This window comes from Dendrobates tinctorius, unplaced genomic scaffold (genome assembly GCF_039654945.1).
Source record: "Dendrobates tinctorius isolate UK_male_01 unplaced genomic scaffold, ASM3965494v1 ptg000067l, whole genome shotgun sequence".
Classification (NCBI taxonomy): Eukaryota; Metazoa; Chordata; class Amphibia; order Anura; family Dendrobatidae; genus Dendrobates; species Dendrobates tinctorius.
This window is the reverse complement of record NW_027361735.1, coordinates 433,014-504,793: the sequence shown is the minus strand read 5'-3', so window position 1 is coordinate 504,793 and position 71,780 is coordinate 433,014. Positions and strand designations below refer to the sequence as shown.

General features: G+C 48.0%; 1 protein-coding gene across 4 annotated transcripts; it reads left to right on the top strand.

The window, feature by feature from the left end:
* Positions 1-57,518: 57,518 nt before the first annotated feature.
* Positions 57,519-64,021, top strand: LOC141095118 (uncharacterized). 4 transcript variants are annotated; one of them, XM_073581001.1, is made up of 13 exons: positions 57,519-58,264; positions 58,523-58,618; positions 58,682-58,759; positions 59,073-59,168; positions 59,222-59,296; positions 59,576-59,866; positions 59,965-60,411; positions 60,901-61,105; positions 61,185-61,313; positions 61,403-61,533; positions 61,608-61,838; positions 63,094-63,168; positions 63,739-64,021. In XM_073581001.1, exons 1-13 carry the CDS (start codon positions 58,077-58,079, stop codon positions 63,809-63,811), a joined length of 2,115 nt encoding a protein of 704 aa, XP_073437102.1. In that variant the 5' UTR covers positions 57,519-58,076; the 3' UTR covers positions 63,812-64,021. The 4 variants fall into 4 exon arrangements, with proteins under 4 accessions (XP_073437102.1, XP_073437106.1, XP_073437104.1 ...); XM_073581005.1 differs by lacking the exon at positions 58,523-58,618; XM_073581003.1 differs by lacking the exon at positions 59,073-59,168.
* Positions 64,022-71,780: the final 7,759 nt, after the last annotated feature.

Sequence of the window (71,780 nt, the reverse complement as noted above, 5' to 3'; positions counted from 1 at the left end):
AAGGATGTCCGACCCCTCCCCAGGTGGAGGTGATGAAAAGACTGGTAAAAGGCTGGCCGTCCAACTCGATCACCCATGATGGCTGAACTCACCCCGTTGACGCTGGCATCCATTAATGTTGCCAGCATAAAGTCTGATGCGGCTCGCTTCACGCCTACGATTTTTTTTCTCCCGAATTGAGGCAGAAATTTTTATTTTTGCAGGAGACCAGAATAACTGACATGGGGCCATTTATAAAGCACGAAGGGAGTGGAGGTGCGGGCCCTCATACTGGTCTCTTGCGGCCGAGCCGTATAGCGGGGTGGCGGTCCTTTTTAAGACCGCAGATCTGGTATGCAGACGGGTTACTGAGTTGGAAATGGGGAGGTGCCTGATCCTGGATGTCTTTATGAGGGGACAAGAGCTTCGGCTCATAAACATCTATGGCCCACAGTCAAAGTGGGACCGTAAGTGTCTCTTCCTGAGGATCAAGCCCTTTCTTTTTACGAGCCAACAGGTGGTCTTCGGTGGGGACTTCAACACCATTACGAGGTCCCGTGACCGGGGGGTCCCGGAGATCGCCTGGCTTATGACAGCGTCGCGTTGAATAGTATAGCTAGTGAATCTCGCCTGGTGGATGTCCACATCCGGCACACCCCAGGTCACGGGGGTTTCACCTATCATAGGGGTAGCTGTAGGTCTAGGATAGACAGGTTTTTTTAAAAGGAGGACGCCATCTTTTCCGCTGAGTCCGCCGTTGAGGTGGAGTTCTCCGATCACTGTCTGATTTTCTTTTCTCTGAATGTTGCAGAGACTCCTCGGATGGGAAGAGGGCTGTGGAAGCTCAATTCGTCTCTGCTGGAAGAAGCGGAGGTGAGACAATCCTTCGAGGACTTTCTTCAGAGCCAGGTACCGCTGTTGGATCTCTGTAGTAGTAAGTCAGAGTGGTGGGAGATCTTTAAAAAGCGGGTGGCGGGTTTCTTCCGCCAGCTCTCGAGCCTCAGGAGTCTGAACAGGCTCCGCTTGTACCAGGCCCTGGGGAGGAAACTCGAGCAGCTTGTCTCGACTGGAGGTGACCGCAAGGAAATCTCCAGGGTGAAATCTTTGCTCAAGAGGTGTCAGTACGATAGGCACACATCTTTGGTTTTTGAGACCCTTACAGAAACTGACCCTTACAGAAACTGTAAGATGTCAGTGAGTTGTAAGATGGTAACAGGACTGATTGACAGTAAGGGGTCCCTGAACAGGTCCAAGTCAGGGATCCTGGAGGTGGTCAGATCCTTCTACTCTCTCCTCTTGGAAAAGAAGGAGCTGGATCGGGACAGGATGTCGGCTTTCCTGGCTGAAGCCGTCCCTGAGCCAGGGGGTGATCCCTCTCAATGTTTTGGCAGAAGAAATCAGGGAAGAGGAAGTTAGACTGGCCATTGATGGGCTCCGGCCCAAGAAATCGCCAGGTCCGGATGGCTTAACATCCGAGTTTTACAAGACTTTTAGGGACTCCTTGGTCCCCCTCTTGACAGGGGTATTTAATGAGTGTCTTTCCTCGGGCACTCTTCCCGAGTCAATGAGGAAGTCAGCCCTCATTATTTTGTCAAAGGGTAAGGATCCGTCCCATATCGAGAATTGGCGTCCCATAGCGCTTCTCGATACGGACCGGAAGGTTCTGGCTAAGGTGCTATTTAATCGGCTGGTGAAGTTCGCACCCCGGATCCTTTCGGGGGCCCAGCACTGCTCTGTTCCAGGCCGCAGTACTTTTAGTGCTGTACTCGGTGTCCGAGAGGCAGTGGAGCAGGGTAGGGCAGGCCACTGGAAGGGGTACCTGCTGTCCTTAGACCAGGCGAAAGCCTTTGACCGGGTCAACCATGAGTACCTCTGGTCCGTCCTTTTGAGGTATGGTCTGCCTGGGAGGTTTGTAAATTGGTTAGAGACCTTGTACCAAGGGGCTGAGACTTTTCCGCTGGTGAACGGTTGGTCAGGTCGCCATTTTGAGGTGGGTTCTGGGGTCCGTCAGGGCTGTCCGCTGAGCCCGCTTTTATACGTGTTCGCGATTGATCCCTTCCTGAGGAGGGTCGATCGTGGACCGTTGGCGGGAGTCGGGATGGACCAGGCGGGCTCTGGGTCCTCTCTGAGGGTGGTGGCGTACGCCGATGATGTTTCCCTTTTCGTATCCTCGAGAGGGGAGGCGGACTGGGTTATGTCGGAGGTGGTGCGCTACTCGGAGGCATCCGGATCCATGATCAACCGGGACAAGTGTGAAAGTCTCTGGCTGGGAGGGGGAGATCCTAGTTTTGGTCTCCCGGACACCCTTCCAGGGCCCCAGGCCACTGCCAGAATTCTAGGCATCAATTTTGGCCCCGGGGACTACCCCCAGCAAAATTGGGAGGGCAGACTGAAGATCGCCACCCAAAAGGTGGACCAGTGGAAGGGTTGGACTTTAACCCTGAGGGAAAGGGTTGCTCTGTCCAAAGGCTATTTGCTACCTTTGTTAATATACCTGGGCAGCGTCTGCATCTTGCCAGAACCCCTCTGGACACGGGTCTACAGCCTATTCTTCCAACTGTTATGGGGGAACAGGCTCAACCTAATTAAGAGGGAGGTTACATACCGCACGAGGAGACAAGGTGGGTTGGGTATGGTCAACCCGGTGGTGTTCTTAGTGAACACCTTTATTAAGACAAACATCTCCAACCTCTGGCTAGAGAGGGCTCCTCCGTGGGTAGTCTCCTGTCGGGGTTGGCTTCGGCCTTTCTTCCAGGAATGGGAGACAGGAGGGCGAGTGAAGGACCTGCGCACACTTCATGGGCATCTCCCGGCTTACGCTACCCCGGTTCTGAAGGTGATCCACCGGTGGGGTCTGGGAATGTGGGAGATCAGGACCATGTCGAGGCAATGCCTTGACAGAAGGGTCCTGTTGACCCATTTCCAGAAGCCCCTGGCCCTTAGGGATTGCCCAGGCCGGGATCTGGAGGTCGGGCTGGGGTTTTTGAATTCCAAACGGATCCCCATGAAGTTTTGGGACTTGGCCTGGCACTGCTTTCACGGGAGACTGTATGTAAGGGATAACCTGAAGTACAGGAACTCTGATGATCGGGGTTGTCCCCGGGAGGAGTGCGGCGACGTGCTGGAAAGCATGGAGCACTTTCTGCTTCATTGTCCCTTTAATACAGAGGTTTACAACAGGGTGGGTGCTTCCATACGCTGGCCGCGGCTGGCGTCCCTCTCCTATGCTGAGTGGGCCTATGGGGCATTCAGAACCCTGGGTGGCCGGGACCCGTGCACTTTATTCCTAGTCAGTGTAGTGGTTAGGTTCTACACTTGGAATGCACGGTGTTTAGTGTCGACGCAGCAGAAATCCCTCCCAAGGGACGAGGTTGTAGGCAACATCTTGGGTGACCTGGTGAAGGTCCGTTCTCTGGAGTTTGAGAGGTTGGGTACGAGGAAGGCCTCTCAACTTTGGAGAGGTCTTTCCTTTTAAAGACGTACCCTAGGGAGAGCTAGGCCCGTGTGAATGAAGTAGGGACAGCATAAGTTGCACCTGGGTGTGTTAGGGACAGAAGTAGGGGCAGATAGGGACAGAGAGGGATAGGCACTGAGGGACAGACAGAAAGTTAGTCATGTTAAGTTAGGTAGAATAGGGACAGGGAGGGACAGATAGGGGCAGTTTCTTTAGGGACAGTTTTTTAGTATTTTTTAGGGACAGGGTGAATGGGTTAGTTAGGGAGAGGGCCTCAAGAACTCCCTTCCTGGTGGTGGGATAGTGCATGTCACAGTAGCCTTTTTGTTTTGGGTCTGCAAAGGTATGATAATGAAGGTATGATAATATGATAATGAAGTCATGATATGTGGTATTGGTACATGTTGTATATGTTGTTATTGTATTGTACGGTGCACTATTTTCTTTTAGTTAGGAGTGCATGGGGGGTACAGTGAGGTTGGGTGGGGGGTGTATGGCGGGCGTGGATGAAAGCTGGAAAAGACTGGAGAAGCAAAAAGGACAAACCGTAGAAAGGAATGGACTACGTGGAAGAAGGAAGGGTAACAACACAGTTTGGGGTGGCGGATGGGTTTTTTTTGGGGGGGAAACATGAACTAATGTTCAGCCCAATAAATGTGACAGGCCACGGACATTTGTGGACCTAAGTGTGCGGGCCATAAACTTATGGACCTTGGGTGAGGTGGAGGGGAAGGAAAAAAAAAAATAATAATTTAAAAAAATAAATAAATAAATAAATTTTGTGTGGTATAGTATAAGGATGGGGTACTTTCGGCCAAAGTGGCTAAGGGTTTTGTTAAGGCAGTGGGCCAGATAGTTTTCTGCAATCCTTTTTCTGTATATAGGTATGCATGGGAGTATGCTTGAAGATGTGAATGGTGTTGTATGTGTATAAATGGAGGGTTATTTTCTGTTTTTCATGTTTTTAAATTCTTTTCTTGAGTAGGTTCCTGCTGGGGGTCCCAAGCTGCAAAGCTTGGACAGAATTAAGATGAAGGCATGGACCCTTTTTGCGGCACAGGTTTCGGTATTTGTCTTGTGGTTAATTTTAGTTTTTGTATGTCGTTTCTGTTCTGGAATGTTTGTATGTGTTTTGTACTTTTATAAATAAAAAAGAGTTCCAGCTCCAGCCTTAGCTGTGAAGGAAGAGGAGGAGCCGCGCTGCTGGTGGAGAGAGGCTGAGGTTTCGCTGCCGAGATCTCCTGGGAAGGGAGGATTTTTTCACCTGGACTTTTCACCTGCCCCCTTCCCAGGCAAGGAGAGACCTCCCTGGGACTGAGCAGTCGGGGCTGTGCCCCTGCCTCCCACCCCCCGGCAAGCTGGCTGGGGGTGGGGGGCCTCATTTACCATCTGGACATTACCATCTAGCCAGTCCCAGGGATGGGGAAAAACCGGAGAAGCCAGGGGGGCCGCAAGGCTCCGGGGACCGAGACCCTCAAAGGTGTTGCCGTGGTGGGCCCCCCCGGAGGTATGGCCTCCAGCAGCAGAGGTGCGGCAGGAGCCCCCCCTACCATCTGGGGCTCCAAGGCTGCGCGAGAGCCGGCCACAGTCTATGCCTCCCGCATCCATGCCCACCTCTGTGAATATGAGGAGGCAGCAAAAGACCTGGGGAAACTCCGGGGGGAGCTGCAGGGAGCCCGGGCCATCGCAAAAAATCGGCTCCCTGCAGAGCAAAGAGCTGGAGTGGCCGCCATGGTGAAGAATCTGAAGAGGGAAATCAAGGCCTTGGAGGGGAGGAAAGCGGCCATCCTGGATGGCAGTGGTCCCTTTTATGAGAAACTCGGCAACGATGACCGGTTTAGGGCCATGGCCGGTGGGTCTCCTGAGGGGTCAGGAGACCCCATCCAGGTGGAGGAGAGCGAGGAGGATGAAGAAGGAGCCCAGGATACACCCGGGCTGCCTCCACCTGAAGACCTGGCAGATAAGAGCGAGAGCCAGGTGACATACAGTGGGATTCCCCCGGAGCAAGTGGCCCTCCCGCTGAGCTCCAGTGACATGGAGGGATGCGGGAGCGAGGAGGGGGAGGGTGAAGATAGCCCCCAGGGGGGCTGCCTCATCCTCCAGCAAGTGCGGCAGGTGGAATCCCCAGCCCGGTTTGGCACACTGCGGTTTGGGGATGAAACCTGCCCGGAGGATGAGGTAACCGGGAGGGGGAAAAATAAGCGTAAACCCCCAGATAACATCACAGTGGTGGATAGGCTGGTGTATGTCCCCCTTTCCAGGGCCCCTCTGTCCCACTGCATGCAACCCGCTGCCCACCCCGGCTCGGGCCCTGTGGTGGGTCCGCAGCAAGGGAGCGGGGAGATAAGTAGCTGTTGTGACCTGGCTGTCACGCCAGGTGACTGGTCAGACCAGGACAGCGACATGGAGGTCGGTGCTGGTAAAACTGGTGTTGGTGGGGGTGTCCTGGCTCAGTCCCCGGTGGCAGGAGGGGCTGGCCTTGCACCCAAGGTTGTTACAGCCAGGGCCGCACCTCCGGCGGCGAGTGCTGGGGCTTCTGGGCCCCCCACATACGGATCCGTTAAATCTGGATCGCTGGTGGGGGTCCAGAGGCCTAGTAAGGGCGAGCAGGTAAAAACATCGCAGCTCAGGCGGTGCGAGGTGCTGGTAACTCCCCTGTCGGCGCCCGTGGTGAAAGCGGGGTCTCCGGCATGTTGACCCAAAAACGGGTCCGTGCAGGGGGCTCCACCACCACTGGGTGACGAGGGGGAGTGGCCGGCCTTGCCCGTCTTGAGCGGTGGGCACAGTGTGGCAGCGGTGGTCTGTGAGGGGGCGTGGCCTCCCAGAGTGTTGCCCGGCCTGCAAAGGCTGCGGCATGCGGGGGGTGTGTCCTCCTCAGCCATAGTTCCGCCCGCTAGGCCCGCGTCACCCGGGGGGCGTGGCCTCGCAAGGGGCCGCTGCTCTGCCCGTGGTGGCTGTGGCTGGCGGGGGGGCGTGGCCTCGGTGGTCGCGGCTCCGCCCGCTGCGCTGACCTCACCCGGGGGGCGGGGCCTCGCAAGAGGTCACTGCCCAACCTGGAGTGACTGCAGCCAGCGGGGGGGCGTGGCCACGGCGGGCCCGCGGCCCTCTGTCCCACCCACCCTTCCCAGCAAAGTGCAGCAAGCCCCCAAAGCTGGTAAAGGGGAGTTGTCGGGGTCCCCGGCCCACCTACCGTCATCTGGGGGTGCGGGGGCTCCGGCGCTTCCTGAGGTGCCAGCGGCGGGGGTGAAGAAAGGTGGAGAGGCAGGGCGGGGAGCGGTGCTGGAGGCCGTCCCTGCCAAGCATAGTACTGACAAAGAAAAAAAAAATGACCTGGGTCAGGGAACTGGTGCTGCTCCCAAATCCAGCCAAGGGAATGAAGTAAGATCCAACATGGAGGCCCTTAAAGGGGCAGCAGCGTTCCTGACCAGCACAAGCACTGGTGGACCTAGCAGCCAGAGAGGGCCCCCAGCAGGTGGGAGGGTGAATAGCGGTGAAGGGAAAAATGTTAAGTTTATAAAAATTGTAGATAATAGTAATAGTGCAATGGGTGTGAGTGACAGTGAGTATGAGTGACATTTTTGAAGAAATGTTTGCGGATGTGGATAGGGATATGAGTGACATGGATGAGGGAGTAAGTGGAGGTGTGAATGGGGCTGAAAGAAGTGCTGGTGTGAATGCAGGAGTGAGTGCGGGGGTGAATGTGCATAGTAAAAGAGTGACTGGGAGAGTGAATGAAGGTGCGGGCATGAGTGTTGGTAGTGGTGGGAGGGCTGGCCTGTCTGCCCCCCTGGCCGCGAGACCCCAACGTAGTTATGCGGGGGCCGTGGCTGGGGGGGTCCTGGGGTGGTCTCCTCGCCTCCGGGCTCCAGGGACGGCGTTTTGCACCGCCGTTTCCTGGAGGCTCTCAGAAAGGGAGAGCGGTCAATTGTGGTAGAGGGGAGGACGGTGGACTTGTCTTTCTGGATAGAGAGACACGGCCTGGCCGCCTTCCAAGAGCAAAGGGAAGGAGGGACTGTTTGGTCTCTCCCCACAGCCGGGCAGGGGCCGCAGAGGAGGAATGTGGTCCGTCTTAGGTGGGGGGGCAGTGATGCTTGCCCGCCTAGGAATAGGGTGGTAGAGCTCCTCCTTAAGATGGGCTTCGGGGCAAGTGACATCTTCGCCCTGATACACCCTTCTGCGACCAGCTTCTTTGACATCAGCTTTGTGCGGCCAGAGGGGCTTGAGCTCTTCTGGTCAAACTATGAGCTGGTGCGGGAAGAGCCCGGATGGCGGGACTTCGTTGCGCAAGTGGTGTCTCGCCAAAATTCCGTCAAGCGAGTGACCGTGATCACGTGTAACGAGTCGCTCGCAGGCGTGGACATAATGACGTGGCTTTCCCGTTATGGGGAAGTCACTGAGGTCCCCAAAAAAATCGGGACGAATTCGGCATCTGGTCGGGGGGCTGGACCTTCATGGAGAAGTTGAAGGTTTCCGGCGGCACGGTCACCCACATCCCTTCCTCAGCGTTCCTGGGAAGGGACAGGATCCTGGTCTTCTACCAGGGGCAACCGAAGGTCTGCCACAAGTGCGGCGACCCCACCCACTTCAGCGCAAGCTGCAAGGTGCAGAAATGTGCCTTGTGTGGTGGGGTAGGTCACCTAGCCACCTCGTGCAAGGACATTCGGTGCCACCTGTGTGGTGACCTAGGCCACCCTCTCAGCCGCTGCCCTCGTTCCTTCTCCAATGCCGCCGCAGGCCCGGCTGGGGGAGGCCGTGAGGGAGAAACCCCTGGCGGTGTCCCTGCTGCTGTGGCAGGTGGTGGCGGGGGGGGGGGCTAAGGGACCAGTGAGGAAGGGCATTGCCAAGGTAAAGGGCCCCGCGTACCAGCGGCGGCAGGCAAAACGCCATGCGGGCGGGGGACAGGTGGTGTCCCGGGCAACCGGGTCGATGCCTGCTCCTCCCTCCAGGCCAGTGGCAAAAGCCTCTGAGGTCCTGGGGGAGCGTGCGGTGAGAGAGGAGATCAGGAGGATGGAGAGAGAGGAGAAAGCGGCTGACTCGGACGGGAATTCCTCGCAATATGAAAGTGTTGAGGAGGATGTCCAGGAGCAGTCTACAGTATCGGGTGGCAGGCCCAAACGTGCCAAACGCAGAAAGAAGGGGGGGGGAAGAAGACTGATAAGCCTTCAGAGTCTCCCTCACCCCCGACCATCAGGGTGCGTACGGAAGGGCCCGCTGACCCCCCTCTGATCACTCTCTCTAATCGGTTCAGCGTCCTCGGAGGCTCAGATGATGAGCCGCAAGATGGGGATGCTGGGCCGGAGGTACTACCGGAGAGTCCTTCAGGGGATGGTGGAGTCCGTCCCTCAGGGGGCACTGTTCCTCCTGAGGGGGGGACAGACCTGGAACCCGGGGGAGAGGACGCCGGGGGAGGGGGGATGGATATGTCCCTCGAGTCCCCACAACATATTGACGCCCCAGAGTGGTGGGAGAAGGGGAAATCAGATTTTTGCACAAAAATCGCTCTAAGTCCAAAAATCTTGAAAATTTTTCTAAGTCCCAACGGTTGTTTCTGAAAAGTGTACCCAGGCTCCTGGAAGCCTCCTGGGTACACCTCCCGAGACGCCCCCCTGCCTGGAAGTCTGTCTCATCTCGAAATTTTTTCTAAGTCCCAAAATATGGTCTTTCCTCCATAATTCGACTTTCCCCCCATAAACAACTCATTCTACCCTCATGTGAGGCACTCTCCCTCGGGTCCCCACAACATATTGATGCCCCAGAGTGGTGGGAGAAGGGGAAATCAGATTTTTGCACAAATTTTTCTAAGTCCCAAAATTCGGTTTTTCACCCAAAATTCAACCTTCCGCCCAGGATCCAGAAATTTTACCCCCAGTTTGGGGCCTCTTTTGGGACACGCTCAGACATATATTTCACTCTCTGTCTTCCATCCACCGCTTACAGGGCGTATATTAAGCCCGCCAACCGACCGCTACAGGGCGTATATTAAGCCCGCCAACCGACCGCTACAGGGTGAATATTAAGCCCACCAACCGACCGCTACAGGGCGAATGTTTTGGTTTCCCTGTCAAGACCGTAGATGTAGCACATAGATTTAGGCGCCACGAGTCTAATGCAACCATCGCTGAGTTGCTACGACGCTTTGCGACGTATTAATATGGATTTAGGCCTATATCAATGTTAGCCTATGGAGGAGGCCTCATGGGTACCTGGCTCACAAACGGTGTGGGGCAGAAAGAAAAAAGTGCCTGTACAAACTCCTATAAATCCCCCTGATCAATTTAGGACCCCCCTTGGGTTTCTGGGATGTTTACTTTTTAAATAAAAGTGGCTAAGTACTGAATACATTGGATACCCAGAACTCGCTAAGTGGACAATTTGGCTTCCACTTAGCGAGTTAAGACCCAAGGGGGGTCTTAAATTGATCAGGGGGATTTATAGGAGTTTGTACAGGCACTTTTGTCTCCATGAGCCAGGAGTCCTTGAGACCTTCTCCATAGGCTAACATTAACATGCTAGCCTATGGAGGAGGACAAATTGTACTAAATAAACTTAAACTTACGAAAAATCTTACAGATCAATAACAATTATTATACAACATATTCATTAACTTCAACACATAAAAAATGTAAAAGAGAATTAACTTTTTTTTAAACATCTCAGTGGACCATTTACCTCTTAACCTTTGAGTTGAAAGTCCATGTAAATTTTAGGTTAAGTTGCCAGCCATGAGATGTCCCCACCTTCTCCAAAATCATGTTTTTTTACTCCGTAGTTGAAAAATAGCTGCATTCCAGGCTTGAGGTCTGTTTTTGCAGTAAAAAGCAAGTATGGGGTGTTGTCTTCAAAAAGATTTTTCACAAGAATTTTCAGATTGTCTCTTTTGCACGAGTGGTTAATCTTTCTTCCAAATGTTGGCGGCATGTCAGGGTGGCAATTACAAGGACCAGCTCTTGCATCAATGCACAATGATTTGCCAGAATCTTTAAAAAAGTACAGGTAGCATTGGTCCTCTGGTATCATTTTCTGTAAGTCTTCGGCCTCTTGTCCTTCTCGAAGAATTCCATGGTAATCACAGACTATGTCTCCTTTTTTAAAATGATGCGTTGTGTGTACCGTTTGTCCTTTCGTTTCATCGTTGGTAATTATGAGGCCCTTCCAGTCCTGTGTTTTTATCAAATCTTTCAATTTTTGGATATCTTATTTCTTCCCTCTGCCACTGCGAGGTTTCCAGGCCAGTTGCACATCTTGCAGACGAGGAAGGTTGTTGACCCAACGCTGTGAATGTATGTAGTCCATCACATCTTTTTCATTTAGAAGATGTCGGATGTGATCTACAAGAAAAAAAAATGTCAAATATTCAGCAAACATAAAATATTCAATAATCACATACCAAATAACACAATGCCATCAACAAAACATATTTCAAATTTAAATAAATAAAAACTTACCAGCAACATCTAAAACGCGGAGTTGGTACTGGTTCCTTCTCCATTTCTCTTGACAATACTTTGGAAACCGTTTTGTGAAGCGTCTGCATGCATTTAAAGATGGTCCTTTCTTATCTAGATCAACAGGATGTTTTCTCAGAAGACTGTTAAAGCAACTCTCTTTTTGACCCTGATTTTCTTCAGTCTCTTCCTCGTCTGTCTCTTCCTCGTCTGTCTCTTCCTCGTCTGTCTCTTCCTCGTCTGTCTCTTCCTCGTCTGTCTCTTCCTCGTCTGTCTCTTCTTCATCTCTTTTTCTCTTTTTGCTCTTTTTTTTTTCTTCAATTCCAATTCTCTGCTTCTTGGGTGCTGGAATTCTGTGAAGTTAAAAAGAAAGGTAAGTTATATTAACCCCTTAACGACCGCCGATACGCCTTTTAACGGCGGTAATTAAGGGTACTTAAACCACAGCGCCGTTAATTCACGGCGCTGTGATTTAAGTGAATAGCGCCCCCCAGTGTCGGATTTTCTCCGGGGTCTCGGCTGCCAGGGGTAGCCGAGACCCCAGAGAACATGAATCGGTCGGTTTTTACCGACCCCCGCTTTTGCGATCGCTGTTATTAACCCTATAACGGCGACCGCAAAAAAAAAAAAAAAGCCGCGATTTTACATTTAATTTCTCTTTCCTCTGATGTGATCGCACATCAGAGGATAGAGAAATAGGGTCCCCGATCCCCCCGGTCCCCTCCCGGTACCTCTCCCTTGTCCTCCGTCCCCTCCCGGTGGTCCCGCGCCCGCCGGCGTCATCCGATGGGCGCCGCCATCTTGAAAATGGGGGGCGCATGTGCAGTGCGCCCGCCGGGAATCTGCTGGCTCCGGCTGGCAGATTCCATTCATTATTTTGATCACTATGATAAACGATCGTAGTGATCAAAATAATAAAAATAGTACATAACCCCCCCGTTTATCACCCCCTTATATAGGCGCACACAATGAAATAAAAAAAATATTTTTTTTTTCAGTTTTCCATAAGGGTTAGGGTTAGGCAAGGGTTAGGGTTAGGCTAGGGTTAGGGTTAGGCTAGGGTTAGGGTTAGGTTAGGGTTAGGCTAGGGTTAGGGTTAGGCTAGGGTTAGGCTAGGGTTAGGCTAGGGTTAGGCTAAGGCTAGGGTTAGGTTAGGGTTAGGCTAGGGTTAGGCTAGGGTTAGGCTAGGGTTAGGCTAGGGTTAGGCTAGGGTTAGGGTTAGGCTAGGGTTAGGCTAGGGTTAGGGTTAGGCTATGGTTAGGGTTAGGCTAGGGTTAGGCTAGGGTTAGGGTTAGGCTAGGGTTAGGGTTAGACTAGTGTTAGGCTAGGGTTAGGGTTAGGCTAGTGTTAGGCTAGGGTTAGGGCTAGGCTAGGGTTAGGGTTAGGGTTGGGCTAGGGTTAAGGGTTAGGGTTGGGCTAGGGTTAAGGGTTGGGCTAGGGTTAAGGGTTAGGGTTGGGCTAGGGTTAAGGGTTGGGCTAGGGTTAAGGGTTAGGGTTGGGCTAGGGTTAGGGCTAGGGTTGGGCTAGGGTTAGGGCGAACTAGGATTAGGGTTAGGGTTGGGATTAGGGTTAGGGGTGTGTTGGGGTTAGGGTTGGAGCAAGAATTGAGGGGTTTCCACTATTTACCAACTTTGGGGGTCTAAAAATTGGGGTCTAAAAAATCACTTTTGTGGAAATAAAAAAGACTTTTTATTTTCACGGCTCTGCGTTTATAAACTTCTGTGACGCGCTTGGGGGTTCAAAGTGCTCACCACACATCTAGATAAGTTCCTTAGGGGTCTAATTTCCAAAATGGGGTCACTTGTGGGGGTTTCCACTGTTTAGGCCCATCAGGGGCTCTGCAAACGCAACATGATGCCCGCAGACCATTCCATCAAAGTCTGCATTCCAAAATGGCACTCCTTCCCTTCCAAGCTCTCCCATGCACCCAAACAGTGGTTCCTCCCCACATATGGGGTATCAGCGTACTCAGGACAAATTGCATAATAACTGTGGGGGTATGATTTCTCCTGTTACCCTTGTAAAAATAAAAATTTGGGTGCGAAAAGATCATTTTTGTGGAAAAAAAAATGGATTTCTTATTTTCACGGCTCTACGTTATAAATTTCTGTGAAGCACTTGAAGGTTCAAAGTGCTCACCACACATCTAGATAAGTTCCTTAATGGGTCTAGTTTCCAAAATGGGGTCACTTGTTGGAGTTTTCCACTGTTTAGGCACATTAAGGGCTCTCCGAACGCAACATGGCATCCGATCTTAATTCCAGCCAATTCTGCGTTGAAAAAGTCAAACGGTGCTCCATCCCTTGCGAGCCCTGCCGCGTGCTGAAAAAGGGGTTTACCCCCACATATGGGGTATCGGCGTATTCAGGAGAAATTGTACAACAAATTTTGTGGTTGATTTTCTCTTTTAACACTTGTGAAAATAAAAAAATTGGTTCTGAAGTAATTTTTTTCCAAAAAAAAGTTAAATCTTAATTTTTTCCATCCACATTGCTTTCGTTCCTGTGAAGCATTTAAAGGGTTAATAAACTTCTTGAATGTGGTTTTGAGCACCTTGAGGGGTCTAGTTTTTAGAATGGTGCCACTTTTGGGTATTTTCTGTCATGTACACCCCTCAAAATGACTTTAAATATGATGTGGTCCCTAAAAAAAATGGCTTTGTAAATTTTGTTGTAAAAATGAGAAATCGCTGGTCAACTTTTAACCCTTATAACTTCCTAACAAAAAAAAATTTTGCATCCAAAATTGTGCTGATGTAAAGTAGACATGTGGGAAATGTTATTTATTAAGAAATTTATGTGACACATCTCTCTGATTTAAGGGCATAAAAATGTAAAGTTTTAAAATTGCAAAATTTTAAAATTTTTTGCCATATTTGTTTTTTTCATAAATAAACACAAGACTTATCGAAGAAATTTTACCACTAACATGAAGTACAATATGTCACGAAAAAACGATCTCAGAATCAGCAGGATCCATTAAAGCGTTCCAGAGTTATAACCTCATAAAGGGACAGTGGTCAGAATTGTAAAAATTGGCCTGGTCATTAAGCTGCAAACTGGCTCTGTCGCTAAGGGGTTAAAGACAAAATGGTGTATATCCCTGTTGGACTAAAGAACAATTATGTTGCAATCATACAGTTTAAGGCATCATTACTTAAGTCTCATGGTATGAAGATAAATATTAGGGATGCCTGTGGATAAAGTTAGGTCATTTACCGGATGTTTCTCCTTGATCACCTTCTTCCTGTGCCGTCACTTGTACCATTCCTTTGACCAACTGAGCTATTTCCTCTGTGTTGCTTCTTGTTCCAAAGTGTACATACGCATCCGTGAGCTCTTTCTCCCTCTCTGAGAGATGTTTTACTGCCCAACTGTTATATAGTCTGATTGCCATCTTCCAAGAGGTTACGGGCAGCTGATACCTGAGAAGTAAAATCATTTGTTACTATCGGTAAATGTTTGAGATAATGCAATGCGGGCGGTTTTTATTCAAGCTGTATAACAAAAAAATGTCCTTGCTGTGGCAAGATTAAATCTTCTCTGTGGTTGGTTATAATGGGCAAAAAAGGTAGTTTTTATTTTAAACACTTTGAATTAATGAGGTCCTAAGTCTAAAAATGCTCTGCTATTCCTATTGACCACTTACTTTTTCTGGAACCGCTCCAAATCTTTGCTGACATTAATAACCCGCTGTCCTTTTGAAGAAACAAAGAATTCATCCACAACCTTTGCATCCTTATGCTGTAGAGTCGGCCTTATATCCTCAAAGTAGGTAAAGAAATTCTGTGAAAGGAAAACATTGTGTTAAAGATATGATTGCAAATGGCAAAAACATGAACAAAATATAGCACAATGTTATATTTGTTGGCAGTGTTTTTAACATTTACCCCTGCATCCTCTTCTTCCAGTATACAAATAGCCTGCTCAGTCCGGATTACAGTGAATACGTTTCCATTGAGTTTAATTGTTTTCCTTTCAATCCAGTCTTTTACCTATAAGAGAAGGAACATAGAAAAACATAAGATGAGGCACAACAACTTGTCTGGCACTAGTATGTCAGGTGATGAATTATAAGAAGCTTACCGTTAGATTTTGGACATCCGATGGCTTTCTTAAATGTTTCAGGACAAGTACAGCCTCAAGGTGATAACAGGCCTGTGTCTTCTCCCCTTAATTTAACTCCATATGAAACTGTGCTTTTTTAAATATTTCAGCAATATTCGATTTGGCCACTTCAAAAACTTTTCTGCAATCCTCCAGGGTGAGAGACATGGGGTCCGACCTGTTGGTGATAAAAGTAGTTACATTAAAGGCTCTTTTTTACAGTATCTTGTTATTTTATCTAATACGATCAATTTATCTTTTGTTTCCATCATTTGACAGATCATTTATGCTAAGGGTTCTATCTTACTGCCCCCACAATGTAGCAAGAAAATTGAACTATAGCACATGTGTGAGTATGATCTTAATCTAGACCTTTTTCTGATAATCAATCCACCTTTCCCATAATTTTATAGCATTTTCGAATCCCCATAATTGTATAAATTCAAATTGTAGCTAAGGTATAAACTTAGGATACTTACCTCATCTTCTCAACCACAAGATTCTGTTTGATTCTAGATTCTATGTCCCTTAAGGTGTCTTTAAATGGACCAGCCGCATTTTTCATCTCTTCTGTAATTTCGTTTGGGTAGTCCTCCGATAGCATAAACTTAACAAACATCTGTAGATGATTTAAATATTTGTTTGCTGTGCCTTTTGTTGACTTTATTGTTTCAAATTTGCGAAAAAATGCTTTGGTCTTCTTCACATCTTTCAAAAAGTCGACAGTGATCTCAGCAGAGTTTACAAAAAACAGAAACCGGGAAACGTTGTCAATCTAAAATGAAAAACACATTATACGTTAGGGTATACAACAGTAACGATTCATCAAACACATGCAAATTGATTAAATCACGCTTACAATCTGTTGTCTGGTTGAGTGTGCAAAGTTTTTCTTCAGATGCTTTCCAAAGCTGTCTAAAACTGGGTCTAGACTGCAATGCTTCTGGAAATCCTTGGCCACTACTTTTTTGGATGGGGTTTAGTAGTGCTTGAACTAGAATAAAAAGACAAGAAAAAAAATATTAGGGCATGTATTGACACCAGAAGATTCCTCTACTAATTTTAAAGCTGTTACAAATGTTTTAGACAATCTGGTGACATTTTACTTACCTAGCTGTCTCGGTCAGGTTGGGAAGTCCAGTAGTCTCTTCCTCTTCTTCCTCCTCCTCTTCTTCTTCTTCTCTTGATATCCTACAGAATAAAATCAAAATCTGCATTAATTCACCTCTATATCCAAATAAGATTAGAAACACACAAATATATTTATAGACTAAAACCACTTAGCATTATGGGACTCTCTGCCGGACCATCATAGTGGTAGCCATCTTAGATAAATTTGGACAAAAAAAAGCTTCAATTAGAAAGGGGGCCATAGAACTAGTGCATGTTTGCTTACAGCAGGTTACAGGTTAGATACACCAAATGACACTTTTTTGTCAAACAACCATGATAAATTTGAAAAATGACTAAGTTTAAAATGACTAGGCCCCAACACTAATGTCTCATGTAAAAAATCATAAATGATTCAATGAGGCCATCTTGGATTCTGCCCAAGAAAAAAATCAATGTAAAGAGATTCCTGGGATATATGATTAAAGGGTAGAATTCATTCAGAAAAAATGTTAGCTGTGGTTATTTTCTTCACTGCATACATGAACCACACATTAATTTTTCCGAATCAATTCTACCCTTTAATCATATGTCCCATGAATCCCTTTACATTGATTTTTTTCTTGGGCAGAGTCCAAGATGGCTGGAATCTAGATGGCAGCCATCTTGGATTCAGCCCAAGATGGCTTCCAACTAGATGCCCATAGACATTACTAGTCCCATAAAATGTGTCCCCACCAATAACAATGTAAAATAACAGAGTACATACCTTTCAGATGGTTTGTGGCTCACAATGCAGCCAGAACGCTCCAAGAAGTCTGCAAAGAAATCTTGGGGCTTTGTAAATTGACTGCTTTCTAAATTCAGGGAATTGTATGGCACAATACTCAACGAATGGACTATTTTGTGCATGTTTTCTGTAGCCATCTCCACTTCTCTCATAATCTCCTCTTCAGTTGAAGTTTTCATGCAAACTCTCTTGAGATGTTTGCGTAGGTTATTGTCATGTCGGACGCTATTCACACCACAGCGTCCGGCAGGCAGAGGTAGCTCCACCTCCGTCCACTATAGCCTCAGTGGCGCCGGCTTGATCTTCAGGCTCTCAGGGGTTAATCTTGCTGGAGACCAGGTTGGATGTTTAGTCACGCCCACGGTCTTTAAATAGTCATGCTGGCCTATGGGCGTCGCCGATTATAGCTTGTGTTTCATACCAAGTGGTTCCGGTCTGGATTGGAGGTGTTGGAGAGAGAGAGATTCGTATCTGGTGGCGTATGATCCGTTGTTATCCTTTCTCCTTCCCATATTTGTGCTTAGTTGTACCCTGTTCACATTACTGTATATTCCTGTGTGCGTGCGGCGCAGTGCAGTTTAAGTTCTCCCTGTCTGTCATAATTTGTGTGGGGGCTTTGGTGGTGTGTCTCCTCACTGGGTGGAGGGTTAAGTGCAGGGCTAAGCAGGAGATAAGGAAAGGTTGGAGGCTCAGGCATTTGCACCATCAGCAAAAACCCTGGGTTGAGGGTCAGACAGGGTTTCCCCTAGTTAAAGGGACATCACAGGGGCCCCGGGTATTTCAGCCTTAGTTGAACTAAGCCCCGCGTGACATTATGATCGACCCACATTTTTCAGGAGTCCATGGATCCATTAGATTCCATAACCCGCCAGTTGGCGGCGCTGTCCTTACAGGTCTCCGAGTTGAAAGGGGCAGTTCAGCAGCAGGGCCTGGTAGTAGCGAAGGTGCAAACGGCATCTGCAGGTATCGGTGCAGAGCCGAAGATTCCGCTGCCAGAACGATTTTCAGGGGATCGCAGCAAATTTGTCGTATTTCGGGAGGCCTGCAAGTTATACTTCCGCATGCGCCCTATCTCAGGTAATGAGGCTCAGCGGGTAGGGCTGGTGTTGTCATTACTGAGTGGTGACCCCCAAGCATGGGCATTTTCCTTACCAGCTGACTCTGCTACATTTCATTCTGTCGATAATGTTTTTTCTGCCCTCGGGCTCATTTACAATGATCCTGACCGACTGGCTCTAGCGGAATCTAAAAATCCGCGCCCTCCGCCAGGGGGAGAGCTTGGCAGAGGACTATTGTTCGGAATTTCACCGTTGGGCCGTAGACACACAGTGGAATGACCCAGCACTGCGGAGCCAGTTTATTCATGGGGTATCAGGGAAGGTTAAACAAGCCCTCCTGATGTATGAGACTCCGGCATCGTTGGAATCTGCCATGAGTTTGGTGATACGTATTGATCGCCGTTTTCGTCAGGGGGCACAGGAGTTGCTACCTCTGGGGGAAAGCAGAGGTGCAAGTGTGGTTGAAGTAGATGAGTCCACTGAACCTATGCAGATTGCTGGCATGGCACAGGTTAAGCGTCGCGTTCCGGGATTCCGGATGCCCGGAGCATGTTTCTACTGTGGTAAAAGAGGTCATTATGTTAACGTTTGCCCTGTACTACCTAAGAGGGTCACACCGGCAGAAAACTGTTAAGCTCAGAGGGTATGGAGGAGGCCCAACTGAGCGTATGCATATCCTCCATGATGGCATCTCAATGTATGCTCCCTGCCAAGGTTATTATCGCGGGCAGAGAGCTACCAATATCAGTGTTTGTGGATAGCGGTTCCGCCACCAATCTCATAGATGAGGAGTTTGCACACACCGCCGGGTTTAAGATCGAAAGACTTCCTCACCCCATACAGGTGGTTACCATTAATGCAGTTGCCCTCCCTCAAGGGGAGATTACGGAGTTTGTGGCAGAGGTGAAACTCCACATTGGGGTCCTACATTCTGAGTCGGTTACATGTAGGGTCCTCCGTAATCTCCCAGCACAAATGGTCCTGGCTGGGTTTTCCATGGTTGTCCAGGCACAACCCGGTAATTGATTGGAAAACTCAGGACATAGTACAATGGAGTGGTTTCTGCCAAGACAATTGCTTGGCCACATGTGTGTCCGCCGTGACGCCCAGCCTGCCGGAGGCTTTGCAGGATTTCGCGGATGTGTTTTCTGAGAGGGGTTGCTCAGAACTGCCTCCACATCGAGCCTATGACTGTGCGATTAGGTTAAAACCCGGGGCCAAATTACCTATGGCCAGGATGTTTAATATTTCTGGTCCTGAGAGACAAGCTCTGAAAGACTACATCGCGGAGAGTCTGAGCAAAGGACACATCCGGTCTTCGTCCTCGCCTGTAGCCGCGGGGTTTTTCTTCATTAAGAAGAAAGATGGGGGGGTTACGCCCGTGTCTGGATTTCCGAGAGTTAAACCAGATTACTATCCGTGATCCCTACCCAATGCCGTTGATCCCGGATTTGTTCCACCAGGTAGCGGGGGCGAAATGGTTTTCCAAGCTGAACCTCAGGGGGGCGTATAACCTCATAAGGGTCCGTCAGGGGGATGAGTGGAAGACGGTGTTTAACACTCCTGAGGGTCATTTTGAGAGTCTGGTTATGCCGTTTGGGTTGACAACCGAGCCTGCCGTTTTCCAACATTTTATTAATGATGTATTTGCTCATGTCCTGGGGAGATTTGTGATTGTATACCTGGATGATATCCTCATTTATTCTAGCGATCGGGACACTCATTTGGAGCATGTCAGGCAGGTGTTACAGTTGCTCCGGGAGAACCAGCTCTATGCTAAGCTGGAAAAATGTTTATTTTTTGTCCAGGAGTTGCCCTTTGTGGGATATATTGTGTCCGCAGCCGGGTTTAAAATGGACACCGCTAAGGTGCAAGCGGTGCTACAATGGGAGAGGCCGGAGAGTCTGAAAGCACTCCAGTGGTTCCTTGGGTTTGCGAATTATTATAGGAAATTTATAAAACACTTTTCGACTATCGCCAAACTGCTCACGGACATGACAAAAAAAGGTGCCGATCTGGCGAGCTGGCCTGAGGCAGCTATACGTGCATTTGAGCGTCTGAAGAATAGTTTTGTTTCAGCCCCCATTCTGGTGCAACCAGACGTGTGTAAACCTTTTGTGGTGGAGGTTGATGCGTCGGAGGTGGGAGTGGGGGCAGTACTGTCTCAAGGCTTGTCCTTGAGCGAGATGCATCCATGCACCTACTTCTCCAAGAAGCTGTCGCCGGCCGAGCGGAATTATGATATCGGCAACAGGGAGCTGTTGGCCATCAAATTGGCTTTTGAGGAATGGCGACACTTCTTGGAGGGGGCGGCTCACCAGGTCACAGTCATCACCGACCATAAGAATCTGCTCTATCTGGAGTCGGCCAAGCGTCTGTCTCCTAGGCAGGCCCGCTGGGCATTGTTTTTTACTCGTTTCAATTTTCTTGTGACTTACCGTCCCGGGGCTAAAAACACCAAGGCGAATGCTTTGTCTAGGTGTTTTCCGGAGGGAGAACCTCGGGAAGAGCCGGTACCCATCCTCCAGGAAGGGGTAGTGGTCTCGGCTCTCACGACTGAGGTAGAGGCGGAGATTGCCGAGGCCCAAGAGGAGGTACCGCCAGGACTTCCCGCCAACAAATCATTTGTACCCCTGCATCTTCGGCTTAAGGTATTGAAGGAACACCACGACTCGGTACTGGCTGGTCATCCAGGGGTGAAGGGCACCTTAGAGCTGGTATCGCGTTGTTTCTGGTGGCCCAAAATCCGGCAGGACGTGGTCTCATACGTGGCAGCTTGCATCACGTGCGCTAGGGCTAAGTCACCCCGAACCCGCCCTGCTGGCACGCTACAGCCTCTGGGGGTACCCAATAGGCCATGGACAGAAATCTCCATGGATTTCATCACTGACTTGCCAGCCTCGGCGGGGAACACGGTCATCCTGGTGGTGGTTGACCGTTTTTCAAAGATGGCGCATTTTGTGGCGTTGTCTTCATTGCCCAATGCAAAGACGTTGGCTCAGGTATTTGTGCAGGAGGTGGTCAGACTCCACGGAGTTCCGTCGGACATAGTATCTGATAGGGGTACGCAATTTGTGGCGAGGTTTTGGAAAGCTTTTTGCTCACGTTTGGGGATCAAGTTGTCACATTCATCGGCGTTTCATGCACAGTCTAATGGACAAACTGAGCGCATGAACCAAAATCTAGAACAGTATTTACGATGCTTTGTGTCCGACAACCAGGAGGAGTGGTCTACTTTCCTTCCTCTGTCCGAATTCGCGTTAAATAATCACCGCCAAGAGTCATCGGGAGAGTCTCCGATCTTTTGTGTTTACGGTCAACATCCTCAGTTTTGTACCTTACGTCAGGGTGACTCGGGGGGGTGTCCCAGAGGAGGATCAGCTAGGAGCCCAATTGTCATCGGTCTGGAGGAGGGTGAAACAGCATTTGTTGAGCATGAGTGCTAGGTACAAACGGGTGGCTGACAGTAGACCCGTGCCAGGTCCGGACCTGTGTGTGGGTGAATGGGTGTGGTTGGCTACGAAGAACATAAAACTCAAAATTCCATCTTTAACACTGGGTCCAAGGTTTATTGGGCCTTTTAGGATTTCTGCCATCATTAACCCAGTGGCTTATCGGTTGGAACTTCCTGCGGTGTACAAGATACACAACGTGTTTCACAGGGCTTTATTGAAAAAGGTGGTAGGCTCAGTGGACACGACGCCGATGCCACCTCCAGTCATGGTGGATGGCGATTTAGAGTTTGAGGTCGCCAAGGTAGTGGACTCTCGAGTAGTACGCCGTACTCTTCAGTATTTGGTGCACTGGTGGGGGTATGGTCCGGAGGAGAGGTCTTGGGTTCCAGCCTCAGACATACATGCGAATCGGCTGGTCAGTTCCTTTCACCATCGTCATCCGGGCAAGCCGGGTCCTATGAGTCTTGAGGGTCCGGGGGTCCCTTGTAGAAGACGGGGTAATGTCATGTCGGACGCTATTCACACCACAGCGTCCGGCAGGCAGAGGTAGTTCCACCTCCGTCCACTATAGCCTCAGTGGCGCCGGCTTGATCTTCAGGCTCTCGGGGGTTAATCTTGCTGGAGACCAGGTTGGATGTTTAGTCACGCCCACGGTCTTTAAATAGTCATGCTGGCCTATGGGCGTCGCCGATTATAGCTTGTGTTTCATACCAAGTGGTTCCGGTCTGGAGTGGAGGTGTTGGAGAGAGAGAGATTCGTATCTGGTGGCGTATGATCCGTTGTTATCCTTTCTCCTTCCCATATTTGTGTTTAGTTGTACCCTGTTCACATTACTGTATATTCCTGTGTGCGTGCGGCGCAGTGCAGTTTAAGTTCTCCCTGTCTGTCATAATTTGTGTGGGGGCTTTGGTGGTGTGTCTCCTCACTGGGTGGAGGGTTAAGTGCAGGGCTAAGCAGGAGATAAGGAAAGGTTGGAGGCTCAGGCATTTGCACCATCAGCAAAAACCCTGGGTTGAGGGTCAGACAGGGTTTCCCCTAGTTAAAGGGACATCACAGGGGCCCCGGGTATTTCAGCCTTAGTTGAACTAAGCCCCGCGTGACAGTTATGTTCAAGCTTCATACAATTCTTGCAGACTAGAAGTTTGGTGAATTGCTTCATGGAAGATGCCATTGTTGCAGGATTCCAAAGGAATGGTTCTTTGCGATGTTCAGCTGGGATGTTGCTCCTTCACTTTACAAGCTCAGAATGAGTTTTAGACAATTTGGTATCACCTTTTATACACTGAGGGAGGACCAAGAGGACAACTATAAGGTGTGAATCATCAGTAATGGGGGGGGAGCTTCTATTGTCCATGTTCAGCCAGGATGGAGCCAGCTACCAGAAATGATTTAATTAGCAACAAAGCAAATAGTAGCTATATGTGCAATGCCTAGTGCAACAAAAACAGTATAAGAGATGGCTCCACTATGTATGACTTTTGAAACCTGAATCCATGATAGGACCCCAAATAAAATGTTTTACTCAGTTTCAAAATGGCAGAAACCGGTCTGAAATTCACTGGGCCAATGTTAATTCTATAATAGCTTTGCACCCTCACATGTTGATAGCCATACAGATACAGGGTAACTACCCTAAGTTTTAGGTTCTAATAGCAATTGCTATATAATATTATGCAATATTCAAGCCTTAGGTTAATGAAACAGGCTTATTATTAGTGCTCCAGTTGTCCTAAGTTTTAGGTGTCTAATTAGACCTGTTTGAATCTGTTTGCACACAGACATTTGTGTACCTGCTGCACACTGTCCCATAGCTAGATAGCCCTGAAACCTCCTCCATAGGCTTACATTGAAATAGGCCTCAACCCCAATAAATTTGTCACAAAGCATCTCAGCGATTCACGGATGGTTTGATCAGAATCCTGGTGTTTAAATCTATCCTTTAAATGTACGGTCTTGACAAGGAATCCAAAAACAGGAAGAAAATATGGACATATGTTTGAATTGAAATAACACCAAAAGCCGGACAACTGGATACGAAAATGTCCACTTAGCGAGTATTGGGATTAAACTGAATTCAATTCTTAGCCACTTATTTAAAAAGTAAAAATGCCAGAAACCCAAGTGGGGTCTTAAATTGATCAGGGGGACTTATAGAAGTTTGTACAAATGTTTTTGTGTATCTGCCACGCACCGTTTGAGCTAGATGGCGATGAGAATCTTGCCACTTGGCAACCACTTGCGTACTGGCTAACTGGATGGAAGTGTGTCCAGTTGTCTGGTTGAAAGTTCGGCTGGACAAGTGGCAAGATTCCCTTCCACATAGCTAGCACTGGAGTCATTGACAAGTGGACAGTTTTACTTCAGTTAGCCAGTACTTACCCTGTAGAACAATATAACATACCAACAGTGCCACTCTGTCTTTTAGGATTTTAAATTAATCAGGGGGACTTATAGGAGTTTGTAGAGACTCTTTTGTGTACCTGCCACACACTGTCCCATAGCTAGATAGCCCTGAGACCTCCTGTAGGCTTACATTGATATAGGCCTGAACCCCTATAAATTTGTCACAAAGCATCTCAGCGATTCAGCGATGGTTTGATCAGACTGCTGGTGTGTAAATCTATCCTGTACATGTACTTTCGTGACGAAGAAATCAAAAACAGGAAGAAAATATGGACATATGTTTGAATTGAAATAACACCTAAAACTGGACAACTGGACACGAACATGTCCTCTTAGCGAGTACTGGGTTTTTACTGTATTCAATTCTTAGCCACTGTTATTTAAAAAGTAAAAATGACAGAAACCCAAGGGTGGTCTTAAATTGATCAGGGGGACTTATAGAAGTTTGTACAAATGGTTTTGTGTATCTGCCCCACACCGTTTGAGCTACATGGCCATGAAAATCTTGCCACTTGGCAAGTACTCCAGTACTTGCTAAGTGGAAGGGATTGTGTCCAGTTGTCTGATTGAAAGTTCGGCTGGACAAGTGGCAAGATTCCCTTCCACTTAGCCAGTAGTGGAGTTCTTGAAAAGAGGACGATTTTACTTCCACTTAACCAGTGATTACCCTGTGAAACAAAATAAAATACTAACAGTGCCTCTCTGTCTTTTAGTATTTTAAATTGATCAGGGGGACTTATAGGAGTTTGTTCACACCCTTTTGTGTACCTGCTCCATGCGGTTTCTGAGCTAGGTAGCCCTGGGGCCAGAGAGGAGCCTCTTTTGTATTATCTGATCTGCAATTAAATATGTTTTGCTGTTATTTAAGGTAGATAAACAGGACTGATGCATACTAATTAAGTTGAAGACACAGGAACTAACGATTTTTGGCTAATGGTGCCAAAAATGAGTGCAATAGCCGGCTCTCATCCTCACTATGTCATATTAAAAAGTGAGAGCTGGCTAATGTTGCCAAAAATTAGTGCAATAGCCGGCTCTCACCCTCTGAATATTTTCAGATGCACAGAGGCAAAAATAGGCACAGTGAGGCACAGAGAGACACAGAACGCGATAGAGAAAAGACTCACATCTTCTGTTGCCGATCGGCAACAAGCTGGGCTGTTCAATGTGACATATTTTAATCACTTCATCAGTCTCTCAATTTGTGTTAGCTAGGCACAGTGAGCGAGAATGAGGCACAGTGAGGCACAGAAAGAGGCACAGAGATGTGCAATGAGGCACAGTGAGGCGCATAGAGGCAAATGAAGGCAGAGAATGATATAAAAGCAGAGAAAGACACAGAGAGTCATTGAAAGGCACATATAGGCTGGGAAGGTCACACAGAGGCACAGTGAAGCAAAGAACACGATAGAGATAAGACTCATATCTTCTGTTGCCGATCAGCAACAAGCTGGGCTGTTCAATGTGACATATTTGAATCACTTCACCAGTCTCTCAATTTGTGATGCTGGGGCACAGTGAGCAAGAGAAGCACAGAAAGAGGCACAGAGAGGTGCAATGAGGCACAGTGAGGTGCAGAGAGGCACGTGAAGGCAGAGAATGAGAGAGAGGCAGAGAAAGACAGAGAGAGTCATTGAAAGGCACATATAGGCTGGGATGGGCACACAGAGGCACAGTGAGGCACAGAACACGTTAGCAGGCTCTCACCCTGGGTGTGTCATTTTCAAAAGTGAGAGCCGGCTAATGGTGCCAAAAATGAGCACACTAGCCAGCTCTCATCCTCAGTATGTAATATGCAACAGTGAGAGCCGGCTAATAGTGCCAAAAATGAGCACACTAGCCGGCTCTCATCCTCAGTATATCATATTCAACAGTGAGAGCTGGCTAATGTTGCCAAAAATGAGTGCAATAGCTGGCTCTCACCCTCTGAATATTTTCAGATGCACAGAGGCAAAAATAGGCACAGTGAGGCACAGAACGCGATAGAGAAAAGACACATCTTCTGTTGCCAATCGGCAACAATCTGGGCTGTTCAATGTGACATATTTGAATCACTTCACCAGTCTCTCAATTTGTGATGCTGGGGCACAGTGAGCGAGAAAAGCACAGAAAGAGGCACAGAGAGGTGCAATGAGGCACAGTGAGGTGCAGAGAAGCACGTGAAGGCAGAGAATGAGAGCGAGGCAGAGAAATACACAGAGTCATTGAAAGGCACATATAGGCTGGGATGGGCACACAAAGGCACAGTGAGGCACAGAGGCACAGAACATGCTAGCAGGCTCTCACCCTGGGTGTGTCATTTTCAAAAGTGAGAGCCGGCTAATGGTGGCAAAAATGAGTGCAATAGCCGGCTCTCACCCTCTGAATATTTTCAGATGCACAGAGGCAAAAAGAATCACAGTGAGGCACAGAACACGATAGAGAAAAGACTCACATCTTCTGTTGCCGATCGGCAACAAGCTGGGCTGTTCAATGTGACATATTTGAATCACTTCACCAGTCTCTCAATTTGTGTTACCGAGGCACAGTGAGCGAGAAAGAGGCACATTTAGGCACAGAAAGAGGCACAGAGAGGCGCAATGAGGCACAGTGAGGGGCATAGAGGCACATGAAGGCAGAGAATGATAGAGAGGCAGAGAAAGGCAGAGAGTCATTGAAAGTCACATATAGGCTTGGACGGTCACACAGAGGCACAGTGAGGCACATAACGCGATAGAGATAAGACTCACATCTTCTGTTGCGATCGGCAACAAGCTGGGCTGTTCAATGTGACATATTTGAATCACTTCACCAGTCTCTCAACCTCAATTTGTGCTGTCGAGGAACAGTGAGCGAGAAAGAGGCACAGTGAGGTACAGAAAGAGGCACAGAGAGGTGCAATGAGGCACAGGGAGGCACATGAATACAGAGAATGATAGAGAGGCAGAGAAAGGCACAGAGAGTCATTGAAAGTCACATATTGTCTGGAACGGGCACACAGAGGCACAGAACGCGATAGAGAGAAGACACATCTTCTGTTGCCAATCGTCAACAATCTGGGCTTTTCAATGTGACAAATTGTGTGGGTATTCCTGGGGTGTCATTGCCCACCCATATACAGTGGGTGTTTACACCAACATTGACAACGTGTAAGAATGTCCCATGGTTTGTTTGCCCACCCACATGCAGTGATGCATATTTTTGGGTGGGGAACACTGGGGACTCCCCCACATGCATCACTGTTGGTGAAGACAACCAGACAGGTGTCACTACTGCAGGTGTGTGGGGAGTATTTTTTTCCTAACAATAATGCATGTTGCAGTAGCCTCCAAGACGCATTATCAGTGGAAAATATATAGTCTCATGCTGAATATGCCCAAATATATTCAATTAGCATTACACCCAACTACTACACTAAAGAGGCAAAAAAAATTTCAAACATTTATAACATTTTATTTATTGTAAGAAATTAGGATTAGGCCAAAAATAACATGTCAGGCAAGAAAACGATTATAAAGGAGCTTGGTATAGGTGACATATTTCTTGCCAGCATTCGACCTGTGGAGAGAAAAAAATATATATATTAAACAGTGTAGTATACTTTATAAGATGCATTTACAGCTGTACTGTTCTATATGACATCTCAGTCCCATTACTAGTCTCTCAATTTGTGCTGCCGAGGCACATAGTGACACAGTGAAGCAAATGAAGGTACAGAGAATGATAGGCAGAGATAGTCAAGGTCAGAGGCAGGCTCTGGTAGGCCGTGGTAGGATCTGAGGGGACGCGGCAGGCTGAGGGGCTGTAGAAGGCTCTGAGGGGCTGTAAATGGCTCTGAGGGGCTGCAGTAGGCTATAAGAGGTTGCAGTAGGCTCTGAGGGGCTGTAGATGGCTCTGAGGGGCTGCAGTAGGCTCTGAGGGGCCACAGCAGGCTCTGAGGGCCTGTAGATGGCTATGAAGGGCTGTGTGTGGCTCTGAGGGGCTGTCGGGGGCTCTGAAGGGCTGTAGAAGGCTATGAGGGGCTGCAGTAGGCTCTCAGGGGCGGCAGGTGGTTCTCAGGGGCTGCAGGTGGTTCTCAGGGGCTGTAGGTGGCCCTCCAGGGGCTGCCAGGGGACTGGAGGAGGCTTTGTGACCTTCCAGGGTGTTGGGTGAGGTAATGTGGCTTTTCAGAGGTCTTGAGGAGGCCATTTGGCCCTCCAGTGGGGTTGTATGAGGTTGTGTGGCCCTCCAGGGGGCTGGAGGAGGCCCTGTTGCCCTGTGTGGTTGTTGATAGCCTGACAAATCATTCCATGGACACACATGCATATTTTTCACGGATCCTGTTGCTTCAGAATGTTTCCTATCCTTCCACTCTAATGGTCAGGAATAATCATGCAGCAAAAGGTTCCTTACAAAATACTCAAGAGTTAAATAAAACACTGTGCAACTTTGTGGTTACTTACGGTTTCATCTTCTCTGCTGCTTCTTGAGATTCCAGGACATTCCAGATTGGCCTCAATAGCACGAGGTGCTTCTGACCTTTGACCTACAGAAAGACCTACAGAAAGAGGTGTGCGTGAGAGAGGCAAAGAGCTGAGGGTCCACTTACCTTTGTTAGGGGTGGTAATCTTTTCTGCGGCCCTAGGGACAATTTCAAGGGACTGCAGTGCTCTGTGCGGCAGAAACACTTTGCTGGCTTCCTGACCTTTAAATTATTATGAATTCTAGTGATACTGACAAAGCATTAAACGAAACAGCTCAGAAACCTGACGGTAGTAAATGACTATGCCATTTGAATCTACATTTGTCAGATTTGTTTCATCATAGCCGTTGACCTCCGCTTTATCTTTATCACTAAAATAAAAAGTTATTACACTAATACAAAACAGTATATTAATAAAAATTAAACAACAACAACACGCAATTTTCCACCATTACCTCGAGGGCCCCGTTCACCTGGAATTGTAGAATTAACCTCAACCTAGAATAGAGAAAAAACAAACAACATGAATTCAAAAACTTTAACAAGTTATAGATGGGGAACATCTTCTTGGGCGCTGATCACTGCGGTCTTCTTAATCTCTATAAAGGAAAGAAGATGAATACATATGTTAAAAGAGAAATGTCTATTGTTCAAAGACAATGTCAATTAGCATATTCACCAATTACCTGGGGCGTTTTCTTTTACTCAACTGCATACCTGTCATCATGGACCTTTTTCTGGCCCTAGGTTCAGTTGGTGCTCTCTGCCTGGTAGAAATAATAACATTACATTTTCTGGGCACTTTGAGTGGTATTAGTTGATTGGACAAGGTCTGATATGACAAAGGTCTAATGCAATATTATCTAAGTGTGATTCTTTGTGTACAGCATATCTGCATGTAGATCTGGATATCCTCTACTTATCCTAAAAGTTTGGGGACTGAGGCTCCTTCTGCGATGGAGATATCCGCAATAGAACACCGGTAATATGTCTTTCTGTATACTGTCTACAAGCGGCTGCTACTGAGAGAACTTTGCCCGGTTATTAGGCTGAGGCCCCTCCGATGAACAAGTCATTGTCCTTAATGTCTCAATCTATGTAGAGGACTTTCAGGGCTATGAGAGCTACTTTGCAGCATTTGAATAAGACCTACGGTACATGAGCAATCGGTACCGGAGTTTGGTCAATGCTGGTGCCCAAAGTCTTGGTCAATATACAAGTACTGCATATCTCCACGTAGGCCTGGATGCCCTCTATTTATCTTCAAAGTTTGGGGACAGAGACTCCTTCTGCAGCAGAGTAACAGGAATCGGAATGATAACATGAAAAAAATGTGTTATTGAACAATGGCCACAAGATGCAATCATTGAACGGTTTCACGGTTTTCGGGCTGTTGCTTTTCAGTGGGAAAAGCCTGTAGGGTTCGAGCAGGCTCACAGGATGCAGTGACGAGACATGAGACTGAATGTGGGGTGAAATAAACTTTTATAAGTTTTAAAGCCGCAAGGGCTAAAACTGCTTAAATCAGAGAAAAGGGGAAACACTTATTTGTCCTCGCAGGGACTCGTAAAACAACATAAAAAAAACAAAAAGGGTCCTTATTTTCTCTATAATACACTTAGCCTTCCGGGCGTCGCTCGAGTTCACGACCACTCAGGGGTTGCAGATGTGGCTGCCTTGTAATCCACGACTTCCCGGAAGGACTTGTGCTTGTACAGCCCCGAAGAGACCAGAACGATGGGGAGCAGCAGGCCCTTAAGAAACTGGACGGTGGGGCGCAACGGGCCCTGTAGTAACCGGAACGATGGGGCACAACAGGCCCTGAAGAAACCGGAACGATGGGGCACAACAGGCCCTGAAGAAACTGAGCGGTGGGGCGCAACGGGCCCTGAAGAAATGGGGTCGGTGAGGCACAACGGGCCCTGAAGAAACTGGCACGGTGGGGCACAACAGGCCCTGAAGAAATGAGGTCGGTGGGGCACAACGGGCCCTGAAGAAGCTGGCACGGTGGGGCACAACAGGCCCTGAAGAAGTGGGGTCGGTGGGGCACAACGGGCCCTGAAGAAACTGTTCAGGGGGTCAATCTCCCAGGCGTCCGTTTAGAGGCGCTCGTTCCCCAGCCAGGTCATGACGCAGTTTCAAAAAAGACATAAACGTTAACAAATTCTGCTCAGTGTCCCCTCAGTAACCGGGACGGGCTCTGCGGCCGCCTATAGCGAGGTGACGTCCCCTGAGGTCGGTGATGACGGGGCCGCGGCTGTGGGAGAAGACAGGGGGGCAGTGTCCTGGCCACTGTACCGGATTGCTGTGTCGTCGCAGCGGTCGCCTGAGATCCCGGTCCTGTCACACCACGGAGGGAATCAGCGGCCGTCACTTTATCTGAATCTTTGCGGGGGGAAACTCCCGGGGAGAGTCTCTTACGCGTCAACCTTCGGTAAGTCTCAAATTTCCCTTTTTCAATCTCCTGCCTGTCTCTCTTTTCCACAACGTCAGTTGCCACAGTCCTCTCTCTGCCGCACGGCTTCCTCTCTCCTGTCAGGCTCTCTGCCAACTGCCACCTCAGCGCGTCCCCTGCTCCTTTTACCCTCGCCCCGCCCCCTGTTGCCCTGACAACTTCAGTCGCATGTCTCCCTTTGTAATCCCCCTGATGTGGTTTCTTCAACAACCCTGATGGCGGTCCCCCTGGTTCTAGCCCAATCACTGTATGGGGGTCCTCCTCCCCACATTCCCCCACCCTGTAAGCTCGCCAGTCCTCGGGCGAGGGTGTTAGTCTATTGAGATTGGTCTGTAAAGGTGTCAATATTTGTTGCCATACGAACTGGTCTTGTTCATACCGTTCGGGGGGTTTGCCGGCTGTTGACCGCTCGGAGCGTTTAAGTTCGACTGGGGTGGAATCTTCTGGGGTGGTGGACGTCGGTGAGCTGCAAGATGCCGGTGGGTTAATTGTGTCAACTGGCTCATTATTGGGTGGAGGGCCCTTGGGAACTGGAGGGAAATCCTCGTCGTCTGAGTCCCAGCATATGACTCCGGTTCGGATGTCTTCGGGACGGGTTCCAGTTGCTTCGGGTCGGAAGAAATACACAGGCGTAACATATTACGATGCACAATGCGAGTGGGCAGTGTTTCATCCTGCTCGGGCTGTATTTCGTACACAGGTCCTTCTGAATGGATACGGCGTAGTACCCGATAAGGACTCTCTTCCCAACGTGACTCCAGTTTATTCTGGGGGCGTTGATCTAGTACAAGCACACGGTCCCCGCTTTGGAGATGGGGAGGGGAGGTTGTATTCTTCCCGGGGTGTTCCCAGTCTTGAAGTTTGGTATGTACAATTCGGTGAAGAGTTTGCAACCTGTGGCGATGATTTCGGACCCAAGACGACACTCCGGTCCAGGGCCGAGGCTCTTCGGGGTCCAACTCTACCTCCGTGATCCCTTTACCCTCTCGTCCGAACAGCAGGAAATAAGGAGTATAGCCCGTTACTCGATGTACCCGATTATTATAAACCCACACTAATTCAGAAACATATTCAGGCCAACGAGCTTTCTTGTCACTCTCCAGAGTGCGTAGCATTTGAATCAATGTCCGATTAAATCGCTCACAAGCCCCATTCCCTTGCGGGTGATATGGTGTGGTCCGGGATTTATCAATCCCATAAAGATGATGTAGTTCCTCCATAACTTTCCCCAAAAAACATGCTCCCTGGTCGGAATGTATGCGTTGAGGACAGCCGTACACTTGTATAAAATTTCTGCAAATTGCGGAGGCGGCTGACTCCGCGGTCTGGTCTCGAGTAGGGGTGACCACAGCGAATTTAGTGAAATGATCCACCATGACGAGGCAGTGTTCGTATCCCTGGAATGCGGGACCAATGTGCAGATAATCCACCGTCAAGAGCTCCAAGGGTTCTGAAGTCACAATCGTCTGTGTTGCGGCCCTCTGAGCAGGCGGTTTGGCCAATTCACATAAGCGGCAAGTACGACAAACTTCGTCCACAACAGCCGACAAGCGTGGGTGATAAACTTTCTGTTGTAACCATTGCAAAGTCTTTTTGACTCCAAAGTGGGCCCCTTTTTCGTGAGCCTCTCGAGCCAGTTCGTGTAGTTGAGCTCCGGGCGTAACCACCTGCCAAACAGTCGTTGAGGTTGTTTGCGAAGTGATCTTACGGTACAGTAATCCCCTTCGGATAATCAGTCTCTCCCATTGTCGCAGCATCAGCGACAGGTCTTGGGTCAAAGCTTGTCGTTGAGTGTCAGTGGGTAATTGACCAGCAGCGACCCATTTCCGGAGAAGTCCAACTTCTTCATCTTCTTGTTGCTGTTGTATCCACTTATTATGAGATTGTTCCAGGATGCCCCTGTGGGCCTCTGGGGAAGATACTTTTGCATCAACATTGGTGAGCACGGCAGCGGTAAGAGCGAACGGTATTTCCTCTCCTTCTAATTCTTCGTCTCGATTCTGTCCAGGAGTTGTATGTCGAATCCTAGAGAGAGCATCTGCATGAACATTCTCGGCCCCTCTTTTGTAAATAATCTTGTAATTGTACTTCGCCATTCGGGCCACCCATCGCTGCTCCAAAGCCCCCAACTTGGCGTTTTCCAAATGAGCCAGTGGGTTATTGTCAGTTCGCACTACCACCTCGGAGCCCGCTAGGTACTCTGCGAATCTCTCCGTCATAGCCCACACCACTGCGAGGAGCTCGAGCTTAAAAGAGCTGTAATTGTCAGGGTTACGCTCGGAGTCATGGAGTGAACGGCTTCCATATGCGATCACCCTTTCCCGGCCATCCTGAACTTGTGACAACACAGCTCCTAGCCCGTGAAGACTCCCGTCAGTGTGCAGGATGAACGGCTGAGAAAAATCCGCATAAGCCAACACTGGGGCATCCGAGAGTGCAGCCTTGAGATCTCGGAAGGCCTCTTCCTGAGGGTGTTGCCACTGGATTTTTCGCCCATTGGCCCCAGCGGGAGCCCCCTTCAGCAGGTCATGTAGGGCTCGAGCTCGACATGCAAAATTCTTTACGAAACGACGGTAATATCCAGCTAACCCCAGAAAAGCCCGCACGTCTTTCACCGTCTCGGGGGTAGGCCATTCCTGGATAGCAGCAATCTTCTCCCAGGATGGCCTCACACCTTCTGCCGAAACGACATGACCCAGATACTCAATCTGAGAGCGAAATAGGTGACATTTCTGAGGCTTCACCTTCAACCCGTACTTTTGCAGCCGGCTGAGTACCTGTCCCAACCGCTTCAGGTGGTCCTCGAAGGAGGCGGCATAGACGATGATGTCGTCCAGGTAGATCAACGTGGCCTCAAAATTGAGATCCCCTAGACATCGCTCCATCAATCGCTGAAATGTCCCGGGGGCGTTGGCCAGCCCGAATGGCATTCGATTAAACTCAAACAGTCCCATGGGCACTATGAACGCCGTCTTAGCTCTGTCCTCTTCTGACATAGGCACCTGCCAGTACCCACTGGCCAAGTCCAGGGTCGAAAAATATGTTGCTTTACCCAATGCAGACAGAGATTCTTCTATGCGGGGCAGTGGGTATGAGTCTTTAATAGTGCAAGCATTCAATTTACGATAATCCACACAGAATCGTAGTGTACCATCTTTCTTCCGAACCAACACGATGGGGGCCGCCCAAGGGCTTTGACTTTCCCGTATCACCCCTTTTTGTAGCATCTGAGCCAGCAAAGTTTTCACCTCCTGATAGAGTTGTGGCGGGATCTGTCGATATCGTTCTCGGATAGGGGCCGCTCCTGCTGTGGGGATCTCATGAGTGATGGCGGTGGTACACCCAAAGTCGTCCTCATGACTAGCAAATACTTCATGGTACTGTCCCAGCAATGCTTTTACTTGTGAAAGTTGGGCCGCAGTTAGTCCAGAAAGCTCGGCCCGCATCTGCTCCAAAATATTTCGGCCCTTCTCTTGTGTCGAGACTTCGTGGGCCTGTAGGGTTCGTATTGTTACCTCCCCGGGATCCTCGGGGTGTACTCGTAATTGAACCGCAGCAGCGGGCAGCACTTCTTCTAGAGGCTTTACTAGTTTGGCCAGTACAGTCCGTGCTTTCAGAATGATATCTCGGTCTTCAAGGTTAACGCAGCGGACCAGGGCGGTTCCTTTTCGCACCGTAGCGAGGGAACGGGCCACCAGTATGCCAGGAGGTAAGTGCTCTGAGTGACACGGCTCCACCTGCACCTCTACGCCTTCCAAAGGTATCGAGGCCCGAATTGGCAGGGCCACCACTGTCTGTCCAGGAGGCAGCACAAGCAGGGGTGCCGCTGTCGCGATGACCTTGCCCAGAGCCTCACCCTCCTGGCAGTCCCGATGCACCCGCGCACCTCGCACCAGCTGCTGGAATACCTGTCCCTGAGCTGTGCGAGAACCCCACTGCTTCAGTGTCCTTTGTGTGGGATCATTAAGCAACAGGTTACCAAACTCTTTTAAAATATTCATGCCTAGGGTGATGGGGTGTCGTTGATCAGCTTCTCCTTGAGTCAGCACCACCCCTCTGCGGCCGAGGGGTTTACCGCACAACGTCACCTGCACCCACACTACCCCGGCAACCGGAACCGGCAGTTGGTTGGCGGCTACTAGTCTAATCATGGGCCCCCACTGAGGCCTTGCTGCCTCCGGAAAGTTTTGTTGAAAGTACGCTGCGGGCATAGTGGTTACTTGTGACCCCGTGTCCACCAGACACCGGACGGCCCGGCCCTCTACTTCTGCCCAAACTTCAGGACACTTTGCTACCAAATCTTCGGGACTTCCACCACCCCTAGTTGTGGTTTTCGGCTCCGAGCGGTGTCCCCCCAGCCCGGAGCCCTTTAGTTTAATGGCCGCCGGGGTGGGTATCTCCCACGCCGCGGACACTCTCGGGCGAAGTGGCCTTGTTCTCCACACTCATAACACCGGGCCGGTAGAGATTGACCACCTCGCGGAGAGCGTGACCCCCAGGGACCGGGATTAGCACTGGGTCGTCCAGTCTCCGGTTCGGTTCTTCTCTTTACTTCAGCCAACTCGCTCTTTATATTTTTCAATTCACGCTTCATCTCCTCCACCCATTGAGGTTCCTCAACTGTGTTCGAGGAGGCCTCCACACCTCGGACCTTCCCCACGGGGACCGCCATCCCCTGCTCTTGCTCCTGAACCCGTGCCTGACTTCCCACTTCTGAAAAGTCGATTTGGGGATTCATTCTGATCCGTTCCCTTAAAGCCTGCTTTATCAGTGGATCTCGCAGTCCAGTCACCAGTAGGTCACTTAGGGTTATGTCAACAGGTCCTACCCCTACCCCATCTTTTCTTTCAATAGCCGTATGCAACTCTTGGAGTACATTCATATACTGAGTAATCGTCTCCCCCTCTGCCTGCATCCGGCTAAACAGTCGGGTCCTTAACTCTCCCACATTAGTGGGATCCCCGTGGGTCTGTTCCACTATCTGCAACACCTTTTCAAAAGTGTTGCGGTGCCCCGGGGGTTTCAACATCACTGACCTCCGCACCTCCCCGTCTAGGGCCATGAGTGCCACTTCAGCTTCCAGGTCAGGGGTCATTGGGTGCATCCGAAAAAGCCCCCTCATCCGCTCTGTCCAGCTCCATAGCATAGTATTTGAGCCAGAGAATCTAGGCAGGTTGTTCAACATGGCCCCCAATGAGATGCTGGTACGGGGACCCTCATTATTTACAGAGCTTACAGCTCCCCCATGTTCGGGGCTACCACTGTCCGCGCTCGGAGACTGCATCCTGCCGACTACGCCAAGTGTAGGGTTCGAGCAGGCTCACAGGATGCAGTGACGAGACACGAGACTGAATGTGGGGTGAAATAAACTTTTATAAGTTTTAAAGCCGCAAGGGCTAAAACTGCTTAAATCAGAGAAAAGGGGAAACACTTATTTGTCCTCGCAGGGACTCGTAAAACAACATAAAAAAAACAAAAAGGGTCCTTATTTTCTCTATAATACACTTAGCCTTCCGGGCGTCGCTCGAGTTCACGACCACTCAGGGGTTGCAGATGTGGCTGCCTTGTAATCCACGACTTCCCGGAAGGACTTGTGCTTGTACAGCCCCGAAGAGACCAGAACGATGGGGCGCAGCAGGCCCTTAAGAAACTGGACGGTGGGGCGCAACGGGCCCTGTAGTAACCGGAACGATGGGGCACAACAGGCCCTGAAGAAACCGGAACGATGGGGCACAACAGGCCCTGAAGAAACTGAGCGGTGGGGCGCAACGGGCCCTGAAGAAATGGGGTCGGTGAGGCACAACGGGCCCTGAAGAAACTGGCACGGTGAGGCACAACAGGCCCTGAAGAAATGAGGTCGGTGGGGCACAACGGGCCCTGAAGAAGCTGGCACGGTGGGGCACAACAGGCCCTGAAGAAGTGGGGTCGGTGGGGCACAACGGGCCCTGAAGAAACTGTTCAGGGGGTCAATCTCCCAGGCGTCCGTTTAGAGGCGCTCGTTCCCCAGCCAGGTCATGACGCAGTTTCAAAAAAGACATAAACGTTAACAAATTCTGCTCAGTGTCCCCTCAGTAACCGGGACGGGCTCTGCGGCCGCCTATAGCGAGGTGACGTCCCCTGAGGTCGGTGATGACGGGGCCGCGGCTGTGGGAGAAGACAGGGGGGCAGTGTCCTGGCCACTGTACCGGATTGCTGTGTCGTCGCAGCGGTCGCCTGAGATCCCGGTCCTGTCACACCACGGAGGGAATCAGCGGCCGTCACTTTATCTGAATCTTTGCGGGGGGAAACTCCCGGGGAGAGTCTCTTACGCGTCAACCTTCGGTAAGTCTCAAATTTCCCTTTTTCAATCTCCTGCCTGTCTCTCTTTTCCACAACGTCAGTTGCCACAGTCCTCTCTCTGCCGCACGGCTTCCTCTCTCCTGTCAGGCTCTCTGCCAACTGCCACCTCAGCGCGTCCCCTGCTCCTTTTACCCTCGCCCCGCCCCCTGTTGCCCTGACAACTTCAGTCGCATGTCTCCCTTTGTAATCCCCCTGATGTGGTTTCTTCAACAACCCTGATGGCGGTCCCCCTGGTTCTAGCCCAATCACTGTATGGGGGTCCTCCTCCCCACAAGCCATCCACCCCAAATTCATAGGGTATGTAGAGGAATTTTAGCTCTACAAGAACTACTTTGCGACTTTTGAATCAGACTTACAGAACCGGAGTTACCTTAACCTACTGACACCTGCACATCAGCAGTTTCCAAACTCCTGTTGCTTGTTTAATCTTTTGGACTCATTCAGTGGTTTCCATAGCCACCCACACAGACGGACATACATTAGACCTTACCTTCACCTGTGTTTCCTATCTAGTCTCACAACCTCCTCTAAATGCTCAGTGACTGGCAACTCTTGAGTGACAGTCATTGAGTGCCGTGTGAAGTGCCATGATTAAACGGCCTGACAGTCAACCAAATGTGCTCATTTGAGCAATAATTCAGTTGTTTGGCCATGTACAGCTACCCTTATTCTGTAGATCCCTTATAAATAAGGCCTCTTTCACACTTCAGTTTTTTGCATCAGTTCAAATCCGCCAAAAAGTCATACAAGCGGATCCGTTGTTAACTGATGTGAACGGATGGCACAGGATCCGTTTTAAATGCGGAAATTTAAAGGAGAGAGAGATTTTTTTTTTTTTCTCCGGCACCCAGAAAGAATGTCGGGTTAAATGAGTGTCTGGAGGATCCGCCAGAGAAAAAAACGTTACAAGCTCCGTTTTGAAATCTTTGAGGATGGTGACGGACAGCAATTTTTGGCGGATCCTCAAAAAAAAGGATGCAACGGACAGCAATCCGTCACAATCCGCCATTAATGCAAGTCAATGGGGAAAAAAACGGATCCTCAAAAAAAATTTGAGGATCCGTTTTTTTCAAAACCTGGCGGATTGTGACTGATTGTAAAAAACGGAAGTGTGAAAGAGGCCTTACTTGTAATTGTGGCATTGATTTAACAATGTACTCACCTTTGAGTCCTAATATTTGAACTTGAGTAACTGGAGCCATCTCTTTCACCCTGTGCATTGTCGTCTTCCTGGACCCTTTGCTCCTCTTCTCCATTGCTCCCTTCTGCTTCTCTTTAGGGGAGATAGAAAACAGAATATTTAATTTTGTCAACTGTTTGTTGAAATAGGAGATCATGCCTGCTTTGCAATAAATAACCTGGAGCTGCTGGGTTGGGGTTCATTTTCTGCTGGTGTTTTGTCAGATTTTTGCAAATCCAGGTACCTAAGAGAAAGATTAGTAAATGTGATTGTTAAGTAAAGCCTATTATTAACCCCTTCCTGACATCCGACGTACTATCCCGTCCATGGGACCCGGGCCCCTATGCCCATGGACGGGATAGTACGTCTACCGCGATCAGCGGCGCCCACGTGGTGAGCGCTGCTGATCGCGGCCGGGTGTCAGCTGATTATCACAGCTGACACCCGGCACAATGTGTCAGGGGCGGTCACGGACTGCCCCCGACACGTTAACCTCTTGCACACCGCGATCAAACACGATCGCGGTGTACCGGGAGTTAAAGGGAAGCATCGGCAAGGAGGGGGCTCCCTCCGTGCTTCCCTGAGCCCCCCACGGCAGCGCAATGTGCAGCGCTGCTGCGGGGGGCTCTTTCCCTACAGGCCCCCGGATCCAAGATGGCGACGGGGGCCTGCAGGAAGCTGGCTTCCTCAGTGCCTGCAAAGCGCAGGCATGAGGAAGCCTTCGGCACTGCCTGTGACAGATTGCTGATCTGTCACAGTGATCTGTGATGTGACAGATCAGCAATCTGTCACAGGACAGTGATGTCCCACCTGGGACTATGTAATAAAGTAAAAAAAAAAATAAAAAAAAGTGTAAAAATAATTTTAAAAACGCCAAATAAATTAGTAAAAAAAAAAAAAAAAATATTCCCCAATAAATTCATTTTTTTAAAATAAAAAAAACCCAAAACAATAAAAGTACACATATTAGGTATCGCCGCGTCCGTAACGACCCGCCCTATAAAACTGTCCCATTAGTTAACCCCTTTAGCGAACCCCTTAAAAAATAAAAATAAAAAGCGAAGCAAAAAATAATGATTTATTATCATACCGCCAAACAAAAAGTGTAATAACGCGCGATCAAAAAGACGCATATAAATATCCATGGTACCGCTGAAAACGTCATCTTGTCCCGCAAAAAACGAGCTGCCACACAGCATCATCAGCGAAAAAATAAAAAAGTTATAGCTCGCAGAATAAAGCGATGCAAAAATAATTATTTTTATATAAAATAGTTTTCATTGCATAAAACCGACAAAACATTAAAAAATGACCTAAATGAGGTATCGCTGTAACCGTACTGACCCGAAGAATAAAACCGCTTTATCAATTTTACCGCACGCGGAACGGTGTAAACGCACCCCCCCCAAAAGAAATTCATGAAACGCTGGTTTTTGTTCATTCTGCGTCCCAAAAATCGGAATAAAAAGCGATCAAAAAATGTCACGTGCCCGAAAATGGTACCAATAAAAACGTCAACTCGTCCCGCAAAAAATAAGACCTCACGTGACTCGGTGGGTCAAAATCCGGAAAAATTATAGCTCTCAATATGTGGTGATGCAAAAACTATTTTTACAATAAAAATCGTCTTTTAGCGTGCGACAGCTGCCAAAAATAAAAACCGCCATAAATAGTAAATCAAACCCCCCGTTATCACCCCCTTAGTTAGGGAAAAATAATAAAATTAAAAAAAATGTATTTATTTCCATTTTTCCGTTAGGGTTAGGGCTTGGATTAGGGCTAGGGTTAGGGCTGAGATTAGGGTTAGGGGTGTGTTGGGGTTCGGGTTGGAGTTAGAATTGGGGGTTTCCACTGTTTGGGCACATCAGGGGCTCTCCAAATTCAACATTGCGGCTGATCTCAATTTCAGCCAATTCTGGGTTGAAAAAGTCATATGGTGCTCCTTCCCTTCCAAGCTCTGCCATGCGCCCAAACAGTGTTTTACCCCCACATGTAGGGTATCAGCCTACTCAGGACAAATTGCAAAACAATTTTTGGGGTCCAATTTCTCCTGTTACCCTTAGGAAAATAAAAAATTGAGGGCAAAAATATCATTTTTGTGGAAAAAAATGATTTTTTTATTTTCACGTCCGAGCGTTATAAACTTCTGTGAAGCACTTGGGGGTTCAAAGTGCTCACCACACATCTAGATAAGTTCCGTGGGGGGTCTAGTGTCCAAAATGGGGTCACTTGTGGGGAGTTTCAATTGTTTAGGTACATCAGGGGCTCTCCAAACGCACATGACACCCGCAGACCATTCCATCAAAGTCTGCATTCCAAAATGGCACTGCTTCCCTTCCGAGCCCCGACGTGTGTCCATACAGTAGTTTTCTCCCACATATGGGGTGTCAGCGTACTCATGACAAATTGGACAACAACTTTTGGGGTCCAATTTCTCCTGTTACCCTTGGGAAAATGAATAAATTGGGGACTAATTGATCATGTTTGTGGAAAAAATACGATTTTTTTATTTTCATGCCCGGGCATTATAAACTTCTGTGAAGCCCTTGGGGGTTCAAAGTGCTCACCACACATCTAGATAAGTTCCTTAGGGGTTCTCGTTTCCAAAATGGGGTCATTTGTGGGTGTTTCCACTCTTTAGGTACATTAGGGGCTCTTCAAAGGCAACATGATACCCGCAGACCATTCCATCAAAGTCTGCATTCCAAAACGTCACTACTTCCCTTCCGAGCCCTGACGTGTGTCCATACAGTAGTTTTCTCCCACATATGGGGTGTCAACGTACTCAGGACAAATTGGACAACAACTTTTGGGGTTCAATTTCTCCTGTTACCCTTGGGAAAATAAAAAAATTGGGGACTAATTGATCATGTTTGTGGAAAAAATACGATTTTTTTATTTTCATGCCCTGGCATTATAAACTTCTGTGAAGCCCTTGGGGGTTGAAAGTTCTCACCACACATCTAGATAAGTTCCTTAGGGGGTCTAGTTTCCAAAATGGTGTCATTTGTGGGGGGTTTCCACTGTTTAGGTACATCAGGGGTTTTCCAATCGCGACATGGTGTCCAATCTCAATTCCAGCCAAAAACGTCAAATGGCGCTGCTTCCTTTCCGAGCTCTGCCATGCGCCCAAATAGTGGTTTACCCCCACATGTGGGGTATCAGCATACTCAGGACAAATTGCACAATAACTTTTATGGTCCTGTTACCCTTGGGAAAATAAAAATTGGGGTGAAAAGATCATTTTTGTGGAAAAAATATGATTTTTTAATTGTACCGCTGTACGTTATAAACTTCTGTAAAGCCCTTGTGGGTTCAAAGCTCTCACCACATATCTAGATAAGTTCCTTGGGGGTCTAGTTTCCAAAATGGGGTCACTTGTAGGGGGTTTCCACTGTTTAGGTACATCAGGGATTCTCCAAACGTGACATGGCGTCCGATCTGAATTCCAGCCAATTTTGCATTGAAAAAGTCAAACGGCGCTCCTTCCATTCTGAGCTCTGCCATGCGCCGAAACAGTCGTTCCCCCCACAAATCAGGTATCAGCGTACTCAGGACAAATTGCACAATAACTTTTGCAATCCAATTTCTCCTGTTACCCTTGGTAAAATAAAAAAAATTGAACCTGAAGTATTTTTTTTGTGAAAAAAAGTTAGATGTTCATTTTTTTTAAAATATTCAAAAAAATTCCTGTGACGCACCTAAAGGGTTAATAAACTTCTTGAATGTGGTTTTGAGCACCTTAAGGGGTGCAGTTTTTAGAATGGTGTCACTTTTGGGTATTTTCTATCATATAGACCCCTCAAAGTGGCTTCAAATGTGATGTGGTCCTAAAAATAAAATGGTGTTGTAAAAATGAGAAATCGCTGGTCAACTTTTAACCCTTATAACTTCCTAGCAAAAAAAAATTTTTGGTTCCAAAATTGTGCTGATGTAAAGTAAACATGTTGGAAATGTTAGTTATAAAGTTTTTTGTGTGCCGTATCTGTGATTTAAGGGCATAAAAATTCAAAGTTGGAAAATTGCAAAATTTTCAAAATTTTTGCCAAATTTCCGTTTTTTTCACAAATAAACGCAAGTTATTTGAATGAAATTTTACCACTAACATGAAGTACAATATGTCACGAGAAAACAATGTCAGAATCACCGGGATCCATGGAAGCGTTCCAGAGTTATGACCTCATAAAGGTACAGTGGTCAGAATTGTAAAAATTGGCCCGTCATGAACGTGCAAACCACCCTTGGGGGTGAAGGGGTTAAAGCATGCGTGGAACAACCTGGAGGGATCGAGAGATACATTACAAAAAAAAATATTTGTGCATACCTCTGTAAGGATAAATAATGGATGATGACGTACCTTTTGCTGACAACCTCTTTTGCAACCCCCTTGGAAAGTGTCTTCTGGATGTCCGCAGTCACATTCTTGAAATATTTCATTTGCTTGTAGAGTCTTTCATTTTGCCGAATTAAACTTGTCGCAAAGAGTAGATAATGTACAAATCTCCGGACATGTTTTAGATAGTTTATCACCGTTTGGTTGCACAGGCCAATGTCTTGCAGCTTTTTGAAAAATAGATGGGCTTTTTCAATTCTTTTTGCAAAATTGAGGGTCACACGGCGCTTGTTGATAAAATATAAAAACCTCGCCACATCTTCCACATTTTGTTTATATCTCTCCAGCCTGCAATGGTTCTTCAAGTAATCAGAATATCCTTTTATTATTGGATCAGACAAAGGATGCAGATCATAAAAACCTGCGTTATTGTCCTCTTCACCACTTTCAGAGTTAGAATCAAACATATAAAGTTTTGGTTTTGGTTTCCATCCACGTTGGACATCTTGTAGGCCAGGTAGATTCGTTGTCCAATGCTGTTTTTTCAAATAGTGCTTTAAGTCTTTATCTTTGGGGAAATGCCTGAAAAAATCTACAAGAAAAAACAATACTTTAAAATATTCAGCAAACATAAAATGTTAAGGCAGCACATCCCAAAGAATACATCTTCTGCTAGACAGAATTAAAATGAAAATTAGAAAACAATCCATTAAAAAAACATACCGATTGCATTTGAAACCCGTAAATTGTACTGTTGCCGCCTCCATTTATCCTGGCAGTACTTTGCAAAATTCTCTGTGTACTGACTGCAGGTGGACAGGGATGGCGGATAATTGTCCACTCCTACAGGGTACTTTTCAATTAGTCTGCTGAAATGGAACAGTTTTTCAGGATTGTTAGTCTGTTGGACTGTTTTTTCCTCGTCTGTTTGTTCTGCCTCAGAATGTCCTCGATTGCCGCCTTCTCCTGCAATGCCAATGGAACTTCTGTAAAGTTAAAAAGAGAGAGATTATAAGATATGATATACTGAAACTGGTGTTTTTCCTTACTAGACAACTTAACCAAGAATTTGGAATTAATCATATGCTAAAAGACATAATTGATTAAAGGGAAGATGCCGCAAAGTTATTTGTGGTAAAAATTGACTATATAATCAATTTATGTTTAATACAAAATTAAATATATTAACTATTATTTACTGCATGGCCCTATTAGGTTATGGATCACAGGACTGTAGGGCCACATTACACTATTGGTGATAGGACTGTAGTTACACCTTATGCTATATGGATTATAGAGGCTGTATCCTACGTAGAGTAGTATAGAGGTTACATTTTGCAATATTGATAAATATAGAGGCTACATGGAAGATTATAGAGGCTACATTATACTATATGAAGAACTATGGAGGCTGCTTTACAATTGAGTACTGTGGAGATTACATAATATTATATACAGGTTGCATTATAATATATGGAGGCTAGATTAAATTATATTGAGGACTATGTGTGGTGTATTATAATATATAGACTATGGGGAAGCATATTTTACAGAAGGCAATGGGGGTACATTATACCATATGGAGGACTATGTAGGGCCATTATAATATATGGATGGCTTTGTGGAGGGCTTTATATTATGTGTATGGCTATGAGGGAGCCTTTATACTTTATGGAGGCCTATTTGAGGGTCACTATATTGTGAGCAAGCAAATATACAATGTGAAGCTTGTGTGGGGTTCAACAGACCGTGCGGAGAGCTGTGTGGGGGTCATTATACTATGTGCAGTGATAAAAAAACGAATCTGAACTGAGAAAAGTAAGTTAATGTGTATGCACAATGTAAGTGCATATTAACACATGACCATTAACCAGAGAAAGCAAAAAACACAAATATCCTGAACTAAAAAGTAAAAAATATACTGCAAATAATAAGGGTATTTAGTAAACATAATTTTGATCAAAATAATGTACAAGCCATCCCGCCACGTCACGGCAACCCTTGTGGGACAGTCCCTACTCTAGTATTTAAAACCTTTTCACTTGCCAAGTGGCGTGAATGTGAATAAGGGTCGAGCGGCTGAACCACTAGTAACAGCTAGTAACAGCTAGTAACATATCTGTGTACTTTATATATTAGGTTTATGGGTGGACAAAGGGACAGGTGACTGTTATATTATTGTAATTCATTTTTTCAATAATAAAGTTGATATTTTACTGTTGAAGTGTTTGTACTATCTAATATATAAAGCTCAAGTGTGTGTATGTATGTATGTATGTATGTATGTGTGTGTGTATGTCCGGGATTGGCATCCGCACCTTCGCAGCTACAGCCACAAAATTTGGCACAGTCACACGTCTGGACCCCGAGAGTGTCCTATGCTATGTTGTGAGGTGAAATTTTAACCCCACGCATTCCAATTCACCAAACAATTTTGCCCCTATCTACATAATGGGGAAAAAGTGTGTGCGTATCAAGCCCCGCCCCTCATTATGATGTCAGCCATGGCGATGCTGATGTCATCATAGGTTGTAAGCCCTGCCACTCATTATGATGTCATAATGGTTGACTATTGGATGGAGGATGTGTGATGGGTATATGGGCACTGGACTATGGGATGGAGGATATGTATGACAGATATATGGGCACGGGACTATGGGATGGCGGATATGTATGATGGGTATATGGGCACGGGACTATGGGATGGAGGCTATGTATGATGGGTATATGGGCATGGGACTATGGGATGGAGAATATGTATGATGGGTATATGGGCATGAGACTATGGGATGGAGAATATGTATGATGGGTATATGGGCATGGGACTATGGGATGGAGAATATGTATGATGGGTATATGGGCATGAGACTATGGGATGGAGAATATGTATGATGGGTATATGGGCATGGGACTATGGGATGGAAGTTGTGTGATGGGTATATGGGCACTCGACTATGGGATGGAGGATATGTATGATGGGTATATGGGCACGGGACTATGGGATGGAGGATAATTATAATTTGTTATAACTAACCACAGTTAGTTACTATGCCCGGGCAGCGCCGGGCTCTTTAGCTAGGCAGAGCACAGTGGGGGACAGCAGAGTACAGAAGGGGTCAGTGGAGCATAGCAAGCAAAGCAGGGTACAGCAGAGCACAGCAGGGGACATTAGAGCAGAGAAGGGGTCAGCGGAGCAGAGGGGGACAGCAAAGCAGATAAGGGTTCAGCAGAGCACAGCGGGAGTTAGCAGAGAAGGGTCAAGGGAGCACAGTGGGGGGCAGCAGAGTAGAGAAGGGGTCAGTGGAGCACAGCAGGGGAAGAGTGGAGCAGAGAAGGGTCAGTGGAGCACAGCAGGGGACACCAGAGGAGGGGTTAGCAGACCGCAGAGGGGGACAGCAGAGCAGAAAAGGGGTGAGCGGAGCATAGCTGGGGACAGCGGAGCACAGCGGGGGATAGTGAAGCAGAGAAGGGTCAGTGGAGCACAGTAAGAACAGCGGAACAGAGAAGGTCAGCAGCGCAGAGCAAGCAGAGCGGGGGTGAGCAGAGCACAGCGGGGGGCAGCGGAGCAGAGAAGGGATCAGTGAAGCAGAGCAAGTAAAGCAGGGCTGAGTGGAGCACAGCGGGGGGCCAGCAGAGAAGGAGTCAGCGGAGCACAGGAGGGGACATCGGGGCAGAGAGTGGATAAAGTGGGGGAAGAGAGGGGCAGAGCAGGGGAGCTGCTGTCTATACCTGCTTGAGAGCCTTTGGTGATGTCACAGTCATGTGATCTGAGTTAGTAGTGTGTGTATGTGTATATATACACATGCGGTGTGTGTATAGGTGTCCCCTCGCCCTACATCGCCGCAGTGCTGCCTGCACCCACCTCCATGCAGCCACAGCCTCTAGGAAAGGCCGTGGCTTGCGGTCTGTGCACGGAGGTGGCTGCAGGCAGCGCAGTGGCGATGTTGGGGAAGGGGGAAGGGGGGTCCCAGCGACGGCGGGTCCAGGTGGCTCCTGGCGGCGGGTGGGTTCCACTTCCGGTGAGCATGGTTCAATTCCCATGGCAATTCGCGGCTGGACTGCACCTGTCCCTGATTGGTTCTGGCTGGCCGGGATTGGTTCAGCGACGCAGGATTTACGTTGCGGAAGTGGAAGCACAATGCAATTATATAGTGTGTGTGTGTGTGTGTGTGTGTATATATATATATATATATATATATATATATATATATCCAACAATGTAGACCAGCTCACTCCTGTGAACCACCTGGAACCTCAGCTGACCTGGTTAACTCCGTTGTGCCCGGATCTGGATGTAGGAGTCCATCCATACAAATGTGAACAACAACAAAGCAAAGTCCAGCAATAACGTGAGCAATCCAGGATGCTGTTAAGAAATTTTTTCTTTTTATTCATAAATCCATTAAAATGCAATGGTCCAAGCAGTTCAAAACAGCAATAACGCAGGAAAGTTGTGCAGATAGGACTACGCGTTTCAGCGGTAGAACCCGCCTTCTTCACGGTCCAGAATCTAATCTGCTTTCCAAACATGGAACCTTATATACATCCCACTCCCATCAGGGTAATTATAAACATATGTGAGAGACTTAAAAACATGTGCTATAAAAGCAGATCAAACATATAAACTATCCACATATTGATCAGTATACAACATGCATAAAGATTATAAGGAAAGAATTCAACATATTGGAGAAAAGTACATTAGGAATGTCCAATAACCTGACCATAAGATTTAAGGCCCTGTGCACACAGTGCAGACTCCGTGCAGTTCCGCAGCAGATTTGGCCCTGCAGAACCGCAGCAGAAAAGCAACAGAACTGCACGTGATGCACAGTACCATTTAAGGCTTTGTAAAACAAAAAAGGCTGTGCACATGCTGCAGATTTTTCTGCGCAGATCTGGTGCAGAATAAAAGAAGCAGCATATCGCTTCTCCTGTGCGGCTCTGCTGCAGCTCTCCACCTGCTCCATTATAGAAATCTGCAGGCGGAAACTGCAGGGGAAATCCGCACAAAAACTGCACCAAATCTGCACTAAATCTGCACTAAAACTGCAGGCAAAATGCAGATCATCTTACCTAAAGATTTAGCAAAATCTACGCGGAAAATTCCACAGCAGAATCGGCACCGTGTGCACATAGCCCCAGTGCTACAAAAACATAGAATAATAATATTAACCAGCATTATATAATACAAATATATCAATAGTGCATAATGATATCCAGGCGGTTATTAAAGCCCTGTGGCATGCGAGTCCCCAACTCAAATATCCACCTACTTTCTCTTGCAAGCACTTTTTTATGAAAATCTCCCCCTCTCAATGTTTTTTTTTTTTTTTTTTTGCATGTGCCACAGCCTTTTTTGTTTTACAAAGCCTTAAATGGTACTGTGCATCACGTGCTGTTCTGTTGCTTTTCTGCTACGGTTCTGCAGGGCCAAATCTGCTGCGGAACTGCACGGAGTCTGCACTGTGTGCACAGGGCCTTAAATCTTATGGTCAGGTTATTGGACATTCCTAATGTACTTTTCTCCAATATGTTGAATTCTTTCCTTATAATCTTTATGCATGTTGTATACTGATCAATATGTGGATAGTTTATATGTTTGATCTGCTTTTATAGCACATGTTTTTAAGTCTCTCACATATGTTTATAATTACCCTGATGGGAGTGGGATGTATATAAGGTTCCATGTTTGGAAAGCAGATTAGATTCTGGACCGTGAAGAAGGCGGGTTCTACCGCTGAAACGCGTAGTCCTATCTGCACAACTTTCCTGCGTTATTGCTGTTTTGAACTGCTTGGACCATTGCATTTTAATGGATTTATGAATAAAAAGAAAAAATTTTTTAACAGCATCCTGGATTGCTCATGTTATTGCTGGACTTTGCTTTGTCGTTGTTTATATATATATATATAATATATTTATACTAGCTGAAGAAGCCTGGTGCTGCCCGGGCATAGTAACTAACTGTGGTTAGTTATAACAAATTATAATTATCCTCCATCCCATAGTCCTGTGCCATATACCCATCATACATATCCTCCATCCCATAGTCCCATGCCCATATACCCATCATACATATCCTCCATCCCATAGTCCCATGCCCATATACCCATCACACATCCTCCATCCCATAGTCCCGTGCCCATATACCCGTCATACATATCCTCCATCCCATAGTCCAGTCCCCATATACCCATCATACATATCCACCATCCCATAGTCCCGTGCCCATGTACCCGTCATACATATCCTCCATCCCATAGTCCAGTCCCCATATACCCATCATACATATCCACCATCCCATAGTCCCGTGCCCATGTACCCGTCATATATATCCTCCATCCCATAGTCCAGTGCCCATATACCCATCACACATCCTCCATCCCATAGTCCCGTGCCCATATACCCATCATACATATCCACGATCCCATAGGCCCGTGCCCATATACCCATCATACTTATCCGCCCTCCCATAGTCCCGTGCCCATATACCCATCATACATATCCACCATCCCATAGGCCCATGACCATATACCCATCACACATCCTCCATCCCTCTCCCGTGCCCATATACATATGTGCCATCCCATAGTCCCGTGCCCATATACCCTTCACACATCCTCCATCCCATAGTCCCGTGCCCATATACCCATCATACATATCCACGATCCCATAGGCCCGTGCCCATATACCCATCATACTTATCCGCCATCCCATAGTCCCGTGCCCATATACCCATCATACATATCCACCATCCCATAGGCCCATGCCCATATACCCATCACACATCCTCCATCCCTCTCCTGTGCCCATATACATATCCGCCATCCCATAGTCGAGTGCCCATATACCCTTCACACATCCTCCATCCCATAGTCCCGTGCCCATATACCCATCATACATATCCACGATCCCATAGGCCCGTGCCCATATACCCATCATACTTATCCGCCATCCCATAGTCCCGTGCCCATATACCCATCATACATATCCACCATCCCATAGGCCCATGCCCATATACCCATCACACATCCTCCATCCCTCTCCTGTGCCCATATACATATCCGCCATCCCATAGTCGAGTGCCCATATACCCATCACACATCCTTCATCTCATAGTCCCATGCCCATATACCCATCACACATCCTCCATCCCATAGTCCCGTGCCCATATACCCATCATACATATCCGCCATCTCAGTCCCATGCCTATTAACCCGTCATACATATCCTCCATCCCATAGTCCAGTGCCCATATACCCATCACACATCCTCCATCCCATAGTCCACCATTATGACATAATAAGCGGCGGCGGGGCTTGCAACCTATGATGACATCAGCGTCTCCATGGCAACCATTGTGACATCATAATGAGGAGCGGGGCTTGATACGCACACACTGCTTCCCCAGTATGCAAATAGGGACATTATGACATCATAATGATGGGCGGGGCTTGACGCGCACACACTTTTTCCCCCAGTAGGTAGATAGGGGCGAAATTGTTTGGTGAATTGGAACGCGCGGGGTTAAAATTTCACCTCACAACATAGCTTAGGACGCTCTCGGGGTCCAGACGTGTGACTGTGCCAGATTTTGTGGCTGTAGCTGCGACTGTGCGGATGCCTATCCCGGACATACACACATACACACACACATACACACACACTTTGAGCTTTATATATTAGATTATACACTAACATGTCCCTGTACATTACAGCTGTGTGAAAAAAACAAACAAAAGAAATGAGATAAGGCGACAGACTCTCATCCTCCCTGGCGATCGCACAGTGAGCACCATTTATGGCTTCCATCCAGGCATGAGCAGAACCTGGAGGGAGGGCGAGTATAGGAGCATTTTTGCTTCTGAAATCACAGTGAAAAAAGAAAAAAAAAGACATCACATAGACTGTGAATGCCACTTTGAAAAAAGAAATATGAAGCATTTCCCACCTTTGGTCCCTAGAAGGTGGGCTCACAATGTTTCTAATTTGAAAGAAAAATGTGATGCTTCTCCCCTTTTGGTCTTCAGAGGTGGGGCTTGCAATGTTTCAAATTTATAGCACACCCCCTGTAACTTATTCAGTGGCCTGAACACAGGGCATTATCACAGAAACGTTTTGGTAAAGCTATCCTGCTTGGCATGGAGCCTGCTGCTATTGATGTGGATGGGTGCGTAGAATTGCTACTATCTCTTCAATATGCTGGATTTGGACAGTGGGCAGTTGTAGGACGACTTGCTATGGGTGAATTTCATTCTCTATTGCAGAGGTCCCTAACTCCACTTCCCACAAATCTAAGGTTCAGGTAAATCCAGTTAACTGCTAGCATAGTGCATAGCAAAGCAATCTGATAACCGACTATCCACTAGAGCAGAGGTCTCAAACATGCAGCCCCTGAAGCAGTCATCTGAGGCCCACAGTGCACCACGTCACACTCCCTGCGATAGGTAGAAGGGGGAAGGCAGGGGCATGCATTAGGGGCATGCATTAGGAGCATGCATTAGGGGCATGCAATGGCTGTGTGCACAGGATCTGTGATGAGGTCACAGGAGGGGAGGAGTCAGAGGTCACATGATCAGGGGCTTCAGTGTATGCAGGACGCTAATGTCTGTGCTGGTTGTCATGGCGCTGGATGCAGGTAAGTTTATTTGTGGGTCAAGAGGGGTTTATAGGGTGGATGTAGCAGAGCCGAGTATGTACAAGGTGTATGGAGCAGAGACGTGTGTGTATGAGGACCGAGGTGTACGGAGCAGAGCCGTATGTGTACGAGGTGTACGGAGCAGAGCCGTGTGTGTACGAGGTGTACGGAGCAGAACCACGTGTGTGCGAGGTGTACGGAGCAGAGCCGCGTGTGTGCGAGGTGTGCGGAGTGGAGATGTGCGTGTATTTTGGCATGGCACCAGGGCCCATAACTTTGTAGTTACACCACTGCTCACGCTAGAAGAGAGGAGTGCGCCGCTCCGTAGTGGCTGTGGTCCTGCGTGATGACATCCCTCTGGTGCGTTGTAATGACATCACGCCAGCACACAGAGAGAAGAGGCATGACTTTCCTCCCATTGCTGGATTTTGCAGGTGACTGTGGCTGTGCGTGTACAGCGAGATGATAGCGCCGGCTCACATGCAGAGCTGATAGTATCATCCGCTGAGGTTAACGCCCCGTCACACACAGCAATCTCTCTAGCGAGATCGCTGATTTTGTGACGCAACAGCGATCTCACCAGCGAGATCGCGGTGTGTGACGGGGATCAGCGACCGTCCCCCCTTGCCGGTTATTGCTGATCGTGCTCGATCGGCCTGGGTCATTTTTCGATCTCTGGTCTCCTGCTGCTCAGCACGTATCGCGTGTGGCAGCGAGAGACCAGCGATCAGCGACGCTGAACGCTGCTTTATAATGTAAACATCGGGTATCCAGGAGTCGCGCAGCTCTTAGATACCTGATGATTACCTTGGAAACCAGCGTGTATGCCGGTTTCCAAGGTAAACAGTGGGTATCCAGGAGTCGCGCGGCTCCTGGATAACCGATGTTTACATTAGAAACCAGTGTTCAGCATCGCTGGTCCTGATCGCTGGGGCTGTCTTGTGACAGCTCACCAGCTATCAGCCTAAGGATGTCCCAGCAATCCCATCATGTCGTATCGTTTGTGGGATCACTGGGACATTGTTATGTCAACCTATTTAAATGGCCACGATCGGTATTAGCACCGATGGCGGCCGTTTAACCCCTTAGATACCGCTATCAATTGTGACTGTATTAAGTTTGAAAGGAATGCGGCCCGCCAGCTTAAATTTTTTTTATGTGCGGCCCATTTACTCTGCCGAGTTTGAGACCCCTGCACTAGAGAACGAAATTCACCCAATGTACAGAGTCACTGCTGCCCCAAAAAAGATTGAATAAAACAACCAGCATGTATTTGTTGTTTTATTGCGTGGAAATAGGCTGTGAGATTTTTTTTTTTTTTTTTTACAGGCTAGGTTTTATTTTTACATGGTGTGTTTTTTAATACAGATCCCATGGTCTTGTGGATCCGCCGGCTCATGTGCGCAAGTATTGTGGCAGGGCTAAGGGTCGTGTAATTGATGGGAGATATGTGTCTCATAAATGGCTTATCTCCATAATGTAAGGCAGAAGTAAAGCATACCAGATATTGTTATTGTTTTTGTTTGAAGGACCTGTGGTGAGGTCACAGTCATGTGACCAGTCAGCTGCTGGGAACGTGGGTGTGGCTACAGCCTTATAATGTGACCTGCTCCTGAACCAGGGAGTTGTGTGTGGGGAGGACTAAGCCTCCCATGTGTGCTGAGACTCCTGCTCTGAGTCTACAACTACGGACATTTTGTGTTATTTTGCCTGAGCTAAAAGGCTATTTGTTTGGTGTTACGTTGCCTTGTGCGTTTATGCCGTGAATAAACCGCAAGCACTGTGCAAGAACCTGTCTCACATTTGTCTCCCGCTGCACCTAAGCGAGCCACATCCCCACAATTGGTGGTACACGTGCGGGCAGCGGTCCCAGCAGAGACTTGAGACAGTTGCTGCATGTCCTGGGTGAAGTTTGCAGCGGGGCAACAAGCATTGCCTGGAATCATGGAGGACCTCATGAAACACCTGGTCCAGTCCCAGGCACTGCAGCAGGAAACCAACAAGCTGTTGTTACAGCAGATCCAGCAAGGCCAGCAGGAGCAGCGGCAGCAGTTCCAGCAGAGCCAGCAGGAACAACGGCAGCAGATGCAGCTTCTGGCAACCGCCATCCAGGAGGGCAGGACGAGCGCCCCAACCCCAGGTCGGGCTGATGCCACCGACGTCGAGAAGGCGGTAAGACGCGCATTACAAAAAATGACCCCTGAGGATGATGTGGAGGCCTTCCTGACGGTGTTTGAGAGGGTGGCTGAGAGGGAAAAACTTCAGCCAGAGCGGTGGGCGGAGGTACTGGCCCCTTACCTAACGGGGGAGCCCCAGAAGGTACTTTGACCTGACGGTACAAGATGCCAGAGAGTATCCCAAATTAAAAGCGGAAATTCTCGCCCGCTTGGGGGTAACAATGACTACCAGGGCACAGAGAGTGCATCGTTGGACCTATCACCGGGACAAACCCCCGCGCTCCCAAATGTTTGACCTGTTGCACCTGGTCCAGAAATGGCTGCAGCCAGAGTCAGCTTCCCCTGCACAGATGGTAGAGCGAGTTGTGATGGATCGGTTTGTGCATTCTCTGCCGAGACCTCTACAGACTTGGGTTGCCCAGGGTGATCCCCAAAATGCTGATGAACTGGTTGGGCTGGTCGAGAGATACCAGGGGATGGAAGGTTCCTTGGGGAAGCAGCCCATTCCATATTGGGGGTCCCAGCAGGGGGCGGAGTCACAAAAAGGGGTGGTGCGTCCAAGGTCAAAAGGGGCGGGGGAGGCGGTGCCCAAGGTCCCCTCGGGTGTTATTTGCTGGAAGTGTCATGGGCCAGGACATATAGCGGCCCGTTGTCCCCAGACCACCGAGCAGATGGACTGCAGCATGGGACGCCGTAGTTCATACTACGCATATCCAGCTTGCAGTGTGAACTCGCTACCTAACAAGGGGCCACAAGCGTGTCCCGTGAAGGTGAACGGTCGAGCAGTAATGGCGCTTCTGGACTCCGGGAGCTTGGTGACCCTTGTGAGGGCCAGTTTTCCTCTAAACATACTCCCGGGTAAAAAGATTGGTGTTTGGTGCATACATGGCGATGCAAAGGACTACCCTATGGCTAGGGTGAAGATTGAAACGGCGCATGGCACCGAGTCGCATGAAGTTGGCGTTGTTCGAGACTTGTTGCATCCCATAATTATTGGCCGGGATTTCTGTCTGTTTTGGGATCTGTGGGGGATGGGTTCTGAGTGTGCTAGCAAGAGCAGGGAACCAATCCACCCCACTGAGGTATCACCACCACCAGAGGCAGACGAGTTCCCTTTATGTGTCCTTGTTGGGGATGAAGAGGAAGGGTCCCCTGTACCTGACATCCCGGAGTTAGGGGTGGCCGGGGAGAATTTTGGGACTGCCCAACATAGGGACCCCACACTAAGGGAAGCCTTTAACAATGTCACCGTCATTAATGGGGTTGCACAAGAGCCGGGAGCAGACACAAGGTTTCCCCATTTTATGTTGAGTGGGGAATTGTTGTACCGGGTCACGAAAATAAGGGAGGAGGTGGCAAAGCAGTTAATAGTACCAGGCCCCTATAGACGAAAAGTGTTGGACATGGCCCATTCACACATCTTGGGGGGGGGGACACCTGGGGGTGGAAAAAACCCAGGAACAGATTGTACAGAGGTTCTATTGGCCTGGGTGTCACCGGGAAATAGTAAACTATTGCAGGTCCTGCCCGACATGTCAGTTAACTGCCCCCACATCTCATTTTCGGAACCCTCTTGTGCCACTGCCCATTATTGAGGTGCCATTTGAGAGAATTGCCATGGATTTGGTCGGTCCCTTAGTTAAATCAGCTCGGGGCCATCAGTATATATTAGTCATCCTGGACTATGCCACACGCTATCCTGAGGCCATTCCCCTGAGAAACTCCTCTGCGAAGAGTATAGCCCGTGAGCTGGTCCATGTGTTTTCCCGGACGGGTTTGCCGAAGGAGATCCTGACCGACCAGGGGACACCTTTTATGAGCAAGGTGATGAGAGAATTGTGCAGAGTCTTGCAAATTTCCCAGCTGAGGACTTCAGTGTACCATCCACAGTCAGATGGCCTTGTTGAGAGGTTTAACAAGACCCTGAAGAGCATGCTGAGAAAAGTCATAGAGGAAGATGGTAGAGACTGGGATTGTCTCTTACCATATTTACTGTTTTCTATCCGTGAAGTTCCCCAGGCCTCCACGGGATTCTCCCCCTTCGAGCTTCTGTACGGCCGGCATCCGCGAGGTCTCCTAGATATAGCCAAGGAAACCTGGGAAGCCGAAGTCACGCCCCACAGAAGCGTCATTGAGCATGTGGCACTGATGCAGCAGAGGGTTGCGAAGGTGATGCCCATTGTTAAAGAACATCTCCGCCAGGCACAAGAGGCTCAGGCCAGGGTCTACAACCGGTCAGCCAGAGTGAGGCAGTTCAATCCGGGAGACCGAGTTCTCGTGCTAATCCCGACGGTGGAAAGTAAGTTCTTGGCCAAGTGGCAAGGGCCATATGAGGTGGTGGAGAAACTGGGAGACGTAAACTACAAGATCCACCAACCCGGAAGACGGAAGCCATACCAGGTTTACCATGTTAACCTTATCAAGCCGTGGCAAGATAGAGAGCCAGCGGTAACTCCGTGCTTGCTGGGCAACCTAGAAGGGGAGGTTGGAGCCGTTACCATAGCGGAGACTCTATCAAAGGCCCAGAAGCAGCAGTGCCGCGAGTTACTCCAGAAAAACCGCGACCTGTTCTCAGAGTTGCCGGGGTGCACGAAGGTGGTGGAGCACGAAATTCTGACCGAGCCACATGTGCGGGTGAACGTGAAACCATATCGTATTCCTGAGGCCCGGCAAGAGGTAATCTCCAAGGAGGTGCAGCGTATGTTGAAGCTCGGGGTCATTGAGGAATCCAAGAGCGGCTGGTCGAGCCCGATTGTCCTGGTCCCAAAACCTGATGGTGAATGGAGGTTCTGCAACGATTACCGGAAGCTGAATGAGGTCTCCAAGTTCGACGCTTATCCCATGCCACGCGTTGATGAGCTCATCGAGAGACTTGGACCTGCCAGGTACATAACCACTTTGGATCTGACCAAGGGATATTGGCAGATCCCCATGGCACAGGAAGCCAAGGAGAAGACTGCATTCTCCACACCAGACGGGTGCTTCCAGTATGTCCGGATGCCGTTTGGCCTACAGGGAGCTCCAGCAACCTTCCAGAGGGCGATGGATAGAATCCTTGCACCTCATAAGCTATACGCTGCCGCATACCTGGATGATATCGTCATCTTTACCCCGGACTGGGAGACTCACCTGGAAAAGGTCCAAGCAGTGTTTGACGCTCTAAGAGAGGCGGGGTTTACAATAAACCCGAAGAAGTGTGCCTTGGGGAGAGAAGAAGCCAAGTATCTTGGATATGTAGTGGGGCGTGGCGAGATCAAACCCCAAATCAATAAAGTGGAGGCAATTCAAACATGGCCGAGACCTCTGTCAAAGAAGCAAGTTAAAGCCTTCCTGGGGATTGTGGGATATTACAGGAGGTTTATCCCAAACTTCGCCACAATGGCTGCACCTCTAACTGATCTGCTTAAAGGGACAAAGTCAGTGATGGTCAGCTGGTCCGAAGAAGCAGAGTCAGCCATCCAAGAAATGAAGGGAGCTCTTTGTAAGCAGCCCGTTTTGGTGGCCCCAGACTTTAAACGTGAATTTGTCCTCCAGACAGATGCCTCAGATGTCGGGGTAGGAGCTGTCCTTTCCCAAGAGATACGTGGGGAGGAGCATCCTGTTCTCTACTTGAGTAGGAAGTTGACTTCTTGTGAGAGAAATTACTCAGTTGTAGAGAAGGAGTGTTTGGCCATAAAATGGGCAGTGGACACATTACGGTACTACCTGGTTGGACGGTAGTTTAGGTTAATATCCGACCATGCCCCACTCAGGTGGATGAGGGAAACCAAGGGCAAGAATGCTAGGGTCACCCGCTGGTTCTTAGCCCTACAAGACTTCAGCTTCCATGTAGAGCATAGGGCCGGGAAGCTACATGGGAATGCCGATGCCCTCTCCAGAATCCCTTGCCTGGTAGGTGAAAGTGCCAAGCCCCACGGCTTTAGGCAGAGGGGGGAGGTATGTGGCAGGGCTAAGGGTCGTGTAATTGATGGGAGATATGTGTCTCATAAATGGCTTATCTCCATAATGTAAGGCAGAAGTAAAGCATACCAGATATTGTTATTGTTTTTGTTTGAAGGACCTGTGGTGAGGTCACAGTCATGTGACCAGTCAGCTGCTGGGAACGTGGGTGTGGCTACAGCCTTATAATGTGACCTGCTCCTGAACCAGGGAGTTGTGTGTGGGGAGGACTAAACCTCCCATGTGTGCTGAGACTCCTGCTCTGAGTCTACAACTACGGACATTTTGTGTTATTTTGCCTGAGCTAAAAGGCTATTTGTTTGGTGTTACGTTGCCTTGTGCGTTTATGCCGTGAATAAACCGCAAGCACTGTGGAAGAACCTGTCTCACATTTGTCTCCCGCTGCACCTAAGCGAGCCACATCCCCACAGTATGTACATTACCTATCAGTGTCTTACATTTGCCAATATGTATAAAAAAATTTATTCACTTCTTGGTGTCTATGGGTAAATTACCTTACTTGATGCAATACGCAGTCACACTGTGTCAGTGATACCACATGGAATGGTGTGAAGTGTACCATTTTGTCATGTCTGCAACTTTTTGAGTGCTTTATGAATGTGTTAGGCTGTATTCCCTTTGACAATAGTTGCACGGTGCATCACCAGTCTTATACTGCTTTTTTTTAGAAAATATACTAGGGCATACCTGACCTGCCCAGTTTGCTCTAAAGTATCATAGCGACTGGACAGACATCTATACAGAGTGTGCATGACCAAGAATTCTGCCGAGGAGAGGAAAGCCACTATTGCTGATGCAAGGGCCAGAGTTAGAAACATCTCATCCAAAGGGACAAGCATAGACGAGGACGACATTATGTCTCTTGAAACATTGGCTAACGTAATCCCTTTCCTTGAGGATAGAGGGTTCCTCATAGTCCGGAAGCCAACTGCGGCCAGGTAGGCTCCACTTTTTCCTATCAATGTTCTGGCTATATCACATGACTTTGTATGTTTACTATATTAGTGTTGAATGACTGATCGACCCAACTTCAGGATGGATCAGGCACTTTTTTGGCAGACTGGGTTTAAGGTTAGGGCCGATCACTGATTGTCGGTCAGATTGGGTCGATGCTTTTGACCCCATCTAACCCACGATGGCTCATCACCATTTGATATGCATGTCCGTTAATCAGGTGCCTTTTTATAAATTTACAGTACTGTCCAACTTGAGGAGCAGACTTCAGGTGCCAGCAGCACTACCCCTGCGGTGAAATTTGAAGTGGTCGAGGAGAGCGAGATGTCCAAGAGTGTGTAAGTGTCAGTCTGTCTGTCTGTCTGTCTTAAACTCACACATAATGCTTTCTCTCCTCGCAGTGCCAGTGCCGTGCATCCCTCTGCTCAATCAACTCAAGTATCTCTTTCAAGAGAAGACTACCAGAGATCGCCTGTACAGTGAGTTTTTTGCTTAGTCTTTTCATTAGGATACACTCAGCATTCAGTTAAAGGGGTTGTCCGGGCTTTTCCTAAAATCTGTGTATCTAGGCTACAAAATGCTGACAGTTTGTAAGTTACACCCTGTTAGTATTTTGGATGGTTAACCAGATATCACAATTCAGCATTTGTGGAGGAGCAGCACATCCTCCATCTAAATCCCTGATTTTTGGTCAGATTGGGTCGATGCATTTGACCCTATCTAACCCAGGATCGCTCATTGCAATTTGATATACATGTCCGTTAATCAGGTGGCTTTTTTATAAATTTACAGTACTGTCAAACTTGAGGAGCAGACTGCAGGTGCCAGCAGCACTACCCCTGCGGTGGAATTTGAAGTGGTCCAGGAGAGCGAGATGTCCAAGAGTGTGTAAGTGTCAGTCAGTCTGTCTAACTCACACAGAATGCTTTCTTTCCTTGCAGTGCTAGTGCCGTGCATCCCTCTGCTCAGTCAACTCAAGTATCTCTTTCAAGAAACTGCCAGAGATTGCCTGTACAGTGAGTTTATTGCTTAGTCTTTTCATTAGGATACACTCAGCATTCACAGTTAAAGTTGTCCGGGCTTTTCCTAAAATCTGTGTATCTAGGCTGCAAAATGCTGACAGTTTGTAAGTTACACCCCGTTAGTATTTTGCATAATTACTTCGATATCACAATTCAGTTTGTGTGGAGGAGCCCGTATAGAGGCATATTTGTTTTAGAGCCTGGCTGTAACATCATAACTGGTCGTTTATACCCAGTCTCCAGCATTTGCTGATTGTCATACTAACTTTTTAGGAATGAGCAAGCAGGTCCAGCCACACCCAAACCAAAAGACTCACCAGTTATTATAGACGAGGAATGGGAAATGGTGAGTGTGGGAAGTCCAGTCCGCACGGATCCTCAGGTAATGGATGATGAAGAATTAGGAGACTTACCAGTGGAGAAGGATTCTAGTGAATGCCAGAGTGATGAAGAGGACGAGGAGGACGAAGTGTCGTCCGGTGAAGAATGCACCTCTGATGAGCAGGAATCCGCCATCTCCTCTGAGCATGAATCCAATGACGGGTCTGATGAGGACCTGAACAGGTGAGGAAATCTGCACCGTCTCTTTCTTTTCTCATCTGTTAATTTTTTTTTTTTATGTAACAAAGTCTGAACCATTGTTCTTTCATTCTACATTATAGAGCCCTAAAAAGAAAATGGACTGGGCTAAAATTACGCATGAAAAAAGCCGGTTTATATAAGCGTTTTGCAGATAGTCATCCAGTTCTGATGGGTTTTGCGCAATATTTAAAGACATACGTGGCGTCAATGAAGAAGATCAAGCAGGAGGTGGCAAATGTGTTGAGGTTTCTTTATTATATGAATGACTGCTTGCATTTAGATTTTGTAATGGACATTCAGAAGGCACGGTCGTTCTTTGGTAAGCTGCAGGAAGTCGGGCTCTCAAGCCAGACATCATGCAATTATTTAAAAAACTTGAAAAGATTCCTGCGTTATCAGCAAAGAGCAACCAATCTGGCTCATGAAGACAAAAAGCTGTATAAAGCCTACAACATTTTTGATACCGTGATCAAGGAAATCCAAACGTCGCTGGCAAAAGGAGTCTCAAAGGAGCTGGTCAGCAACAGGTGAGTTATGAGCTTATATGAATGTGTGTATATTTTGTTCCAATCACTCTTTTGTCCCCCCCCAAAAAAATAATAATGAGAAAAGTGTTCTAGCAGTGATCATTTTATTGGATAACCAGAAAAAAAAATATATTTGCAATTTTTCCTTTTCCAAACATTTTATTGGGGTTTTAACAATATAAAGCAAGGGAAAGGAGAGAGGGGGGGAAGGGGAAGGGACAAAACAGGGAAAAGGACCAGGTGGCCCCAAATGTCAAAATAGACAAAAGATAACAAGTCATATAAAACACTTGTAACATATAACAATGTGAACAGTAATTACAATGAATACCCATTTCACCAGAATTACAATAAAAGGCAAAGTGAATGGAGTGCTCCCTAGGGAAACGCAATTTTTCCAAGCTCAAAAGGTGTATATTTTGTTAATCTCTCTTTTGTCCCCAGGGTTTTCACATGGCCGTATGTAACCATATGTTTTCTCCATCTTAGGTATGACGCATTAACCACAACGCATTTGAAGCCAGCGGAATATCTAAAGATCTTAAATGTGGCCAAGAACTCCTTTTCGAAATCACTCCAATATATAAAAGGTGGTAGCAAAAAAATATATCATCAGCTGAACGTCCTGTACTATTTGGAGACCCTTCTGGTCTTAAAACATGGACAGCGCCCGGGCGTAATTCAAAATCTTACAGTACGTAACCACCTCCTCTGCCTCATCACCTTAAATGACACCTGTCACTTAAAACTTTCACATCTGTCTTCCCTCACAGGTTTCAGAGTGGGACAGAAGGTTGCCTTACTCATTTCAGGGGGGAGACTACAAAGTAGTCGATGTGAAGGCACACAAGACATCCGCCCAACAAGTGACATGCTTTGCGCTTTCTCCAACTGAACAAGAAGTAAGATTTCGCAAAGTATCCTTTCCTCATGGAAAATCCCAGAGTCCCTCGCTATCTTACCATGTTTGTATTTGTTTTTGCTTTTACAGTGGCTAGAGGTGTATTTTGACAAAATACGACCCGTTCTGGTCAATGAAAACTCGCCAAATAATTTCTTCCTTTCGACCACAGGGGGGGCCATATATAATGTGTCCAATGACATAACGCGCTATCATACAAGGTAAGATTTTTAGAAAATCTTTCTGAAAACCTATGTACAGAGCTATGTGTTTGATTCTCTATATTTCATTCTAGGTTTGAGCTTCCCTCTGTAACCAGCCAAATGATTCGAAAAGTCATCGAATCCTGGACCATCTCCAGATTAAAAGACTCAGAAAAACATCTATTTGCAAGATATCTTGGCCACTCCAACGAGACAGCAGAGAGGAACTACAGGGAAAACACCCTAGAAAGCGTTTGTCATGGCCACACTCTTGTGCTTCGATCGTGGGATGAGGAAATGAATGAACAAGCCTGCACATCAAGGTATTATTTAACTGTAAAATACAAACTGAAACCTGCTTTGTAACAAAATGTGATGTTTTCTAAAGGTGCCATCACACAGCGATCTCGCTAACGAGATCGCTGTGACGTGACGGAGGCAGGACCGCAGCAGCATCGCTGGCGAAATGTCAAACATGACTATCTCACCAGCGAGCATGATCTTACCAGCAACTCTGATAAGGCGGACCTCCATAGGGGTCCGCTTTGTCAGAGTCACTGGAAGGTGTCGCACACAGCGATCAGCCCGCCAAGCGGGAGATCGCCAGGCCATTCCTGAACGAGCAGCGATCTCCCAGCAGGGGCCTGATCGCTGCTTTGTGTCACACATAGCGACATCGCTAGCGTCACCAAAACGGTGACGTAGAAGCGATGTCGTAATGTGAGACGTGGCCTTTAGACTTCTAAAGAGCTGCAGAAGAGGGCACCAGAGAACCTAATAATAATAATAATAATAATAATAATAATAATAAATTTTATTTTTATAGCGCCGACATATTCCGCAGCACTTTACATTTCAGAGGGGATTTGTACAGACAATAGACATTACAGCATAACAATAATCACATACAGTAGATTACAACAAATACCAAGAGGAGTGAGGGCCCTGCTCGCAAGCTTACAGTCTATGAGGAAAGAGGTAGACACGAAAGGTGGGTGGTAACAGTTGCCCTGATTGTATGGACCAGCCATAATGTTAAGTGTGTAACAGTACAGACACAGAGGGCTAATGGATGCATAAAGCATGTTTACAACCTTTGATTAGACAGTTAAAGGTATACTAATTCAATACTATGATGCAACAAAATTGATGACAATCTTGGGGAAAAAAAAGGTTTCTTTAAAAAGGTGCATAAGAAAGATCTAAGCCATGATCAGCATGACTCCCAGTTAGCACTTCTCACATGCATCAGGCATGCTTATTCATGAGACATTGTCTAGATTATGAATAAGCATGCATCTTGCACGTGAAATGCGTTGACTGGGGTCACACTGATATGTCACATTGATTTTTGTTATGCACCTTTAAAGAAACAGAAAAAAAAATCCATTCGTTTTGAGCCAGATTGTCATCTATTGTGAAACTGTGTTTATGGTCGAGGCAGGGCTGATGTGCAGGCTCCATATGGATTGGAGAATAGTGATGAGTGGTGAGCTGGCTTAAAATGATTTCAATACTGAGATGGCAGTCTAATGGGTGCACTCCTTAAGAGCTCTAATACTCATGTTTTTATTTCAGGGCAGGTTTAGGCTCTTCACCCAGCACTGAAACACTGTCAAGGGTGGGCCAGTCGCTAAAAAGGAGCTCCTCCAGGTAATTATGGAACATGCTTATGTACATTGAGAGAACTGGTGTGAGAGAACTGGTGTTAAAGTACAGCCATTTAATGTGATAGCCAGGGCATGTTTGTTTATGAAAACTGTAAAGCATTAAGACAATTCACATCATTTAGAGCAGGTATCTCTAACTCCAGACCTCAAGAGCCGCAAACAGTGCAGGTTTTCAGGATTTCCTTAATCGTCACCTGTGCAATGCTAAGGAAATCCTGCACTGTTTGTGGCCCTCGAGGCCTGAGGTTTGAGATCCCTGCTCTAAATGATGGGAAGTGTCTTTATACGCTACAGTTTTCAGAAACAAACATGTTCTGGCACCATCAGTGTCCGTGCACATCTGAGTCACGCTCCTACAGCATCTGCCTGACAGACCAAGCGCTCGCTCAGCGCCCGGTCCGTTGGGCCGCTCAAACGGCCTGACACTGATTCACTGCCAATAGGTATCACATATCTGCCAACTGTTGCTGCGCGTAAGGGTACCCTCATGTTAAAATAAAGACCTAAAAAAAATGTAATGCATACTAACACTCAGTATGTTTTCCTTTTAAAGCACTGAAGGACCCAGCCCTTCTCGTCCGAGGATGAACCCTGTGGTCCTGCTCAAGCGTTTGCCTAATTTATAAAAGGGACAGAACTGTTTTGTTTGACTATGGATTCTGAAGAAACGAATATAGAGAAGGGGCGGAATGTTCAGGCTTGAAAGCTTGACACTTTTACATGGGCTCTATCCATGCATCTGACCCACCGTTCTTTATATGTGTGCACTTTATTTTTTCAAAGTTTGTGAGCTATATTGTTATTTTATTCTATAATAAAGTTATTTTACTGTGTAAGTGTTTGTACTATCACTTATAATTGCTTCTCAACTATTCTGTCCATCCTGGTTGCTTCTGACCAGAAAATGTGACTGCCTCAGCCAATCACAGGCCATAGTTAACCGGATTTACCCAAAGTCCATTTTCCCTAAACTGGGTAAATCCAGTTAATTTGTATCATATAGCGCAGTCGGTAACCAAAATCCACTTTTCCCTAATCCGGTGAATGACTGCACCATATGCTACTACTTAACCGGAATTACTCAAAATGAAGGGACTTTGTCGTTTTTTAGACCCTGGGTCACTTCCACTGTCACAGGTGCGGACATTCAGGTGTCTGATGCCTGTCCCAGCTGCCCAGGGGGGAGACGGCCTCTGCTGGCTCATGCCATACATATACATATATACTCAAACCAAGGAAGAAGATAGCCGGGTTGCGTTATACTACTTAACCGGAATTACTCAAAATGAAGGGACTTTGTCATTTTTTAGACCCTGGGTCACTTCCACTGTCAGAGGTCCAGGCATTCAGGTGTCTGATACCCATCTCAGCTGGCCCGGGGGGACACCACCACCAGCAGCCGCATCTCAGCTGGCCAAGGGGGACACCACCACCAGCAGCCGAGTCTCAGCTGGCCAGGGGGGACACCACCACCAGCAGCCGCGTCCCAGCTGGCCAGGGGGGACACCACCACCAGAAGCCGCGCCCCAGCAGGCCAGGTGGGACACCAAAACTAGAAGCTGCGTCCCAGCTGGCCAGGTGGGACACCACCAAGGCGCTTTGGAGCCAGCAATGCATAATTTTTGGTCTTTGTATTTAAAAAAGTACATATATGATGTTCCGGTCAGCCTTCTCTGCAGCTTTTCCGCACTTTGATGGTCCATAAGTACGCCGTGATAGTCACATACCACTTGACCCTTTTTAAAAGCATAGATGGTCTTTACGGTACGTCCACCTTTGCCAGTGTCTTCTGTTGCAATTAGTCCCTTCCATTTCTGTGTTAACACAAGCTCTTTGATCTCATCTTTAAAATTGGGCTTGTGCCTTCGCCCGTGGGGTTTCCAAGCGCTTTGCACTTCTTTTACGTCTGGAATATTTGTGTCCCATCCCTGTTCTTTAGCATACTTCGCCAATTCTTTTTTGTTGGGGACTCTCTTGAAATATTCTAAATAGGAAAAAAAAAAAATTAGAATAATCAGCACACATATTTACTATATAAGCATGGGCCTGGAACAGTGCCATCTACTGTAGATAGATTGGAATGGGGGAGTGTAAACTTTACAAACTTACCAACAGCATCTGTTGATCTTAATTTTTTCTGATTGAAGAGCCCTTTTGCAGAAATTTTGCATGCGTTGAGAATCGTATATTGCTACTGGGTGCATATCTGTCAGCTTCTGAAACAGACTGCGTGGACACAGTTTCCTCATCACTGCTTTGTTCCTCTTCACTGTGGCCCTCTGTGCTCGACCCTTCACTGCTGTCCGATCCCTGTGCATCGCTGGTCCTTGGCCTCTTGGAGACACTTTCTCTGTGAAGTCAGAATAAGAGAAGTTATGTTAAAAGGTTTTTCAAGGACTTTAACAATTTGAGCTTTTTAAATGCCTCTATTTTTTCTCTTGACATTGTCATATAGTATATTTTCAAAATTAACTCAGGAAACATCAGGGAAATCACTGGAGTGAATAAGACCATTGAACTGAAATAGTCATTGCTCAAATCTGATGCTACGGAAGGTGGTTGGTGGGGCTGATTGTGTATTCAGGGTGCTTTCACACTTGCGTTTCATCCTGATCAGGATTTATGCAGAGGCATCTGCATCAGGATATTCTCCGCATCCTGATGCAAATGCATGTCACAAAATCCTGATCAGGATGTAGTTGGAATGTGAACTTCTGACCTCTGGGGCAGAGGAGATTGGAGGGAGAATAGAGGATAGATGGGAGAAAGAAGATATACTGGCAAATGTAAAAAAATAAAATATGATGCGTTCCTATGTTAAGTATAGGGAGAAGATCTGCATCAGGATTGCTACGCATACCAACGCACACCACTCAAACGCAGATGTGAAACCAGCCTCAGTTAGGACTCTTACCCAGATGTTTCCTAAGACCGTATGGGGGCATCACAACACATTAGGAGACCCCTATCAGAGGACAATAAAATATCCAGACTCTTTATCTATGAACTGGTCCAATATTTATGTTTCTCCCTCTCCCATAATCATTATTCTGCTTCATGTCACTTGTCTCATCTATTGCATTTTTTCTGTGCTGTATTGTGCATAAATGTGACTCTTCAGATTTTGTATTAGTCTATGCCTGATGAAGAGACCCGAGTAGTCTCGAAAGCTGCAATGTGTTACCATCTTTTCAGTTAGCCATTAAAAGGTATCAACCACTGAGGACTCTCAATTCTGAATATTTTTCTATCTGCTGGCTAACACGGTACAAAGATATACATCTTTCCTGTATTGGAATGAATAAGACCATTGAACTGAAATAGTCATTGCTCAAATCTGATACTATGGAAGGTGGTTGGTTGGGCTAATTGTGTATTCAGGGTGCTTTCACACTGGCGTTTCATCCTGATCAGGATGCATTCATATGTTAAGTATAGGGAGAAGATCTGCATCAGGATTGCTACGCATACAAACGCGCACCACTCAAGCGCAGATGTGAAACCAGCCTCAGTTAGGACTCTTACCCAGATGTTTCTCCTTCCTTGCTTTCCTCCATTTTCACCAATTGTTTCATTCAACTAAATCCGTCAAGACAATCTGGTGCCCGAGGGTCTCATAGTATAGATAATCAGCTGTGAGGGAACGAGTGTCCTTTGGCATCTCATCTGCCCAATACTTATATGCAGAAATCGCCTTTTGGTACGTCATAACGGGCAGCTTGAACCTGAGAAGAAAGGAATTGTTAGTATGGGCAAAGGCCCCTTTACATGCAGAGATATTTGTTCAAAGATTGGTCGGTAGATCTCTGATGGCTGTGAAATCATGGATGTATTGTTTCATTTGTACCCAGCCACAAACCTGGCCAGGGGGGACACCACCACCACCAGCCACGTCCCAGCTGGCGGGGGGGGGACACCACCACCAGCAGCTGCATCCCAGCTGGCTAGGGGGGACACCACCACCAGCAGCTGCGGCCCAGCTGGCCAGGGGGGACAGCACCACCAGCAGCCGCGTCCCAGCTGGCCAGGGGGGACACCACCACCAGCAGCCACGTCCCAGCTGGCCAGGGGGAGACACCACCAGCAGCCGCGTCCCAGCTGGCCAGGGGGAGACACCAACACCAGCAGCCGCGTCCCCCCTGGCCAGCTGGGGCGTGGCTTCTGGTGGTGGTGTCCCCCCTGGCCAGCTGGGACGCAGCTACTGGTGGTTGTATCCCCCTGGCCAGCTGGGACGCAGCATGGTGTACCCCTAGCCAGCTGGGACATCTGCTGTGGTGGTGTCCCCCCCTGGCCAGCTGGGACGTGGCTGCTGTTGGTGGTGTCCCCCCCTGGCCAGCTGGGACGCGGCTGCTGTTGGTGGTGTCCCCCCTGGCCAGCTGGGACGCGGCTGCTGTTGGTGGTGTCGTTACCCCTGGCCAGCTGGGGCGCGGCTGCTGGTGGTGGTGGTGTCACCCCTGGCCAGCTGGGGCGCGGCTGCTGGTGGTGGTGTCACCGCTGGCCAGATGGGCCGCGGCTGCTGGTGGTGGTGTCCCCCCTGGCCAGCTGGGACGTGGCTGCTGGTGGTGGTGTCCCCCCTGGCCAGCTGGGACGTGGCTGCTGGTGGTGTCTCCGCTGGCCAGCTGGGATGGGGCTGCTGGTGGTGTCCCCCCTGACCAGCTGGGACACGGCTGCTCTTGGTGGTGTCCCCCCTGGCCAGCTGGGATGGGTATCAGACACCTAAATGCCCGCACCTCTGAAAGTGGAAGTGACCCAGGGTCTAAAAAACGACAAAGTCCCTTCATTTTGAGTAATTCCGGTTAAGTAGTATAACGCAACCCAGCTATCCTCTTCTTCCTTGGTTTGAGTATATATGTATATGTGTGTATGTGTATGGCGTGAGCCAGCAGAGGCGTCTCCCCCCTGGGCAGCTGGTACGGGCATCAGACACCTGAATGCCCGCACCTCTGACAGTGGAAGTGACCCAGGGTCTAAAAATGACAAAGTCCCTTCATTTTGAGTAAATCCGGTAAATTAGTAGCATATGGTGCCATCCTTAAGCAGATTTACCCAAAGTTTATTGATAAGGAATTGGCAGGGCCTTGGGACCGATAGAGAGCCCTAGTCAATCTGAGGCTAATCACATAGAATGTCCAGTGTCCACAAGTGTCTGCAGAAATTCAAAATCTCCCTTATCCTGTAGTCACTTTTTTCACACCTGTGCCATCGAGCCTGTGACATAGCGCTCTGATATTCAGTGGGCCTCACACAATCCAAAAGTGTCCAGTGTCCACAAGTGTCTGCAGAAATTCAAAATCTCCCTTATCCTGTAGTCACTTTTTTCACACCTGTGCCATCGAGCCTGTGACATAGCGCTCTGATATTCAGTGGGCCTCACACAATCCAAAAGTGTCCAGTGTCCACTAGTGTGTGCAGAAAATCTAAATCTCCCCTGTCCTATAGACACCTTGTACCTTGTTTTACATTACTATATAGTTTGTTGGATTTTGTCTACATTTCTACCAAAAATGAGGAAGGCTGGTGGAAGAGGCCGTGGAATTGGGCGGGGGTTGGCAGCTGGTAATGATGGTGTTGGTGGTGGATCTGATGGTAGTGGCAAAAGCAAAATAGGACCGAATGCAGGAGGTGTTGAGCCTGCGTCATCGTCTAGCTCCATAAGGCTTCCAAGGCTTAGTTTTCTAGGAGTTGGCAAACCGCTTTTAACGCCAGAGCATCAGGAAAAAGTTTTGTCTTACATTGCTGACTCAGCCTCCAGCTCTATCGCCTCCTCTTCTTCAGTTGTAAAAAGTAAAAGCACTGAGTCGTCATTGGAGGCTCATGTTCATGAACCACACCTTTCCTTGTGTCCTTCACCCCAACCAAGATTGAAGGATGACGCAGGCCATACTACTGATTACTCCATGGAGCTGTTTTCACATACCATGCCTGGATTATCAAGTGAAATGGTGAATTACCCAGGCCAAGATTAATCTGACATGGAGTGCACTGATGCACAGCCGCTGATAGATGATTCTGCTGGTACATTCACTTAGAGCACTACTTTGTCCTCGCAGTGTACAGAGCCAGATTCTGACCCTGATGAGACTCAGGTGCCCCTTCCCGCACACTATACCACCATACACGGTGACACAGAGGAAGGTGCACATGACATTGAAGAGGAGGTGATGGATGACCCAGTTGTTGACCCAGATTGGTATCCATTGGGGGAAGAGGGTGCTGCTTCCAATAGCTCAGATGAGGAGCATCCACAGCAGACATCGACATCGCAACAGCTGTTAGCTGGCAGGCCCGGAGCACTCCAAAGACAGGTTCCAAAAATCAAAACAGTTGCTGGTCAGCTTGTCCAGAGGGTCAAAAGATCACAGCGTGCTAGGCCGCAAAATGTCTGCCAAAGTAGAAAGAGTGCAGTGTGGCACTTTTTTGAACAAAATCCTCATGATCAGGCCAAGGTTTTCTGTAAGAAGTGCGCAAAGACCTTTAGCCGAGGGAAAAATCTGAAAAATTGAATACCAGTTGCATGCTTAGACATTTAACCAGCATGCACTTGCAAGCGTGGACACAACACCAAACCTCAAGTGCCACATGTGCAACTGATCACAAAGAAGGTAGTCAGCAACGCTACATTGTTTCCCCCACTGTAAGCCCACCGGTTAGCACAGCAGCAAATGTTGAGGTGTCGTTGCAAGGCCACAGCAGTCAGGGAATCCCACTGTTATATCAACGAAATACTGAATCTAGGCCATCAGAAAGAACACCAACTCCATCACCATCATCAACCCTCTCTCAGTCCGCCCTGTCCACCGCTACTTCCACCATATGCAGCTCTCAAGTCCAGCTCACCCTCCCAGACACTATGAGTAGGTCAAGAAAGTACTCAGTCTCTCATTCGCGTACACTGGGTTTGAACGCCCACATTGCCAAACTAATCTCGTTTGAGATGATGCCCTATCGGTTGGTGGAAAGCGCAGCTTTCCGCGAACTCATGGCCTATGCAGTCGCCACTTCTCTCGCAAAGCCATCCCAGCCCTCCACCATCATGTGAAAGACCGCATTGTCCATGCACTCAAGCAGTCAGTGAGTGGAAAGGTGCACCTCACAACTGATGCATGGTCCAGTCGGCATGGCCAGGGCCGTTACGTGTCCATCACTGCGCACTGGGTTAATGTGGTGGATGCAGGGTCCACAGGGGACAGCGGTGGTGGGACAGTGCTGCCTAGCCCACGGTATAGGAAACAGTTGGCTGTAGGCGTTCCACCCTCCTCCTCCTCCAGAAGCGAAAGCTCGTCCACAGAGCGCAGTCTTACGAGCACTCCATCTGCAGCTGCCACTGTTGCACACGAGGTTTCCCCCTATCGAGCAGCTAGTGGAAAGCGTCAGCAGGCTGTGTTGCAGATGATGTGTTTGGGCGACAGACACACCGCCGAGTTGCTGGCCGAGTACTTGAAGCGACAAACTGAGTCATGGCTGGGCAGTGTACATCTTGAGGCAGGCAAGGTAGTTAGTGATAACGGCCGTAATTTTGTGGCAGCCATAGCCCTTTCAAAACTCAGCCACATATCTTGCTTGGCTCACACCTTGAACCTGGTGGTGCAGTGCTTCCTCAAAAATTATCCGGAGTTAACAGCCCTGCTCCATAAGGTGCGAAGACTGCGCGCACATCCGCCGGTCGCCTGTACACTCCGTTCGTATGCAGAAGCTGCAGCGATTGCTCCACCTTCCCAACCACTGCCTCATTATCGACATTGCAACAAGGTGGAACTCCACCCTGCACATGGTTGAGTGCCTGTGCGAGCAGAGGCAGGCCATAATGCATTTGTGGGAGGATACACGGCCAGGCACTTTGAGAGCAGACATGGAGTTGACAGGTGTGCAGTGGTCGAAGCTGAAAGACCTCTGTAAAGTCCTTCAGTGTTTTGAGGAATGCACACGGCTGGTAAGCGCAGACGACGCCATCCTAAGCATGAGCATCCCACTTATGCGTCTGCTCATGCAAACTTTGACGCACCTTAAGGAGCAGGAGTCTGCAGCCAATGTTGACGAGGAGGAAGAGGTGGAGGGAATCCTTGATGACATTCAGCCATTGTCTGCTCAGGGACCTCTCCTGGACGAGTTGGAGGAAGAAGAGGAGGAGGAGGATGATGATGGGGATGATTACTTAGGGGAGGAGGATGCATCTCGTGGGGCAAGTGAAAATGTTGGCGTGGCAAGGTCTGGTACAGGGTTTGTGCGTGACTGGAGGGATGTGGATTTGCCAGAAAGTGCTCCTCCAACCACCACTCGCAGTGCATCATTGACACCGGGAACATTAGCCCACATGTCAGATTATGCCTTGCGGATCCTAAAAAGGGACCCCCGCATTGCCAAAATGATGAACGATGACGACTACTGGTTGGCCAGCATCCTGGATCCACGCTATAAAGGCAAATTACAAAACATCATGCCACAGGAGAACCTTGACCTAATATTGGCTAATAAACAAGCAACTCTGGTAAATTGGTTGCTTGAGGCATTCCCAGCACACAGCAGCGGTGATGGTTCTCACACGAGCCGTACGGGCCGGGGGCAGCTTGTCAGAGGTGTTCATGGTGCACACAGCAA

What these genes read in the sequence shown, in the direction of transcription:
- LOC141095118 (XM_073581001.1), top strand. Translation starts at nt 58,077, where the DNA reads ATGACCAAGAATTCTGCCGAGGAGAGGAAAGCCACTATTGCTGATGCA. An exon ending in TGCCAGAGATTGCCTGTACA is followed by an intron (nt 59,297 to 59,575) that starts GTGAGTTTATTG and finishes CTAACTTTTTAG; the next exon opens with GAATGAGCAAGCAGGTCCAG. An exon ending in GCGTAATTCAAAATCTTACA is followed by an intron (nt 61,106 to 61,184) that starts GTACGTAACCAC and finishes CTTCCCTCACAG; the next exon opens with GTTTCAGAGTGGGACAGAAG.